Source organism: Apaloderma vittatum, unplaced genomic scaffold, assembly GCF_000703405.1.
Source record: "Apaloderma vittatum isolate BGI_N311 unplaced genomic scaffold, ASM70340v1 scaffold15735, whole genome shotgun sequence".
Classification (NCBI taxonomy): Eukaryota; Metazoa; Chordata; class Aves; order Trogoniformes; family Trogonidae; genus Apaloderma; species Apaloderma vittatum.
In genome coordinates this window covers 3562-75650 of record NW_009716646.1, presented here as the reverse complement: position 1 = coordinate 75650, position 72089 = coordinate 3562, and the positions used below count along the sequence as shown (strand labels likewise).

Here is a 72089-nt window from a genome sequence, read left to right as displayed (position 1 = left end):
TAAAATGCTTCCATATCATTACCTATGAAACTCATAAATAGAAAGAAAACTATTAAAAATCTTGCTCAGGAGTGTTAATTTTTTTTTTAAAAGCACTGAAGTTTATTTGTATGGTTATTTCAGAGCTTACTGTTTACTTCTGCATGTAAAGTCAGGAAATAGCAACTGTTGTATATCACTGTTGTTACAGGTTTTCTAACTTACACCATATGCGTGCTCCTGAATATTCAAACAATAACCTCTGCATTCTTCATCTCACACCTGCCTTGTTTTCTTCATGCTGTTTAATGTATTTTAATTTATTTGTACTCTTTTTTACAAAGAAAATCCCTTGTGAGACACAAGATAAATTCTCTTCTCAGGCTTCCATCTTTCTGAGGGTGATTGCGGTGGGAGATATTCCACGGTTCCGTGAGATATAATCCTTAGCTCTGCTCCATGACTTGTACTTGTCTTAATAATAGCGTTTTTCTTTCCACTTGATTATTTGCAATAATAAAATGAGACTGACCTCTCAAGTCCTCCTTTTCACAGGAGGGTGGGATGAGGCAGCAGCCTCTCCCTGCAGCTGGCAGCGAGGGAAGGGGCACACCTGGTAGCACTGTTCCCCCCGTCCTGAGTTAAATCTGCAGCTGCAGCAGATCTCCAAGGTTGTCAGCCAAAAAGTTCCTGGCTGGTACCTCTGCAGAGCTGGACTAGCAAATTTTGCCAGCTTCCCTCTTACTGCGTTCTTTGGAAAATCTAAGTAGCAGAGCAGGGTTCTCTGCTGCTGTGCAGGAGGTGGCCTCTTCCACCAAGAGCTTTGAGCAGTGAGATGGATGCATTAAAGAAAACGTGCCTGGAGATGCATGCACCTTTACAGCTGGTGGGAGCAGAGTAACTCCCTTTTCCTCCTCCTTGGCCTGGATGGGGGCCTGGCACCTGCAGGGAAGAGTTCAGAAGAGGCTTCTGTGGTGACAGGCAGCGTGGGAACAGCGACGCCTTCGCCAAAGTTGCCACAAATGAGGTGGTGGAGAAGTTTCGTGTGAGGTTTGGGTGTTCTTTCAAATTACCTTTGTGCTGTGTGAAGCGGTGGTTCATCCTCCATGCCCTGGGAGCAAGTAGGGGTGGCACAAATGAGTTTGGGGGTTTCCTGTTGAGCAGAATGATTAAACAGCCAGCCTCTGCGGGAGCGTGACCATGTTGCTAATGTCATTAAAAACCTAGTACAGGAGAGCCTTGCTGAGTGACCAAAAATGAAATTGGAATGAAACCTCCTGGATTTCTGTTAACGTCTTCTAATTATCAATGCAAGAAAAGCAAGATTATTTTAGGGACCAACTCCTTCAAAATGTTTCTTTGCAAAAGCAGATAAGCTTCTGCAAATTAACTACCCTTTAACCTTTGATCCTGAGTTGTTCCGCTTTTAGTTGTGCTATTAAATTGCTTGCCAAAGGCTCTCATTTCTGTTTTTTTCTTGCTTCTCTCTTTTCTGCTGTGCAATTCATCTGTAACTGGTAATTTGTCCACTTTTCATAGTTTTAATTGCCTAATTATCTGTTTCACTGCAGTGATAAAGTCTTCAAATATCTTGCTCTCCCCACAGCTTCCCCCAGCATGAAAGAAATGTACTCTAAATGTTTTACAGCAACGTGGTCTCTTTCACTGCTTCTTTGTGAACCCAAATTACAGCTCATCTTCTGAGATATTGTGTGAGGTGGTGAGGAAAGTGCATGGTCCCTTTTAGTCGTACACAAGCTCTCTTCTCAGTGGAAGCTAATCTGCTTCCTTTGGAGCATACTGGCACTGCGTTAGGTTTGTCTTCGTGACTCCAGCCTCTGAACATGTGAGGGTAAATGGTGCTAGATGCCCTAAACACACAGGAAGGTTCCTTGCAGTTGTTCCAGAGATGCCAGGGTTTCTGCACCTGTGTGATAATATAAAAAGATACTTTGATTTTCCTGCTGCTGTGGAAATCTACTTTCACTCCTTGAATTCTCGCCAGTGCCTTCAAATTTAGGATTCTTGTGAAATATCGTATGTGTCAGTTCTCTCTTTATAAAACATTTCTGAGTGTTTTAAATGTTCTTTAACAAGTAAAGTGGTTAGAGAAGTCAGGTAAATAACATGCTTTTACAGAGTGGGATTATATTTGTCCATATTTTCCAAATCATCTTGAAAAGTGAGTGAGGATTTCTGTAAACCAAAATTCTAGTGCAAAGCTCCAGTTGGAGAGGGGCTGCCACTAGGAGGGGCAGAGTAACTGTCTTCCCTGTGCATCTCGGAGAAGAGTCCACAACTAGTGAACCTTCTCAGCTCAGTACTCCATCCCAGCTCTACCCATTGAAGCTCTCCGATTTCGTTGCGTGGCTGGTAGGAGGCCTTGCACAGTGTATCTGGGTTTTGTTCTGCCTTTAAAAAAGTTATTTGTTCTCCATATTGACGAATCTCTGAGCCACTGAACAAAATACACCCCTTTCTGGCATGTTACATAAGTGTGAACTGCAAATAAGTTGATCTTTTCCACAAAGGCTGCATGACTTGAGTGATCTGAATACATGTACGTGCATTCTGCTCCTGTCTTTCATCAGGAGCAAGATGGATTTTTAAGAACTGAGAGTGAGAGGAGACGCTAATACTCCTTTTTATAAACCTCTGCTTCTAGAAACTAATACCTCTGCAAACGGATGGCTGCACATATCCTAGAAATTTGTTAAGAATTTAGCTATTTGCAACAATGTAGCCCAAATAGATATGAAATATTTATTCAGAAAACAAGAAAATATTTTCTTTTAATCCTAATGGGAAACTATTTGGGATTCTTTTTAATGGTGTTTTGCAATAAGTGTGTGGTATGTTGTGTGTGATAGCCAGGAACAATGTGGAAATGGGTGTACTTAGACATCACATCAGTGGGCAAACCAGGTATCTAAATCAAGAATATTTGGTATAATATCTGTGACATTTCTACTCTGAATATATTTGAAAAATACAAAGCATATCAGTTTAACTGCCCAGATCTGTATCCAGGACTACTGGAATAGACAGTTTCTTTAAAGAAACTATGTGTAAAACTTCATTTATTTTTTGCATAACTGATGAACTAATCTGCAGATTCTCTTAAAAAAAACCCCAACAAACCCCAAAATTTAAAAAAATAATAATCATGTTAGGTTTTATAGCATTGGAACAAATGATGAAAATTTAATGTATTATTGAGAGGACACTAATTGGTTTTGGTGGTATTTTGTTTCTTTTCTGTAACCCGTGGGCTAAATGGGAGCATGCTGTAGCTATACTGATATGCTAATTTGCAATGTAGGTTTTGTCATTTAAAATGGAGCAAAATGAACATGTCACAGTATATAGTGACCTAATGGACCCTAATCCTGTGCACCTAATGAAAGGATTTAAGTGTAAATGGATAACTTTTGAAGATGGCTCAACATAAGTGGATAGTAGCATGTGTTACATCCTTCTAAAAATAGCTTAAATTAGTGCATGGAATATAATTTCAAGATGTAGTTTTATCTCCAATAGCACATTACTGAAGGGTGACAATAAGGTAACACTCCTCTGTCTTTTCTGTACTCGGAAACTACTTTTGAGTTGCAAGTTAACCTCTTTGATTTGAATGAATTATTAGGTATTTCTAGTATATGGATTGTTTTCGAATGTTGATCACCTTGATACTAGCCACAAAACATGCGGTGGTGGTTCTCTTTTAGGGCTGGGTGCTTGCAAAAGCAGGTCTGATCTCCTGAGCAGGAACCCCATTGCCAGGGACGCAAGTGAAATTCTGTCCTGACTTTTCTTTATGATGGTATTTGTGGGACTCCTATTCTTGGGCCTTTGGTTTTTGTTGTTATAATATGATTAGTAAAGCTCATAGATGGCAACGCATTGGCAAGCGGGCCCGGGAAGTTTTTAACTATGGCAGCAGTTAAGCTCATGATGTAAGTGGAATGAATATTCATGGACAACTTCTTCCACATTTGCCCAGCTTTACTCCAAACCAATAGCATGCATATGTAATTTGACTTTCACTTCTCAGCTGGCTTTAACTTCTAATTTCATTCTTTGTAATGACTGTTTCACAACATTTGGCTTGCAGGGCACGTGGGTGGAGTACATTTAATGCTCATAACTAGAAGTAAAGTAATCTGAGGTTTAAAATAAAAGTGATTAATGCTTTTTTTTATAAATGGGAAACCTGGTGCAGTAGCCTCACATTACAGAGTGAGAGAGAAATTGCTACCACAGGCTTGATGAGGTGCTCATCTTGTAAAGCCAAAATAGAGTCTTGAAAGCGTAAAAATAAAACCTTGTAATATAATTTACATAATTGCATCTAGCAAAAGTTATTACAGTTTTAATCTATTGCAATCTGAAAATTGTCCCCAGCATTTAAGAATCTAGTAAAGAACAAGTGTTTAACTTGCCTGCCTTTGAAATTTTGAGTGGCACCTTCAACTTTCAGGTAAATTTGTCTTTCAGATGTGCAATAATGGCATGACATTTTTCTAATGCTTTCTTCATGTGTTATACGATGGTGTTTTCTTTAGCCGCTTGTAAATTCACGTGGCAAGAAGATCAGATGTTTGTTTCTGCTTTATTTCAGCAAGAGTCACATTTAAACAGGGTAATGGAAGATGCAATGGACAAATACATCCACTGTGAAGGGAGTACAACGTGTTTGACTCAACCATCTTACAGGCGAAACTTCTTTCTGGGCTCTGGCTATGGAGCATTTAGAAGGCTGATCTAGGTAGAAAAAGATGATACAGAGGCTCTCAAACTCTTAACTTGTCTGCTTCCTTCATCTTTGTTGAGAATTAGGGCTGGTCTGGCCACTAATCGAATGCCAGATGCCAGCTGTGACCAGGTGTGCCAAAATTACCAGCGAGTACGAGGACACCCATGTGAACTCCAAAGGAAGATTCCAGGTGCCCTAGTTCAAAGCTGCACCCCAGAAAGTTCTACCCAGCCCAGCAGCCGAAGCCATCTCTGGAATTAGGCCAGGTGGTGGTGAAGGTGTTTCAGGGGTTTGGGCAGAACTGTTCTGCTGAAGCTGCTCCAGGTTATAGAGATGTTTATAGAGATGCTTAGAGCTGGTGCAGATCTGGAACATGGGTGTCTGTGAGATGCTGGCTCTGTGGGACTGTTCTGCCTCTCTCTGCCCCTCTTGCAGCTTTCCTGCCGATGAGGCTGGGCAATTCCTCCTCCTCTTCATTGGCTTCTGACCCATACTTTTAAAATTCTCTCTGGATGACTGGGTAACTGGCAGGAGTGGCCTTCAAGGTAAGGATCAAGAGGAGTGTGTTACTGACTTGTCTCTGTGGATCCAGCATTATTTGCACAGAAACCCACCTGAAAGCCAAGTAAATAGTGAATGCTTTTGCCTGCCTGAAACTGTTCTGTGATGTTTTCAGGACTTGCAATAAAGGTGTGGGTCTTCAAACAAATGTGGCTTAAAAAGTATCTTTGAATTAACTATATTTTCAAATGATCTTGCTTTTGATGTTGACATGTTCTGTGGTTTTTTTGGTCTATACCCTCATAGTTTTGGTGCGAATGCTAATTTATCTTTTATATATTGTCTTAGCTGTGGATTTTATTACCAAAATATTTTATGCCTCAGGTGAATGTGTCGCATAGTGCTTTGTGATTAAGGCAATAATTCACAACATCACGTACATCATCCAGTCTAAATCAGAAGTGTGTGTTGGTTACAAGTGAAATTAATAACGGTCAACTGGGAAAACCCACACTACTAGGAATATCATTGTCTGTTTTAAGTGGGTTTGTATGTTCAGTTGGAAAGATTCTAGTGGAGGGTAATGGTGGGGGGTGGTATTTCAGTGAAATAAGTGCTCCTCATATGTGTTTTTCACTCTTCCCACTAGTTCACAAATAGCAATTTTGATGATTTGTATGTAGTGCTGGTGGTGCTCAGAAAAGAGGACTGTGAGGGCCGTGCGATCTTGCTTGTGGTATCAATCAGGTGTCCTCTAGGGAGGTGCAGGGGAACCTCGTAATCTTTGTGGTTAGTTAGGCAGCAAATTCCCCCTCTTAACTCCCAAAGTTACCATGTGATGTGGGTAACTGGAGGAGAAAATTACTAGATGAAAATCCTGAGAGCTGAATAGGTTGTCTGTTGAAAAATATACACTTTAACATAAGTGTTCACAGGCATGAGTTGCTGCTACTGGGCAGTTTGTCTGCGCGAGCAATAATAAACAGAGTAAATTGTAATAAAAGTTCGTTTGTCTTTCAAAGAATAGTGAAATTGTATATAGCAGTCCTTAGAGAAGGACAGAGTGATTTTTGCATTTTACTTTCACAACTTGTGCTTACTCATGAAAAAGCATTATTACTACTGCACAGTAAAGGCAGTGATGATTTGCATCAGCCTCTGACAGTCCATTAACGTTCCAAGAGTTGCATGGAGTTCCTGAAATAAACTGAGAGTAAAAAGTAGAGATAAACATGTTACTTGGAACATCTTTTGCTTATTTCTCTACATCAAAATGTTTAGCCTAATATTATAAAATATGACTCTTGTCACATCACTCTGAAGTAGTAAAAAATGCAGCTGACTGTTGATAAAAATTGAATAAGAACCATCTGGATTCAGTCTAAGAGGAGGACAACAAAAATAAAAAACGCATTACCAAACTTAAAACTGGGGGGAGCTAAGTAAGCTTGAAGCTGACAAAGGCAGCAAAAAGTGAAATTGGCTTCTCAATTTCCCACTTAAAGTCTGTTTGCTGGGCTGTGGGGTTTGGTTTGTTTGGTTGGTTGTTTTTTGTTTGCTTGTGTTTTCTAAAATTTAATCCCATACATGTCATATCCTCTGCATATGGGTAGTAGCAGTTCTTCAGGCTATATATTTTAGAGAAGCTCACAAATGTCAGAGAGTTTTTGACTTGGCTCTGAAATGACAATATCTGTAAGCTCCCCAATTGTTGAATTGTGTGTTTATGTTGATGTCCTGAAAGGAACTTTATCACGTTTTATGCGAAGCAATTTGAGATTCAATGAATAAAAGAACTATATAAATGTAATCCATGGTGCAATTGTGGTAACTCAGGATGCTGCAGTGATTGTTATTGGCAGCGTGGTGAGCTGTGATAAGAAGGAGCCTTTCCGTTTTCAAAAGGTCTCACTCGTGCAATTGTAGTGAGGCTAATCACTCCTTCAGAAACTGAAAGAAGTGCCTTTTTCATCAAGGGCTGCAATCTGAATTTATGGGGCAATACCTCATGTTGTGCCTTGTGTTCATCTTAGAAATAATTCGCCTTGTTGTGAGATTTCTGTTGTCTTGTAAATATAGGAGGACAGGAGAAGCATTTGCAAAATCACTATTACAAGCTGAATAGATTTGCAAAATTTCATAGAGAGGTAAAATATCAAGACCACAGACTGTCTTGGGAAGGCAGCTGCAATAAACAAGCTGTGCATTTGTCTTTGTAACAGAAAGAAATTCTAATATTAGACAAACTTATTTGACGATCTATAGCATGCAAATAAACTTTGTAAAAGCAAGAAGGGAGCGCACAACTAAGACTACTGTTAACAATCTGTAGAGCTATTTTTTTTGAAGTTGGGGGGGAGAGAGGGATTAATCTTTGAATGCTTATTATTGTGTCTAACTGTCGTGCAGTGTATAGCACAAGCATGGAAATGATATTTAAGCCAGGAGTTGCTTCAGATGGAGCACAGGACATCTGACTGTAAAGGGTGGCGTGGATGTGATAATGTAGATCTGTAGGAAGTAATTCTGCGTAGCAAGGATGGTGTATGGAGAGCTGCAGCCTGCTTGAATCTTCATCTATCTCTTTTTTACAGTGTGCTGCCAGTCTTACAGAGCCTAATTTAGCATTTTTTAAGTGCTTCTGTAAGAGCATAATACTTCTAGTCCGTCTTCAGAATTACCTGGCTTTGCTATGCACTCGTATAATGAAAGCAGGTGTCTATATTGTAAGTATAAAAATTGAGATATAATATGGGCAGGGCAGGGGTGGGGAGCAGAACTTCTGTTATGGTTTGGATTTTCCAAAGCACATCATCCACTGGTTGGATAACTTCAGGTAATGGAAGAAATAACCTATTGTTCCGTAGTAACCTTCACTTTAAAAGATGCTGCTCTGAATCAGCATCTATAAAGCAAAATCTTAAGCAAAAGTTCTTGTAGTTTCTCTTTGTTCATAGTTGATGTAACAAAAGTGTCTTGTCAGACATAAAACTTATAGATTATTTGAGAACATTAATTTGGGGATTTATTTCTTTTCATAGTGACTTTCTAAACCCTATTGAATTTTGTAAGTCAAGGGATACACCTCTTGAAGGAACTGGAAAAAGAAGAAAGATAGTTTTATGAAAGGCAATCTTCTTCCATTATGTAGAAATATTTACTTTGCACTTACTGACAATACCGGGGCAGAATTACCATCCACGGCAACTGCAGTAAGCCACAATTCCTATACCCCTTGAAATGCAACCACGTTCCAATATAATTTTTTGACCAGTTTGTCTTAGGATCTATAGTGAGCTTTACTGCTCAGGGCCTCTGTGTGGAAGTTTGACTATCGTTTAAATTTTTTTAATGACTTCTACTTTAGGAAACAACTCATCCTTTAAGCTAGCTTGTTACCTTCCGAGGAGTTAGTCCAACAATGAATTTGACGTGCAGCGTGTCTTTCCTGTGGTTTTGATCTGCTTTCCAAGAAAGTGTTTTGCATTATAAAGTCGGTTCCAGCAACAAACACTTGATATTTTGGATTCATAGATGCTTACTAGAGGTGTGCTTCTGTTCAGGACCTACACAAATAGTGGAGCGTTACCTGTGGTCCGATACCCAGCACACACGAAAGGGGTACAACTCTGCTGCATTTCAAGAATCTGACTTCATTATTATGGAATTTGATGTCCCACTAGTGAAGGAGCACTGCCCTTCACAAAAGTAACTTGCCGTTTCTGGGTGATGAGGTTTTGTAAATGCTGTCCCAGCAAATGTATAATATGGTTGATGAGTATAAGTATTTCCCAAGTACAACACTTTGGGGTTTACATTTGCAAAGGGCAGTGTAATTTCTTTAAGTCTTCATTCCTTGCAAGTATTAACATATCCTTTGTCCACCATTACAGGTTCTAAGGGATAGATGTCAGTATTCAAAAAACTGGCTTCTATTTAGGTAGATAACATATGTTTAAACTGCAGAGTGTTTTTTTAAATACCTTATCATAGGAAGAGAAGAAATAATGTGTTTCAGAGGAGTTTCTAGGTTATTGTGAATAAAATTCTAGTTCTTACAAACTTCTAATTTATTGAAATTTCTGACCCTCTCAATGTAGAGTGGTATAAAGAAGGTTTTAAAAAAAAAATTTCATGGTAATATGAAAATAATTTGTGCACTTTATGCCACATGAAGAATCTGGCGAGTGTTATCACTGAGGAAAATAAAACTTAACATTGTGTTTCAAGAACTTAATATATTCTCTAGAGTTGTTTCATGCTGCTCTACAGCATTTCCTAAGATGAAGTAAACTGGTGAATTGCACTTAAAAATTATAAAACTTGAGAATTTCTTGTGCTGAATTCATCACCATTTAGATTAGTTTAAATGTTCCGAATTAGCTGAAAAAAGTCCCAGAAGCCCAGTGAGGGCCTGCAGGAGAGGATGCACTGAACAGTGTTCATGCTGGGCAAGACATTCTTTAACTTATACGTAGTTTTTTCTTGCTTTATTTTTAATAAAGCCTGTATTCTCTCATTTGAAAGGAAAAAAAATATGCTGATACGTTTCAAGGAACATTGTAAACATTAGCATGACCACAAGGCCTATAAGTGCTTACTTTATTAAAGAACAAACTACCATTAACACCCTTTATCTTTTAAGAAAATGAGTGTGAAATAGAGTTTATGTGATTCTCCTAGTGGTAACATAATATGAACTTTAGATTTGCAGCCCTTATTGTTGCTTGTTCAATTGAGGCAGGAGGCAGCCAGCTCATAGACATGGAGGAACTCTGCAGAAGGGCACACAGAAAATGTTCATGTTGAGCAAAACATGTTCAGGTCTTGGATTCATTTGTCCTTGCTCATGAACTTGACCAGTGCTGCTTTCAAGAGCCACATCTGGCAGAGACAAAGAGTTTAGTCAGATCTCTACTTTTTGCCTTCTAGCCAGGATACATTAAGCTGTATGAAGTGCCGAAGGGGCGGTAAGTGGGCTACCACTTTTTTTTGCTGTAAACTTAAATGTTTCCTTTTGGCGTGCTGAAGTAATTAACTTTTCTATCTAGTACCCGCTTTTCACCTTTTTCTCCTCCAGTTGTTGAGCTATAATTTAGCCCCATGGTGCCCTTTATCAATTAATTGACAAAATGAGAATAAAACCAAAACCTGAGAAATTCCCCCCCCCCCAAAAAAAAATAAAAAAAGAGCAGCACATTTGTTTTCCTTCTTGCATAATGCAAAAATGACAACTTCAAATGGCAACTTGCCAAATGGTCCTCTCTGGGCTGAAGCTAAGATGAAACATGCTAGTTCAGAAAGCAAATGGAATAAACTAATCTATAAATAGTTAAACTCTGGCTGTTCTTCCAGTTTGAGCATCCTTTTCATCCCAGAGGTTCCCAGTGTACACTTCAGGGTGAAAGACTAAGGTAAAAACCTCACTATAACATGGATATAACTATAATTTGAATAAATAAGCACCATGTCTGTGTACGTAAGTTCTGGCAGGGTCCAGTTACCTTCCTGCATAAAACTAACTGTTCACTTCTTAGAGTGAAGTCACTTGGGAAGCAGAAAATCAGTAGAAAGTGACATTGCTCTGGTTAAGTTTTCCTATTAATGATTTTATTTCTGTAAGTATCTGTATTTTTAGCTTGATTCTTAAAGCGTTCTTTCCCAAATTGGACTGGAACTTTAACATCTGGAACATTGAGATACTTTTACTGATGTTGTGTAAATCAAGTTCTCCACAGGGTTTTCTTGCTCTTATCTGTCTGTACTTCTGCAGTCAGTATCTTGTCTATTCCCATTGACATCCCTTTGTAAGGCTCCAGTGGTGCTGTAATGCAGTCCCTGTTTTGCCCATCCTGCTTTATAAAAAGATATTTCTAAGCAAGTTAAATATCTATTACACTCTTCATGATAAATGTTGATAGTAACCTCTTGGCAACAAATACCTGTGTATAGCAGTAGCACATACGTAAAGCATTGAGTAGTTGGCAGCTGGACAAATTCAAAGGAAACTAAACTATTAGTACAGCACACACAAATAGCACTTGCAAACTGATCCCTCCCTGTGTAGGACCCGAGCTTGCTAATGTTGCCATAGGAATGCCTCGTGTTGTGCAAAGCAAGAAGCAAACCCAGAGGTTACTTGCAATAGTTGTTTGTAAGAGCACAAAGGGAAGCAACTGCCCAAGACCTCAGATCCTGGGCCCTGAATTCTGATCTTGATGCTGTAAGTATAAAGAAGTAAGAAATGATGTATGGATTTGTGGCTCAGAAATTGGAAAATTGTGTGTGGCCCTAAAACACTGTCTCATAAGCCAGCTTACATTAAAAACCCGTTTATTTTGCTGTTTGGCATTAATACAGACCTGTAAATGCAGAGAATTAAGCTAAATTGAATTCTACTGCTGCAATAATATAATTGAGTCTAGTAAAAATGCTTTCTCCTTTGCAAATTCTGGATTTTGTTATCAGCCTTAAACCTCTCAGAACAATTTTCATTGACTAACCAAAGTAGCAAAACAGGTTTTGAAGACCAAGCTTCTTTAAAACTATAGCTTCAACAACAAGTACCAAACTGCAGCTTTGCATGGTCTGAAGCTGCTCTGAGACTGGGACCCAAGAACACCGATGTGTTTGCAAGAACTTGGCGAAGTAGCATTCAAAGGCACTGTCTTGAGGTATTTGGTGGGGAGTTGCGATGAAATGCAGATTTGGTGAGGGCTTGTTTTACAAGGTGAGCATGTGGTGCATCCAGCTCTCTCTTCCCCTAAGCCATACACGGTAGCACAGAGGAAGTATCTTCTGGTATCGGGCTGCTGGAGGAGAGAACGTAAGTGCTGTGCAGCAGCCAGAAACATTCTTCAGGCTAAGAGAAGCCTGAGAAAACAGATGTCTTGCAGCAGAGGGGGCTGCTGACACAGTGGAAGGGTAAAACTGAGACGCAAGAGCTTCTGACTGCTCCTGACTGCATCTTCTCTGACAAGGGACATTGTCCTTAGTTTATAGCTTCTTGGGAAAGAGATAATAGTATGAGCAGCTTGTCTTATGTGCATTTTTTTTTAAAAAAAAGATTATACATGGATCCCTTTTTCTTAATTAGGAAAATAATGAATAGAAATCTTGTGGTTGGCATTTACTAAGCCTTTCCGTCTGCGAGCCCTGCATTGTGGAGGACTATTATTTCCACTTGTCCACAGCAACATCTATTGGCTTTCTCTTTGCTTTTTACCTCTAATAATGATAAATAAAGTGAATAACAGCCTACTGATAACACTTCTTGGTTTAACCATCTTGTATGAGAAACATCTCCATTTTATTTCATAATGCGTAGAATTATTATAACGCTTACTAGGATGCAGATTACCCAGGTCTGGAAAGGAACTTGCAGGGATTCTTTCTGGTTTTCACTCCTCTGTCCAGTAGAACTGTGTGTAAGCTGGTACAGGTATACAGCTAAAGTGGAAATCATTTGGACTCTGAACAATGGAGTATTCTGTAATGGCATTGCAGTATTCGAAAACAAAGAGTCAAGTTGCATGATGGCTCAAGAAGGAGGAAGGACTGTAAGCTTGAAAAGGCACAAGAAATCAGGCAAAGAAACCCTCTATGCAGGCAGTTACTAGGGTGCAACTTTACTTCCCTGCTTCAGTGTACACTGATTTTCGACAATGCATTACAGACTTGAAAGGGCTCCTCTATGTATATCTTAAACAACGATGAAAGTCATCACAAAAAAAATCCCAAACATGCCCAGGCCAAATAACGTTCTGTAAAGCAGCTTGTAGGTAGGATTTTAATCCCCTGAAAGCATGTTTGCTGCTCCATGTTCAGGAGTGGAATGCTGATTTTATAGGCAAACACTCGGAGTTGTTTCCAGGTGATTTGGGAGCCCATGGGAACTATATAACAATTAAGGTAAGCTGCCTTTACTCTCTCTTCTGAAGTCCTTTGTGTAAAAACCTTTTTTTTCAGCTTAAATCAGCTGGATTTTATGCATGGAAGGATGGCAATGCAGACTTCTCCATTCTGTTTTCCGGGTAGGAATTAAAGCTGACTTTTTTTTTTTATTTTCTGATGAGAGCAACAATAGCATGAGATGAAATCTCAAAGAGGAGGATATTTTTCCTTTTTCTTTTTTCTTTTTTTTTGGTCCTGATTTCAGGAGAATCATCACAAATGGGTTGCTTTTTCTGCCTTTTGCTGCAGTGCTTCATCGCACTGAAAATACTGCATCATACCCTCAGAGTTTTTCAACTTGCACCATATTACAGTTTTTTATTTTCAGTATCAATGTAACAATTGCATGAGATGTTCATACTGTTAGAATTATAAAGTATGTATTTCAGTTTTGAGATGCTGAAGGAGGAGGCTAGGGAAATGAAAAGTTTAGCTGCTAGTGTCTACATTTTGGTGGAGGAGACCCTGTCATAGCTGAAGAATGGCTTAAATTTATGCTCAGTTTCAGGTCCTCTGAGTACAAAATTGTCTTGGTTCCTATCCTCCAGATAAGGCATGAACAATAATATAAACATCTGCATCGTTCTCCACCCTGGAGTTGGAAAATCTCATCTCTTATCTGTAACTTAAACTTCCTATCAACCTATGTGTGTGTTTCTCTTCTTAAATCCATTAGTTCATTAATTTTTGACCTTGCTTCTTGTTGAATTTCCAGTAACACAACGTGAGAAAGCCAAGAAAACTGTCTGCCGGAGACATTTCTTTTAATGATTTTGTATTAGCGCTACCGTGCCCCTGCACGGAATTCATTTGGTAAAATGGCTTTATAGGAAAACGTATCTCATGCCGCTTGGCAGGGAAGATACAATGCTTAATTGTAATGAGTATTGATTGTTTTTAATTTGTTTGCTGTACTTTAAGAACCAGCTTTCTCTTGCCTCAGTTAAGGAAGAGAAGTGCCAGTGGAGTGACTCCCGTTTCCCATCTGTGCCAGACAGCTCATCGCAGGGTACGGTGGAACTGCCTGGCCTTCGGGTGGGTGCTTACACAGCCAAGAGCTCTCTTTGCTCACGATATCACACTGCAGGGAACTTAGTTCACTTAACGGGAATCTTCTCCCCACAAGCCGTAGTTTGAGAGGGAAAGTTTGTGTCGGCATTGAAGGAGAACTTCGTGCTGTCTCTTGCTTAATTCCAGAGCCACAGTCCTTTTAGAGCTCTCGTTTCATTGGTAACTACTTTTGTTTTATCCTTTCAACTGTCTTCTGTGAGTCTACGAATAAGCACCATGTTTACATATTATCAATTTTTTTTTTTTTACATTTATTCAGGGCTATAAGTGGTTTACACAGAAATTCCTGCTTCAGTGCTCTCACCTACCAGACTTTGTAGGAGTTAAAACTTCAGCCAAGTTCCCTGATGGTTTCTTCCTTGGAAGTGCTTTTTATTGTTTGAGTTCAGCATAATCTGTATTCAAAGACAAAATTAGGTAACGACAGTAATAGAAATAAGGATGACATCTTTACTTTTAATATCTGTCATAATTTACTTGGGTTGAGAAGTTAAAGAAGGCGTTCTACTTTTCCTTCCTTTAAATGTGTGAAATAATGTAATGACTTTATCCATCACAGATGAATATGCTGTATTTATTTCTGCTGTAATTCAGAAATTTGTTTAAGGATTGAAAGTTTTTACAAGAATGTCACAAATATTTCTAGAGACTTTGCGTTTAGATTATTAAAACAAAAAAAAAAGAAAAAAAAAGAAAGACTGCAAGCAGCCAGGCTATTTAGTATTGGCTGCACATCTGAAGCAGCTTAACTGTTGAAGTAATTCCATTACAGGTGCAGAATGAATTACATTTGAAGAAATTTGTAGCAGATTTAGTAGATTCATGAGGTGCTATGGGTATGTTGGGCTAAAATCTGATGGCTGTGATGTAGCTGTGATCCTCCCCTGGGATCTGTCATGGCATGTACATAAGTATCAACTGCAGCAGTATTCAATTTTCAGATCAAAGTAACTTTAGGCTGAGTTTGACCAGGTAATAACGCTGTTTCAAAGTTCTGCACTGGAGGTTCATGCCTGGAGCACTGCACAAGTCTCTGGAGACCATGGAAGAGAAGTGCACTGGTCTTTGACATCTCTGGCATCCTGTTAGTCACATCCTTGAATAGGGGCATAATTCTAAGCAAATTGAGGATTCAAGCTATAAAAAACTTTCCACATTCAAGCTATGTATGAAAAGTCACTTGCTCAGTGTAATAATAAAGAAAAAAATCAAACCAACTTCTTATGCTAATCTTTCCAGTGGTGGACCTCTTGGTCTCTGCGTGGGGTTCCTGGGCTCTGCTGCAACAGGACGATTTGAACAACTGATGAAATCAAGGAACAAAAGGTTAATGACATCTTATCAAATGCATTAAACTTGAAAGTAAACTTTTAGAGTGTACCATCCTCAGTCATCCAAAGTGAAATGTAAATGCGAGTCTCTTGTAAACACTCCAGTATTCTTGGCAATTTTAATAAAAACCTACCTGTGGCTCGTATAGGCACTGGGAAGGCAGCGCTACCGGCCAAGTTACTCTCGGCGCTGCGTGCTGTTGCAAGGCCCTGCTGTTCTCACGGCCAGGCAGCTGCAGTGCCCGGGAGGTGCTGTGTTAGTGGGTGCTTGCTGTGTGGCTTTCCTAGAGTGTGCGAACAGGAGATGGAAGAGAGAAGTATCCTTGTCGCTCAACATCCCAGCTGCTGACCAGGACCTTTTGCTGCAGCTAAAGGTATTGAGGATCTGAATTCTGGGCAGGATGGAGCTGTGCTTGTCAATGGATGCTCATTGCTCTTCCTGCCCTCTCCAGCAAATCCAAAAAGTAGGAATGTGGTGTTCTATACAAAAATGCTGTTGTTTTCCTATTATGCAAATAGTAACCACTGCAGGTTATACAGGTCAAATAAATTCCACTCCACCTATTAACACAGGTGTTCTTTATTTGGTGTTATGTGCGATTATTTATATTCATAATAATTTTTTATAAAGCCCTATTTCCAAATCTGTTTTTAAAAAGCTTAAAATACGGTGAGAATACATGTCATATACTCTGGTTTGCAGCAATTCTTTCTACCAGAGTGTATCTTGTATCATATCACAATAAAACTATGTTGCAATTTAGAATTAATATGTGTGGTCCAGACTCGGAGCTTTTAGAGTTGAAGGACCTTCAAGTTTTCAGGTTGAATATATCAGTGTCGAAAAGTTTGGTGTGTATGAAGCAATTAAACAGCACTTGTGCTGTGAAGAGTACGCAATAAATACATGGCTGGGTGGCTTATTCGATGTTGCTTTTCAGAATGGATTAAGAAATAAATTATGGAGATACCAGCCAGTAAGAGCTGATTTGAGAAATGAAGGCTAATGGATGACTTTTTATTACTGGGCTTTGTAAAGCCTTGTGTGTTTATCTAACAGATAGGGTACAGCCTTTGGTGAAGGGAGCTGACTAATGTCTGAATGAAAGCTTTGCTCCAGTTTTGCACAGAACTGGATTGATTGCCTCTTCGTAGTCATCCATTTGATTAATAATAAATAATGTCTTCTGCTAATTTAAACTAATTGAGATTTTGGCAATATGTGCTTATTGGGAGGATCAACAGGTTCTTACTTTGCTAATTAAGGAGCTGAGGTTCTGTGTGAGTGCAGAAATCACCAGGTTTCTGTGGAAAAAACATTAACCTGGGTTTTAGTATCCGTAGGTGTTTAAAGTCCATGCCGAAAGCTAGCCTTTCACTTTTGTTAGGGTTATCAGTGCCTTGACACCTCTCTATTACATTAAGAGCAAGACTGGCCTAAAACTAACCTCGTAAGGAAAACATCGATTTTCTGTGAGCCAGGTCCCAACGCTGAGGTGAGAACCAATGTCTGCAACAGAGGGAGTGTTACACACGTACGAAATGCGTGTCCTCACAGGAAAGAGTTCAGGTTGAATTAGCTGCAACACTGACTCGGCCATCGGAGCGCTCTGATGATCAGGTTTTTGTGTCTTTGAGGACAGATAACTTTCAACCTGTTGACACACTCAAGCATTTTAATGACTGTTCAGAACTGGGGCGAGTCAGCAGCCTGACTGATAACCAGTGCCCTCATTGACTCCTTTCTCAGGAGTACATGGGAGTTGACTCTGAGGCCAAGATCTCTACTCTCAAGAGCACCATATGATCTGATCAAGCAGTAGTTGTCTGACGGTGTTTAAGAAATACAGGTCATAGCATTTTAAAGCACTAGATTGTTCTCAGAGTTGCTTTGATTTCTTGAGCAGAGGACCAATAGGATGTGATATAGCATAGAGTTTTATGGAATATAAAAGTTGAAAATGGAAATATTATGGCTTGTGTTATGGAGGAAGAGGTTTATCATAACTTTTCTTTCCAGACATAAAGTTTATCCTTTATTTGTTTAGTAAAGTAACATTTGGGCTGTTTTTTCCGGGATTTTAGGGAAAGGTTTTTTTTCCACATGTTGTATATTGGCACTTTGTCTTAATGATATTGCATAGAAATTTCTTTGTTTCAGTGATCATTTTCTATAAGTAATACATCAGAAGATGTATTACATTAAAGATTTAAACCCACACAGCAATATCGTATGTCAAATGACACGGCAGCAGTAATGCAGAGAATATTGGAAGTGAAAGTTTAGATTTCATGTGGAAATAGTCATGATTAATGTCAGTCATCAAAGTTTGCTTCAGTGGAAAGTGCATTTTGATTTGTTGGGTTGATTAGTCTCATCATACATGGAGCAGGTACAGTAGTTGTTGTTCATCTATTTGGGGGGAGAGAGAGAGCAAGGGAAATGACCCGAGTTACAAAAGAAAAGAAATGATAATCTTAGCGTGGGAGGCTGCATTGCTTGGTCTGGCGCACGTGGTTGGTTCTGCTTCCTCTTGAGTAAGAGGAGTGAGATGCAAAAGTTAATTGAAGTGAGGTGGGCCTTTTCTTCAAGTGGTAATAGGTGACTAAAAGCTATAAAAACGTAAGCTACTCCTTTTCTGAATTTAATTCAATAAGATGTTCTAAATTTAGTTTAAACTGACTGACATTTGTCAAGTCAGACTTGTTGACTGTTATCTATTAAAGCTTTTTTAAATGAAGAGTAAGAGATCAGAGGGGTAATATTGGAGTAGACTTGGTAGAATTTTTAAGTGTTAAATGATAAATTTCTACCAAGTTCCCCAAAGACTGGTCATGTGAAATACAAATCTCTCATTGCAGATTTTTTTTTGCATATACCCTTTGCTCACTTGTTCTTTGCATACAGCTGAATGGCACCGTAGATATCTTCCTTTGGAACTTACAGTCTGAGCTGCCTTATGAAACGCGTTGTGCGGGAGGGAAGTTGTTGAAGTGAGAAAATGTGGAGAACAGATCTCATAATCAATGCAGAAGAAAACCCCAGAAAAGAGAAAGATAAATTGGAGCAGAAAGAAGAAAATAAGTGCAAAAAATAGATAGCCCCTGTCCTGCCTGCCCAGGGAGGGCGAGACTCCCATTTGTTTCTGTCAAAGCTACATATAAACAGAAGAGAAAAATCCCACTGTTTTTATGATTAAAAAGAAATACTGGAATACAGGCTATGCTCTTCAATCTCTGATGAAAACTCAGCATTAGTTCTGCTTATCTCTTCAAGCATGTCCGTAGTTTTAATGGAACTGCAGAGCAAATTAATATTACTTAAACTAAACCTGTTTTACAGCCCACTTGTAACTTCTGCAGAAAATGTGCGTTTTTCCATGTTGTTTGCAGTTGCGTGTTGAGAGGTGCAGAGAGGCTGGGGAGCTGGGTGTGTGTGGACTGTAGTCTCTGTAAATAAGTTACTACATTGAGGGATCACTACTGCCCGTATTCAAATGCTACTGTACCATAGTCAAATGCTAAATATCATATTTGTTACTATAGGTACCCGAAAGGGAGTCAAAAGTTTCAGTCCTAGCTGCATGCTAGCTGGATCTTGAGACTCTTGGATCAGTCAGCAGAATAGTTTTGTGTCATCAGTTGAAGAAGCTGTTACTGATTTTTTTTTTCCTCATTAGGAAATAAGAGATTGCTAAATAGCACTTTGTATTGTTCAGCCCTTAAATTTTATTTTGACAGAGTGCAGTATCTACGTATCTCTTTGATGTCTTTGAAGTTTACGCTTTATTTTGATATTTCTGTTTTGTTTCCGTCAAATGTCCATATATTTACTGGCCCTAAACATATTAAGGGTAATAAATAGCTCTTTATAATCATATCGGGCAGGCAGTGAATTTAATATTATGGCACAATACACAAAACTAGATGCAAGTAAAGTTAATAATTTACGAATAAACCAAATGTTGTAATTTTTCTTTGTTCAGAACTGAGTAATTTTAGGATGGGCTGGGGAAAGGTTGGCAGTGTTAGGTCAGAACATGTGTTACATGACAAGGTTCGCACTCCTACCTGAAGCAAAGAGAGCAGTAGCAGTATGAGATTAACTGGCTTCAAAAGAGAGATTTCTGCAGGCTTGGGAAGCTGATACGTAGTCTTCCGGGGAGATAATATTAAGAAATCTGGTCACTGCTGGAAAGGGCAGGCAATGATCCTGTCCGTAGGGGAAGCTCAGCGCTGTAAGAGGCTGATACACATGAAATAGTGGAAGCACGTTGGGATAAGAGCAGAAAGGCCAAGGTGCAAAATGAGTTATTACAACTGGCAAGGGACTTAAACGATGGCAATAAAAGATTCTAAAAATACACTGGAAATCAGGCAACAGACAAGGATCATGAGTGCTTGGTGGCTCAGGGCTTGAAGTAATAGCTGATTCTTCCTTTAGCCTTCAAATAAAATAAAAAAACCACAAGAGTTTATGTGACTTGTGGCTTCACGCAATTAATTGCCACAAGGAAAGAGTAGCACAGATGGGAACAGTAGCTAAAAAAAATGTTTAAGTAAGCCAGAAGTGGTTGAATTAATATTGCCTGATGAAAATCACTTTTGAGGGCTAAATCTGTGCAACCTTTTAGCTGAAAAGAATTTCCTCTTCAACATACTCTGCCTGCCCAAAATACAACAGACCCCTTCCCAGCTCGTCAGCTTTGTTTTGTCAAACATGCAAAAACCAAACAGAACTTATTTGTGCTTTCGTTAGCAAAACTTTCCTGGTGGGAATTTGGAGACAGGAAACGCACTGCTGCTTTATAAGGTTTCTGCTTTGAGACTACGGATATTGTACAGCCAAAGGAAATACCGAACGATTGAAATTGCTGTTAGAATTCCATTTAAAAAATCTATTTAAATGCATCACCTAGATCTACTATTAGCTGAATCTGATGACACATGGCTCTGGTTAGATGTATGCAGCTAGGGACTCCTGATTCTTTTTTTTTTACTGTTGGGGAGGTAAATGAACAGAAATTGGGATTAGGAGCATGACAATTCTGTACAACTTTATAGAATAAGTGTTACTAATGAGTATACACAAAAATTAATAGTATCCCAGGAGAGAGGTTAGAGATTGTTTTTACTTCTGTTGATGATGTCTGAGCTCTTACAAGTAGTCTTCCAAAGTGCTTTTATCTGATAGGTCACTAGTGATAATTTTGGTCTTGTCATCCCCAGTTTGTCAGTGATTATGTGGAGCATCTGGAGAAGCGTCTGGTGGGATTATGAGTTTGTTTATATGAGATTTTGCTTTTGCTGTTTCTTTTGTGTGTGTGCTTGCTTTGAGTGAGAAGGAGTTTTGTTTTCTCTCTGTTTGTTTTGTAGGTCTTTTTCCTTTAAAATGTTTTGCTTCTATGAAAGTAAATCTCTTGTTCTGTTTTTGACATGTTCTCATTCTCTTACAGACCTCTTCTAGAAAGTGTTGGGATCTAGTCCTTCATGGGCAGGACCTGGGAGAAAGCACAATGGTGCTGCAGCAGCAGTTTAGATGGGGAGTGTTTTTGCTCGTGTGTCCGGTTAGGAGGAAATACAAGGCTACTCGTCTTCTGTAGGGGATTGTTTCTGCCAACCACAGTGAGACACCTGGGAATGGTCTCCTGGGATTATTGTGTGTGATTTTAGTTGCTTAGATCTCAAATGCTGGGAAAAGCATATAGAAATTCTTACAGCTGGGATTTGTACCTTCATTTTTCAGAGTTGGATCAATTCTTGATTTCTGAATTCCTATTTCTGACTACTGCAATTGGGTGCCAGTGCCTGCTTTTGACGTGGAATTAGATTAAGCTGAGAAGATGGGGACAACAGAATTACACTTGATACGTTTATTCTTGACTTGAATTCATTTTTATGCTCGGATAAATAATTTTTCTAATTTTAATGGCCCTATTCCTGTACATTGTTATGATTTGAGATCATGAAGTATCTTTAAATTTCATTCTTTTGTATATTGTCTTCCTGTAGAGTCTTGATATTTTAAATCTGTATAAAATACTTCCTTCAACACTGTCTGAGAGACTTTAAATGTCAGCTGAATGGGTGATCTGCTGCATTTCCATGTAGATAAATTCTGTGCAAACATGAACTTAAAAAGTTCTGATTTTCAGAATATAAAATAATGGAACAGACATATTGTTCATCTTGCTCTGAAACAGCTACTGTAGGCTTTTACTCATTACTCTTAAAAAAAAAAATCTTGCTTTCCAGTGAAGAACCAGCTGGAACCATCAAACTTCCTGTATTGATCCCTTCATTGAACTTCTAAAGAGACGGTGAAACTACAGGAGCTCCTCATTTGTTAGGAATTTTTCTAAGTGGCTGGGGGCTGTGAGAGCTTCAGTTATTGGGTGTCCTATATCAACAGCCCCATGGTCACACAGTGCAGTCTGGAATTTGGATCCTCTTTGGCGTAGCGTACCCAGCCTCCAGCCTGCCATCGGCTGTGGCTTATTCAGGGAGCAGGTTGTGGCTGTGCCAGTCGTCCCGGTGGTCTGCTGATTTCTTTCACAACCTGTGCCTGGAAATGTCTATTAGGCAACAAGAGATACATATTTTTATGTCTTACCTCGCCTGAAAGGTTCCTTTCTTTTTTCGTCCAAAACCACTATCACAAAAACCCCAACTTGCTTTAAAATAACCTAAATTGTACATTCCCAAAACACTCACCTACAAATATTAGTAGTAGAGGGCTTTTGCCGGTCAGAGAGAGGAGTGTATTGGTGAAGGTGTTACATGACCTTTATGATCAAGCCTACGGTTCTTGTATGTCTCTTAAAGATTTCCAGAACCTCCACAGTGCTCATGTTCTCTTTAGTCCAGGCAAAATACTTTTATGCTTTTGAATACATCTGGCTCCTAGGCACAATATTGTCTAGAGAATGTTTCGGGGGGAAAAAAAAACTTAACAAAACGCTTCTGTCATGCAGGTGGCATATGTTTGCTGATATTAAATGCACTTTAGCTATTCTTTTAATACTAACTGAAATATTTATGATTGTTTTAATAGCTTTAAGCAACCTTGATAACTGTCATTCTGAAACAAGTTTGTAATGTTTTGGCTTTTTCAACACAGTTCATCACTCAAGCATGTTGCTAACTCTTTACTCCACATTAACTTTACATAAATGTGTTTATACTGTAGTAATATCTACTGCAGCATCTGCTTTTTTTTTATCCTCTTACATTAAGCCTGATTTATGAGACTAATAGCATGATGTTATCGACACAATTTCTCGATTCTGTTGCCTTAAAGCCTGTTCTCTGCTTCGGTCTGCCTCACCGGTTCAGTGTAATCCGCATCTCTCTCTGTTATTTCCCCCTCTCTGTTAATTCCCCTCTCTTTGCAGGTTTCTCTGTTGCTGGTTCTATAGTGCATATTTAAACACCTTGGAAACACAACTGATGTTTTAGCTGTTAAAAAGACCACATAGTTTTGTGCTTTTCTGAACTCAACTTAGTATATGACTTCTGGGAGGCAGATGTGACCAGGACTGGAATTTGCTCATCTGCATTCAGTGCCTCCTTGACCTGTGGTTAAAATGAGGAGTCACTTGGCAGCCTTGGCCTGAAGCTGCCACTGAGTCAGTAAGTCAGCTATGAGTCAATTAAATACTGGAAGCTTCTGCTGAAATCAGCGGTAAGAGCACAGCTGACTTGTTTCTCATTGCTCTGTTGTACAAGCGATGCTTTTTCCTGAGCCAATGCTCAGAGCACTGCAGGTGGAGCAGCTTACAGCGTGGAGGAGTTTATATACATTGCTCACGTCTGAGCCAGAACTTCATTTCCCCTTTCCTCACCTCCAACGGCAGATCCAGTCTTTTAATGTACATTGCTACATGAAGAGCAAACCCAAGAGATCCTGTGCAGCACAGACAGTAGGGCACACTTACAAGAACTGAACTCATTCAAAAAATACACAAGTACCCCTGGAGGGGCCATTTTGGGGTGAATAAAGCTGCGTTTGCTTGTGGGATGTTGCCAGCATATACTAATATTCTGGAATAGACTCCTGAGACCAGCACTATTACAACTTTACAGAATAGAACCTGCCAGGAATGTCTGCAGTTGGTTGGACAAGTAAATTCTTCCAGTCTAAATTATTTGCCTGTATGGAGTTTGGGCAAGAATCAAACAATAAATAGTGCTTTTACCTGATCATAAAGAACCCCAAATTCTTTTCTTGGGGTGTGTGGGTCTGCTTGAATTTGCTTGTAGTATCTTGAGTCTTCACATTACCATGTTACTTCTTGAAGAGTAAATGATACATAATTCAAGTTCAGGTAACTTGAATGATTGTACCATATTTATTTTAAAACCTTTAAAAGCTCTCTTCATTGGTGCTATTTTGTTGCTTTATTGAAAGCAGTTGAAAATGCAAGGAATTGTTTTCTGTCCACTAGTGAGGCATGAAGAACCATTGTGGCATCTTTAGAAGGGAATAGCAGTAGCTATAAATGGAACAATGGAGACTTTCCAAATTTTTATCTGTGAGAAAGCAGGCTAAAACCGTTATGTTTTACAACTTGTATTAATGTGTATCTTCACGCAGCTGCCTCAAGGCTGTATTATGAATGAATTGCTTGATATAGGATTTCCCATACAGATGTAATTTCTGTTGTCATAATCTGTCTGATAAAAGTGCATTTGTGGAAGGCTTAAAAAGCACAAAACCAAAACCCCTCAAACAACCATGCAAGCATTCCATCAGAAGGCAAGCTATTCTTTCTCATCAAGTCCAAACCAAAGTTTGATGTGATGAGACCAGCGCTGGAGAAAGAAGAATCTTGATCAGCTGTTTCTGTGATCTCAGCAGTGAACTCCCTTGATTCCCTCACCTTTAGGAGTTCAGGTCTCCCTTGGTAGCCACACACCTGGGTTCTCCAGCCATCGACAGACAGGGATAAAAGGAGGTTGATTCCTCTATTCCTGTCCCTGGCTTCAGGATCATAGAGAAAACTAACAGTATGTTTAAGGCAGCAAATGTTTACTCACACAACAGTACCTCTAAGTGACAAATTTAATGTGTTCTTTTTTTTAAAAAAAAAAAAAAGTGCAGGAAGGGCAGAAGCTGTGGTGCCAAAGCTCCAGACAGGCTGGATAGTTTATTTACCATATTGTTTCTCTGTTTCATCCTAGCTGTGTATTTTATAGGCTGCAGTAGAGACGGGCTTCACATTATTCTGGGTATGCAGGATTCACCCATGGTTGTGGAGATTTCCTCCCTACAAATCAGGAGGTAATTCAATTTCAAGGTCTGTTCAGTCATCATCTTTCTGCCAGTTTATGTAGAATAATTAATTGGAGGCATTTGTTCATTGCAGCAGCTTAATGAACCAAGAGGTGATAATTATTTTCTGTGGACTCAGCTTAAAATCTGGTCCTGTGATTTCAGGATGCCGAGGCTGACAACCACCTCAACTTAGGGTACACGTGATTATCAAGAGTAGCCTCCAAAAAGAAGTCAAGATTTATTTACATTACAACAAACATGTTCCATGTTTTGAAATGTTCCGTCTGAGAGAAATTTATGCAGTGTTTTAGCAAACTGTAAACCAATAGCTGCATCAAACATGATTCTTTTGCTCAACTTCTCTTTGAGCTTTTATTAGAGACACCTTTTTAATGTATTGTACCCTCTCATTAGACTTCAAAGCATATGAATGAAATTATTTAAAGACTAAAGAGTTTATATAAAAATGGCCTTAAATAGCCTATATTTACTTTATTCAGATCATCTTGTTCCAAGGGTGGTAAAGGAACCTTACTGGAGAGATACAGAGCCTTACAGACAACTCTCTCCCCTGCTCCCCCTCTCTAATATTAATCTTGTATTATCTTTTGCTGAAATTGAAGTATTTTCAGGTGCTCTCCTTACTTGCTCTTGGTGCTGAATGCAGAATAGCTTGTTTAGCATGCTGAGCTTTTCTGAAAATCTGCCTGGAATTCTAAGAGGAAAGAAGTAAAAAGTGCATCCTTAAAAAGTTGGTTTTCCCAGATAAAGTAATTACAGTGAAGCGTATCTAGCAAAGATAACCTCAGATTTTTGGATTTATTATGGATACAGGTATGTGATCAAAGAGAAAACAGAACATACTTGTTCTGGTCTGGGTATTGCAGTGTGAGTGTTTCTACCCATATAATAGCTTAATTTCTGTGCAAATGTCATATGAGACTTACAGGGAAAGAAGTGCAGGCTGTAATGAGACTACTTGAATTTCTTCAAGGGTCATATAGATATTTTTAGGAACCTTTGAAAGAACAGCTTGTCAGTCCTTCAATTTTTGACAATTTATTTTAATGTTATTTCTTCTAGAGGAGCATAGTAATAAATGGACGCTTTCTTTAAGCTGTATTTCACTGACTATTTTATTTGGAAGTTGAGTATAGGCCACCTCTATCTGATCGTTGCCATATTTTTCCTTTCTGTCAGTGTTCTTGAGAGTGTGGAGAATTGGGGTCAAAAAGGAGAAAAACCATCCAGTATGCAACTCCCCAATATAACATATTCATCAAAGCTGACACTTAAGTCTTACAGCAGCACAGTAAAATAAAACTTGCTCAAGGAGAACTAAACAGCCACAACAAAACCCCCAAAGCCTGCATGCGTTCTGAGTGGTTTACAAACACTTCAGGAGGGGAAGAGAAAACTGCAGTTTGCTCTGCAGATCCTCTGGTGTTTCCCTTGTGCCCTCAAGCTTCTGAGGAATGTCTCGGATGATTCCCAATTTCACCTTCTGACCGAGAGAAGCTGTGTGCTTATACACCAGCTTGGGTTTTGCGTGGGGTTTGTATGGCTGCCTACAGCCTTTGTGCCCACCACCAACTCTTTTTATTGTGAACAAAGGCTAACTGCTTCCAATCAATACTTCCAATTATTTTTCCTTTATTAAAACCCTTTGAACTTCAAGCCAACTTGTAAATTTGGAGTCATCCAGCTAACCTTAAATGCTGGTTTTTGTTATGGAAATTACCAAAAGTGAAAGCTGTGAATTATTTTGTATGGCTTGTGAATAGTTTCAAGATCCCAAATTGGTTTTGTTAAGCTTTCCCTCATTTCCTTATTAAAAAAAAAACCCAAACAAACCCCCCCAAACAATACAAAAATATCCCAAACAAACAAATAACTCCCCCAAAACTAAGAAGAAAACAGCAGTTACTCAGAGGGAAGGTATTTTGTTGTCAAGTACAGTGGGTTTGTGGAATGAGTGAGGAATCTTTGGGGACCAGTCTTCTCTGTGTTAACTGCCCTGCTGCTGCTTTGAGGACCAGGTAATAAAAGTAGCACCAGTTAGCCAGGACACTTAAATCAAAATTGCCAGAGGTACCTGCTGTTCTTCACGTATATTGAGAACATGCCAGTGACTCACAGGCGGCAAATCAGTGTCCCATTGGTTCCACTTAAGCTGCTATTGTCTCTACTTCATCAGAGTTGGAGAAAGGTGATAATAAAAGCTGATGAAAGATGGATCTACCTCATCCAGAAAAAAAACAGCTTCCCATTTATGGGAAAAAACTTCATTTTACAACCATTTGCAGTCTGTTTTGTTTAGGGTTTTTGGTTTTGGCTTTTTTTTTTTTTTTTTTTTTACATAGGAGAAATGGTGGATCCCTGCAGAATAGTGTAGGAGCTTTCGTTCTTTTTCATCTTTCAACAGTAGAATCACTACATCCAAACCTTATTTGGCATCAAGAACAAAAATCTACCTATGAGAGACTGTGCCCAGCACTTGCAAAATAAGACTTTTAATAGTTTCAGCAAAACAATGTTATTCATATAGACATACAAAGGGCCTGTACAACAGAAGTATTCATCAGGTTCTAACATCTGTTCTCGTTCTTCCTGTGTTCTTTGCATGTTCCAGTTGATCCAAGCACAATTACTATGGTCTAAGCATCGATGCTGGTGAAAGCTCTGTGTAGACATATGGATTTCAAGTATGAATTTAATCTCCAGCTGCTTGTGCTGCCACTTCTCTTCCCCTGGCAGGAGTTCTAATGCGTTAATATATACCTTGTTGATCTACTCTGCCTTGAGAAAGCGAACGGTGTACATCTGTCACTGTGGTAGTCACTGCTTTTATTGGATAGCAGAAAAATGCCATTTTGTTTATCAGATTTATTGTAGACTTGATGGTATAATCCAATAATATTAAAAAAAAAACACCAATCAAACAAAGCCCCCGAAAGCGTATATAGCTTCCTTGTGTGTGGCTGTAAGAAGCATAGAGAGTGTTATTGAAACTTCACTCTCCAGTGAATTACAACTTTTCAGATGGAAAAAGGATAGAAAAATGTTTACAAAAGCTCGAGTAATTCAGCAACCTGACATTGTGTTAGAACACTTACTTATGACTTTAAGAGAAAGTGCAAGTGAGAAGCAAAAATAATATATATGACTTTAACATTAAACTTTCTCAAAAATGTAGAAAACAACCAGCACTGTATACATGGGCAAAGTATTATTTAAAAACAAGAACAGAATTCTGTACTTCTGTAGTGCCTATACATTTTATGTGTTTGTTTTCTACATTAAACTGTTTGGCTTTTTGTATTTAAATCCTGTTTCCCTTGGTCAAGAGAGGAAACTGAGTTTGGCGAGAATCAAAACAATGGAGTTTCCCGATTTGTATGTAGATTTGTTTGTGTGTTTGGGTTGGTTGTGGATTTAGTTTGTTTGTTTTGATGGATATCCCCCCCACTCCTTGCACTGGGTGTTTTCACTTGGAATATCTCCTGCCCAAATAGGAAATGTTACTTCACTGTAGGACAAAATTTGTGTAAGGATTTTCTTTATGTACTTGCAATGTGTATATGTTGGAGGGAAATAACTGTTTTCGTGTAATAGACTTGTTTTATTTTTGCTCGAGGCAAATCTGGAGACACAGCTTGCACTCTGGGAATAAATGTTTGTCTGCTGCTATCAGGGATAACTGTGACCAGGGAGGTGAGGAGGCTGTGACTTTCAGGGGTGGTCTTGGGAAGCCAAGGTTGGAAGGAGCTCCTGGTGTCTTCATGCTTCGTGCTGAGTTTTGAGCTCAGCAATTTCGAGAGCTTCTGCTCTTGGGAGACAAGCTACTGACTCGGGAGTGAGTGGGACAGCAGAAACTGTTGCCAGGAGACAGAGCAACATCCAACCTGCGTTCATCCCAGAGCTGAGAGCGAGGCGGGAGGGCTACTGATCTGCTGGACTGAATGTAAAGTAGTCGTAAGCATGATCTAGTCTCCAGCAAACTGGAGACTCTTTAAATTGCTGAAAAGTGAAATTTGGAGAAAAGCATTGACAAAGCCTGTTAAGTAAACCTCTCTGCCTATTTCCAGCTACCGTGTTCATCTCCTTTGCTTCAGCAGGTATCCTCCGTCTCTGAACGATTACTGTATTTTTAAGCAGTTGCGATATACCTGCCTCAGATTTTGGTGAGCTAACAAAACAAGATCTCTTCCCTTTTCATCCCATTGGCAAAAACTTTTTGAAATACAGATAAAGATGGGGAGAACAAAGGCACTTTAATATCTTGCAACAATCTGTGCTAGCTATTTATTTTCTACTGCCAAGCAGAAAGAACAGAAACATACTGACTAATTTTTACCAGAACAATAATCAGACATCCACCAGTAAACAAGAGGGTAGGCCAAAGGAAAGCAAAGAGGAGACCTTTTGGGGGGTAAAGTCTGCTTAAAATGACATTGGTCTGTGTTCCTCCTGGGTCATAGTAGCACGGGAAAGTCTGGTATTTTCTGAAATTGCTTGCAATTGTTTCTATTCGTGCTTTAACTTCTTTAGAGTTCTCTGACTTGCCTGGGACGTATGAGCACTGGAATAAGAAATCAGGGCAATTTGTTATAACAGATACTCTAACACAAGGTTTGTAGTTACGTCAGATTGAGTAAAACAAACATGCTAGTACTGACAAAAACTTCTGTGGTATGGATAGCATTCCATCATCTTGGTTTCCTTATGCCCATAACCCATTTGCAATGCTTCCTTATTTCTGACAGTGTGCCCTCAGTCTGCAGATTGACAAATTAGAGTAATATTATTGGAAACCAGTAATACATATGTGCCTAAAATAAAACTGCACTCTCAGAGACTGCCACTTACAGTGCCATGCTCAGAATCCTAACAGAGCTTCTAGGCACCACCACAGCAGCAATGTGTTAGCTGGGCAGAAGTTCACAACTGGCTTGTCAGTGTGCAGAAAAAAAAGGGTGCTTCACTGTGTATGTCTGGTTGTAACTAGCAGAAAAGTAAGAGGACAGTATAGCTTTTGCAGACTTCCTACTTGTCCTTATAACACAGAACTGTATTGATCTGTAGCAATAACACAAAGAAACTTAGTCTTAAGTGGAAATACTCTTGGATTTGAGATGCTCATAACCATTTCTTCTCTGCAATATATTTTGCATGCATAATAACACTTGAGTGTCTTAAGCTGGAAACTGGTCAAGGTGGAAAGGGATTCCTGACCTAAAGGCTTCTACTTGTAGTATGCAAACAGTAGGTAGGAAATCAGCCAATCGCCTCCTTTTGCAGTGAACAAGACTCTTGTTTCAATCTACAGTGGATAATTTCTGCTTTCTCCATTCATGTATGTAGCTTTCCCTGAGATAGTCACGATAAAGGTAGGCACTAGCTTGCACTGTGTGAAACTCCAATCTATATGACTTCTTGAAGAACTTGAGCACTTTTAGTCACAGACTCACAGAATGTTCGGGGTTGGAAGGGACCTCTGAAGATCATCTAGTCCAACCTTCATCCCAGCACACCTAACCACTACACCACAGCCTCAAGTGCTAGATCTACTTTTTTTTTTAAACACCTCCAGGGTTGGTGACTCCACCACCTCCCTGGGCAGCCTGTTCCAGTGCCTCACCACTCGTTCAGGAAAGAACTTCCTCCGAATATCCAATCTAAACTTACCCTGATGCAACTTGAGGCCATTTCCCCTTATCCTGTCATTAGTAATTAGAGAGAAGAGACCAGCACCAGCCTCACTACAGCCTCCTTTTAGGTAGTTGTAGAGGGCAATAAGGTCTCCTCTCAGCCTCCTCTTCTCCAGACTAAACAAACCCAGTTCCCTCAGCCGCTCTTCGTAGGGCATGTTTTCCAGACCTCTCACAAGCCTTGTTGCCCTTCTCTGCATCCGCTCCAGCACCTCGATGTCCTTCTTATACTGTGGTGACCAAAACTGGACACAGTACTCGAGGTGCGGTCTCACGAGTGCCGAGTACAGGGGCATGATCACCTCCCTTATGATCACATGCCTTAGTCCAAGCATGCTTGTTTTGGATTCTGAAAGTGCTTCAGTCTTGAGGATCCGAGACAAGAATTCCACCTTATGTGTACTTCAAGAATGAGCTGGAGTAAGGCCTCTGAAATTGTTGTGGTTTTGGAATTGAGCTGAACCTGACCTTCCTTGCGACAGCAAGAACAGAAGGATGAAACCCAATTTTTTGTTTCCCCTAATGTTTCACATGTTTCTAAAACTAGATTAATATTGTGCACACATGTTTCTGTCCCACCTGTGGTCTGTGCTAATCCTCTAGGGAACACATCACTAAAACAACTGACCAAGGGACCTTTTCTGCAACAACCACCATCTCTGTGTTACGCAGGTGCTTCCCACAGTGCTATTGCTTCTTCCAAGAGCCCAGGTTTCTGCTGCCATGCTGGCCAGAAACAGTTGCATATCAAACCAAAGACCAAAGAGTTTTCTGGGTGATCAGCTTGCAAAATGAGTGATTTGTTTCTTCTTTCTAAAATGTGCATCATGCTCCCAACAGCGCCCTCGTATCCCCTTATTTGCTTTGTTTATTCTCTGTTTCCTATCACGTGACTAAAATGGAAGTAAAATTGGGATTTGTGTTCTTACTTTGGACAGTTTTTAGCTTCAGGTCTCTCCTGTGATAATTCAACAAGGAACTGAGCAAACCACACAGCTTATAAACTATTTCTTACCATTGCTCTTCACCTTGGAGACTTACATATTTTTAATGTTCAAAACTGTTAAATATTCATGTTCAGTTGGTGTAATTCCTTAACAAGTATTAACTTAATATTTGATGTAATGTTTAAAACAAAAATCCCAAACTGTCTAATTTCCGGAACGCTTTAAAAATGCCTTGCTCTAAGCACAAACATTAACATGTAAGAGATAAACAACTCCTACTCTTATTATGCTGCTTGGTTCAAAAAACAATCACCACTTCTCCTCAAAGGTGTTAAATTGCTGCAGAGAGTAATTATTTGCATAGCAAGTACCTTAGGATTTCTTTCCAGTGTGTCTTCAGTCTGATACAGCATAACCTCTTGCCCTGAGGCTGTCAGATTAACCCACACCTGGAGACAGGGATAAGGAAAGATGTCCTCATCCTCCGAGCCTTCGCTGTTTGAGCAGGGGACTTCTTGGTCTTTGATGTTGGCCTTGAGTACCTTACACATGGTTTCTGTTGTCCAAACGCTGCAAGAAACAAACCCCAAAGTGTTACTTTTCAATGCACGAGCAACACCTGCCAGGAGTTGCATGCTGGGGACACAGCTTTGTGTGTGCTGGCTCCAAGTAGTGGCATGGGTGGAGTTCATGGTTTTCCCCTTTTTTCTTTCTCACATGGACCTTTCGCATGAACAAGTAGCAGCATTTTTGTCTGGCAAAAGCTCATTATTTGCTGTTACTTACCCCTTTTTCTCAGGAGTTACTCTTTTTTATTACTGATAACATGGTAAGTTTTTGCTTACAGCAGCACACTTTGGTGACAAAAAAAGTGAAGAAAGAGTCTTGCTCCTGTTCTTAGGAAACTAATCTTTTTTACAGGTATGTGGTTTTTAGTAATGTAATCGGGAGCCTGGAAAATAAATAATGTGAATTACTCTGCTTTAAGGATAATGTTTTTCAAACATTTTTTGAACTTTAAGGTGCTCTTGGCAAGAGGGAGGTGGATGTGCTTTCTTTCTCTATCAAAATCTTCAAGCATGAAAACAAGCTGCACTCTGTCTTGTTACTTTTTTTTCTTTTGCAAATTGATTTTGTGTGTGGAGGCAGAACTTGAAAAATGAAATAAATGTGAGTAATAGTAACATCTTTCGCATTCATTGCGTACTGCAAGGTTTGCTGTGGTAGACTAGGCTGTTGAAGGTGTTCGTTTCTCATAATGGTTGATTTGGAAGATACAGGTTCTTGACTGAGCAATTTTACTGTGACTTCTGTTGTTCATATTTGTATAATTTTATTAAAAACCAACATGCCCTCCTGGACATGGAAAAGCTTTTTTCTTTCTTTTTCATTTTTTTCTTCTGTTTATGCAAGACTTAGCTTTCCATTATCAAGCTTTGATAAGCATGGTGGGTTTTCATTATACACGTTTTCGTAGTAGAAGTTTTTTATTTAGTCTGTTCTAATTCTAGCCCCAAAGATGATCCATTCCCTCTTGCTTGTGCTTACCTGTAAATGCTTGATGACTTTTTTGCTCACTTTTCTTTTTCTTTTCTTCTGTCTTAAATTCTTATGAGCTCTTCAAGAACCTACCATTTATTTATTGTACAATGTGCTAACATGTATTTTGCCACTGTTATAATAATTGTATTTGATGCTGACAGGACAAAGAAATAGCTTTTTATTCATAAGCAAGTGGCTGTTCTTACCTTTTAGTGTAGAATGGCACAATAGTGATCCCAATAAAGAAGTACATCATCATGGAGCATGCGACCATGCCCAGGCCCAGGCACAGGGCTCTTGTCTCCCCTCGCTTCTGTGCAGTCACTAACTTCTTTCCCAACATGATTTAGAGTTGTGAAATCTGAACAGTCTCTTTCTGATACAAAATACAATACAAAAGAGAGAGGAAAAACTTAACTAGGTTTGGCTACAGGTATCACAGTTGCGTAATAAGTTTCTGAAATATAACATATCCCATGGAGGAACTGTCCCATATTTGCAAAAACTAGAATTTATAAGAGTTACTGTGTTTTTTCATTATCAGCAGACTTTTTCTTGTTTTTAACTTTCTTATGTTTACCATATAGTACTTTTGAAAAGTGTATGTGTGGGGAACTTAGGAGATGGGGTAGGAACACCTGGTTACCTTTGGGGAAAAGTTCTGTTAGCAGCCTCATGTCTTCAGCCTTAACTCGGTCTGTTTTATGTTGCTACTTCTCTGAAGTGAGAGATATTGTGTTGTGTCTTGGTAAAGCTTACATGAAGGGAAAATCTTGCCACAGTAGAATCATTTTTCCTTTATGCCTTTTCTTCTAAGTTAGTATGAAGTGTAGTTTTCTTATTTCAAAAGCTCAAATAACTTAAAATTTAGAATTTGAGAAGTTTGATTCCAAATATGCATTTTTGTTTTCTGTTCCTGTTCATTTGGGGATGCTAAAAACTTGGTGTCTAACCAAATAACAGAGAAGAGCTGTGTCTTTGTCAACAGAAGTAGTACGATGCCATTAAACACAGTGGAACGGGATTAGAAAACACAGCAATTAAAACCACAAGCTGGGGGAAGGACCACTGCTGGCACTAATGGGGGAGTGCAACCCGTGAAATGTTGGTGTAACACGAGGGGAACTCGGCTGCTAGAGCCTGAGCTCAGGGGTGACTGACGTTTTCCCCCCACGCCCTTGCTAAGTAGTGTTCCAAATAATCTTGCTAATGCTCAGATAAAGAGAATCTCAAAATAATTGCTGTGAATCCATATGCTATTAAATCATTTTGATGGATGTATAGGTTTAATATACAAGCCATAACAGTCACAACCCATCACCAGTGTCTGCTGCACTGACAACTGTAACTGAATGCTTGCAGGGGTTTGGTGGGGTTTTGTTAATGAAAAACATGATGCAAGTCATGGTGATGGCAAATGACAAGACCTGCGAGATTTGTGTGGGGTTTCCTGGGGAAAAGGATCAAAGCAGAGCAGAAAAACGGAAGATGTGTTACGTACATGCAGAAACAGGTATCAGTGCTCTTCTCATGTGCAAGACAACAGTCTGCAGCTTCATGTGGTAGCTGGTGTGTTCCCAGGACTCCAGCTTTAGCTGTGTGCCTTCAGGATGGTGTGCGCCCTGCCTAAACCCACCTGTGTCCAGCTGAGCGAGGCAGCAAATAGCAAGAACTAAGTTTATGTGCAGTATAAAACAAACATAAGCCAAAGTTAGCAAATAGGCTTTTCGGATTAACCATCCATCCCAGGCAGAGCTGTGGTGTTACCGGGGGTGGTAACTGAGTTTGGTGAGAGATGAGATAAAGACACCAGAAGCTTTGGGGAGAAATAACGTAAATACCATATGAATGTTGCTTTCTTTCCTGTTAGTTCTGTTTTGCACTGGTAGAAGTGCCTTGTTTTGACTGTTTAATGGTCACAGGAAGAAAGTATTTGTACATTGAAATACTACTGGGTTTAGACTATAACACTGGAATTTTGGTGTTATTATTTTTGTTGTTATAAAAATATAGATGCCCACGGACAGTAAACCAGCTCTGGTCATTTAGCGTAACTCGGGGCTGGTTACAGAATTTTCAAAGTATATATTTTGAAGTTGCTAGGACATGATAACAAAATGATACAGAATGTGAGCTAATGCCCCTGATTAATGCCATATTGTGTTTTTTCTTAGTCTATGGGGTTATAAATAGAACCTTTGGTATCAAGCACTGTCAGCGTGCTCATGCTGTGCCTGCATACTCGCATAGAACCGTGCACAGAGGCACGTGCAGCCCGCAAGGAAACTTGGGGATGTGTCAGTAGTGACTGCTCCTTCAAACTTCTGTTGTTTCTTTTAGTTCTGTGGGGAGGGGAAAATGGAAATAGCATATTTAAAAAACAAAAAAATCCAAAGTACTTAAAACACTGGAATGCTGTGCAGCACAGCACCTCAAGATCAATCGATACTAAACTGATTCTCCTTTACCTGTTGTGCAGCTTGGTCAGAGTGGAAAATGGAATAAAGGGGAAAATGGAACTGCCAGCTGAGTGGCCGTTCCATATAGCACAGTGCAAAGTTAATGACAGACAAATGAAAACCTGCATTGTCAGCAAGACATTGTTACATACACTAACAGTAATTAATCCTTAATTAGTTTTGTGGGAAAATGAAAAAGTGAAAGATTGATGCTGCCAGTGTGACTTGTGGAAAGCTTCTCGTGGGTTAGTGCTGTTAATATCCTGAGTATTAGGTGAAGGATAATGTTTGCATAGCTGTCCCATTACTCTGAGAGATAGTGGGGTAACCAGACCCCTTGTTACGTGGAAAACAAGAAATATGGGACTATTAACCAAAGAATCCATAAGATATGCAATTGCCCCATCAGTCTGCTTGAATGCCAGCCACACAAACAGCAGAAATGCCAGTAAGCTCATCCTTCCTAATCATCTTAAACTGCCACACTCCCCTTTTTGAGACACATAAGGAGTTTGTATGTGTAAACTGGAAATTTTCATAAGTGTCTGAGAGGTTTTCCCAGCATTATGTGCAGTGTTGTTCCCCATCCCGACACCAGCAGGGCTGCCTGACCCTGGATCTCTGCGTGGGCTGCTGGGTGACCCTGTTTGCCTGTGCTCCCCCAGTTCAGATATCTGCTCCGCCCCAAAGAGAATAAGGACATTTAAATTATGCAAAGAATGTTAACAAGAAAGATTTGTCTAAAAATATCTCACTGAGTGCTTCTGTAAACATAAAAAATAACCAGCTAGGTCTTCAGGCAGTGTGAATCAGAGGTGCTCACGTCATTGTTGTGTTGCTGCACCAGATTAACTGTAAATGTGGTTCCTAAAACTGCAATACATGATTCCTGGTGCACTTGTTTCTGCTTTAAAATTTAGAAGACTAGAAAAATCTGTAACACTATTTCATGCAGGTGCAGAATAATTTGGGATGAAACCTAAGTCAGTGAAGGAAAACCCATGTGATTTTTTTTTTTCCTTTCACATATAAATATTCTTATGTTCTTGTGCTAAAAATTCTGCATTTTCTGACTTTCAAGCTGAAGCAATGCTGTATACATATAGAAAAATGCTTATCTGGAATGCCCCCCTTGTTTAAAAGTTGTTGGGGTTTGGGTTGTTGTTTTTTTTTTTCCTCAATAAAAATTCTTCTGTCTCCTAGCTCTGTCATTGTACATTAGGAGGAGTGTTGAAAGAGCCAATTAAATGTTTCCTTTGACAAAATCATTAAATCTTTGAAAAATGAAGCACTGCAGAGGACTCGATTGGCCCAGGAAGTCTCTGAGCATATTCCAGTTGGAAGATGTTGATGTGTATAACATGGGGTTTAGTCTGGCCTTTGAGAGCACGTCTAAATATCTTTTGCACTCAAGATTGTGGAGTGCTTCCATAATTATTAGGAAAATATATGCCCTGAATCTTTACATAATGTTCTTTCTCCCTAATCTTCTTCAGTCTAGTTAAATTATACAGTACATTAGCTGTGCAATTTCAATATATAATCACTGCATTGACAGCTGCTGCTGATAATCCTAGGGGTGCCATCTGCTGAGGTTTGGAACAAAGTGCTATGTTTTGATTAGCAAACTTGTCTGATACCCAGCAGGAAGTCTCTGCCTCTTCCTCCTCCGCCTCTTGAGGAGTTTCCAGTGCTGTGACCTCTGTGAGGTCGGATGAGACCTCTCTCTCAAGTTCCAGGCTCCTCTTAGCTTGGATGCAGCAGGTTTCATAGCACTGATGAATCCATCTCATTCACTTGCAGAAGGGAGGGTGCTAAACCCTTCTCTCAAACTTAAGTTGGTATAAATATTAACAGGGAGCTAGTAAATTATTTTTGACCTGGCTTATGTACAACATATAGTGAGTTTCCAGTGAATGTTTGCGTATTTCTTTCAGATGAGCATCAAGAACTAGTATTAAAACACACTAAGAAGAGCGCTTTAGAGGTGCAGATGACTTGCATCACCAAGGTGCTTTTAAAGAGGCCTGAACCCTTTGGTCTCTACTGCCTCTGCATATGAAATAGTCATTTGCTTTCTCCTACCAAGTGCCAACTCAATAGCTGCCTTAGGGGGTGCCAGTTAGCTCAGTGGATTGACCACGGTGCTGACAACAATGACAACACCGAGGTTGTGGGTTCGATTCTTGCTCGGTCCCCATGTTTTGCCTGGTCTAGTCGAGAGGTGGCGTCCCTGTCCATGACAGGGAGGTTGGATTAAATGATCTCTAAGGTCCCTTCCAGCCTAGGAAATTCTATGATTCTCAAAACACCTTGTGTGGACAACATAAAAACTGGTGGCCTTGCTGGGTGTGTAAGAGCAGCACAGTATCGTTGCCGGGTTACTGGCCAGGTGCTTTGTGTGGGAATCGGAAGGCAGCACAAATTTTAGATCTATAAAAGTGAGCTCTGTACCGGTTATACTGCAGTGGCAGAGCTGCACCACTTACGTGTTTACTACTGTCTCTGAGTAGAATTAGATGGATTCCCCACACTTTGCCTACCTGTTCCCACGAGTATTTTAACACTGCTTAGATTCCTCCTTCCTTTCTGTTTCAATTCTGCCCTCCTGCTTCTGTCACCTCTGGCCCCACCGCTTACACCCGGCATGACAGGCCTGGAGCCAAAACTACATTTGCATTGGCACTTGCTTGCCCTCTCCCTGCCCTGCACATCCTGCTCCAGCATTTATCCACAGTTCTTGCTGGTACCAAGTCTGCTTTTGCCAGTGGTGCTGGGGCCAGGTAACACCAGGTTTGTTCGCTGCAAATCATTAAGAACCCTTTGCTTACAAAGCATTCTGTGCATCTGGCACCACAAAGACTGTGTGTGTTACCGAATAAAGTGATGCTAAACCTTGATGGAAATGGGCACAGAAAAGAAGTTTCTGCCATATACTCACGCAGCTGTCTTGGAAACCTAAGGCAGCAAGATTTTGACCATGTAACACGATACAACTGCACTCGTTTTATGAAATATGTCGTATCATTTAGCCTTATTAATGAACTATTTACCTGAAGTGCCACTAGAGTGAATCAAAGAAGTCAGCTTTTTAAAAAACCCTATGCAGATGTTTAATTCTGTTAGCTTTTAAACATGATTTTTTTTTAAAAAAAAATGTTATTTGTTTAGTTCAGCAATTTTGAAATCTTTCTAGAGTGCTTCTCTCTGGTTTCTATTCAGTACAGGGATGCACAGAATGAGTCAATTTAAAAGCAGATTTCAGAGAAGCCTGAAAGAGTTCAAGTTCCTGATTCTTCTCTAACTTAATTAAGAAGTAGGCAGGCACAGCCTCTAAATGAATGCTGAACACCCAAAGCTGTGAAACACTTAAGAGTAAAGCTGTATTTACCATTAAAATGAATAAAAGCTGTGATTTCATATGGGCTGCGGGCTTGTAATTTTTGAAAATATTACTGTTATTTTTGCTAATAATTGTAGAGAATTAATCAGATTGCATCCAGTTACAAAAGAGAGACCAACTTAGCCCACACACTACAAAAAGGTTATGGGCTGTCCTCTATAGTGTTGCAGATTTAGGAAGACTATGGCTTCCAAAACCACTGTACTTCTCAAAACCTAAAGCTATTGCATGCTCCCAAGGAAAAAAGGTTACTTAAAAATATACTTACTGTTTTTGATTAAATTCTTCTTTCTCTGATGAAAAAAATTCTGTTACATGGCAGACTTGGATAGTAGTGGATCTTAGAGCTGAAAGGGATTTGTATTAGGGATGGTTTTTTCCTTTTCTGAACTTCTCTGGGTTTGCTTTGCTATGGCTGAACTTCTAACTTAGTTTCCCTATTACAAAGCTTTCCATAACCATAAATGGTAAGGTATGAAAGAACACTGTCCTTTTTGAGATTAACTGCTGAAAACCAGGAAGCCACAATACTAAGACCAACTAGAGCTGAAGAAGCCAAGTTTTCTCATACCCTAGGGGCCCTTTACCTCATATCCCGGTGGATTTATCTTAAGTTGTGGTCCTGCTCCTTTTGTGCTACTTTTTATTTTAGAAATCTTGATAAGTCTTTCGAGTAAGACTTATGGAATTGGCTGTGTCAATGACCAGTAGTACTGATTCTTAGTTCCTCATACCGAAGCTATTGACAGCTCTGTGTGAATGCTTTTTTGCCACTAGTTTTGATCAGTTTGGATGCAAGAGATGCTAAAATTTGGACCGTACATCCAAGCCCTATAGACAAGAGCGAAGCATCCATTGTGTCATGGATACGTTAGTGCCTGGCATGTTCCCCTGGCCAGAAAGCTCAGTCTGCTTCTGGGACATATGAAAAGATGAGTCCTAGTACAGAGCTTCACATTGGTTTTGAGAGAGGAAAACTACTTTCTTGAGAGACTAAGGGAACTGAAATGAGTTAATCCAGCAAAACCATTAAGGGTGTTCCGAGCATTGTAAACAAGGCTAGGATCCTGCTTTAGGTGTCTAATAATTAGCTGTTTCAGATTAAGCTGGTCTTCTGGGCCTGCTTTTGGTAAAATATTTGAAGTTGACATGTTCAGAGAGTTCATGCTGTCTGAAGATAACAGATGAATCTCTCCCAAAAGGACCTTTTCTATTATTATTGATGCAGAAGAGAGCACACAAAGCTATCTTGGATTTTGGTAACTGTCTGTTAGACACTTAAAGCTAAGCTAGATGAAGCCTACTACTATCATCTAGATTGGAAAGATTTATGATCATAGTAATTTTTTAATATTTGAGAAGCAATGTGGCTAAATTTAAAGAATGACATTTGAAGGTTGGAAAAAGAGCCTTATGAAGCAAACTTATTCCCAGATAAAAATGTCATCTGATTTGGTAGCATTTTCTATCATTTTTTCATATTTAAACACCAAGCTGGGATATTTTCAAGATGCAGGATCTGACTCAGGCAAAAGTCATACTTTTAATGAGGAATTTATTAAAAGTGATGTTTGGCCTGTGTGATTTCAAGAGTCAAGGTAGAAAACACTGTAATCCGTGCTGTCTGAAATTCGTGAATCTTGAGCTCTGGCTCCCTTTTGCCTGCTCTCTTTATCACCAAGAGCTGATATGCACAGATCAGTTTCACTGCTGCAGTAAGGAGTTCTACTGCAAAATTAACACAAAACTTGTGGATTCTGCAGGCAAAACAGAGATTACATCTTTAAAGTTTCTCGGTGTGCTGTGGCTGTGTGGTTTGGGGCACACTGGCAACTTGTTTTACTAGACAGAAGCTGTATTCCAAGTCCAGTGCCTTTTGTGTGCTTCTTTTCCTCTCACGTACGCTGCAGACTTGCAAGTCCAGGTGGCTGCTGGCTCTCAGAGAACTAATCCAATAAAATAATGTGAGTGTGCTAAGGGCAGGTGCTGTGCTGATAGCCACTTGCATCTGAACGAGTTTCTTTTCAATGTCTTCTTTCCCAGTTATTCTATTCTGATGTATTAAACCCTTTGGCTAAGATCAAAATAAATTAAATTTGAGGGATAATTTTCCATAATTCTTTAAAAAATGAGTAGTGCTTCAACTTGGAAAAACTGCTGTGCCTGTGAGTTAGTGATGTATCTACAATTACAATTCTCAGTCTCCAGAACTGCAAGAAGCTATCAGAGAAATTAAAAGAGAATTAAGATAAATATTTCTGAGGAGTTATTTTCTCTGTAAGTGCTAGTGGAGGAAAAAAATGTGGGAGAGAAGGCATGTGGCTCTGAAAGAGAAACTGTGTAAACATCAGCATATAAAGGTTTTAGCTCTCCTTTGTAAATAACAAGATGAAGGGACTGTAAACATTTCAGCAGTGGCAGGGGAAAAGATTTTTTTCTGTTGTTTATTTGTTCTACTACTCTGTAATGACTATTCAAACTGCTGTCCCCTGTGCACCATCTTCACTGCAGAATGCTTTGTTCCAGCTCCCTTTTGGTGCCAGTAGGGCCTGGTCGTTGCGGATCTGTGTTAGGGCAGAGGACTCTCAACCCTCCCAAGGAATCCAACTGACTTTGCTGTGACTGCAGCTCCAAGGAAGCTCAAGGGAGTGGTTTAGCCCCGTGTGCTATGGAGCAGTTTGTCGCTGTGACATCACACGAATTAAACTTATTTTGTGGTGCAGCTGACTTGTTTGGTATTAGCTTGTCCTAGGTAGCAGGGGGATCTTGCTGGAAGTCTTAGTCAGATTATATGAATAGTGTCCACAGGTGAGCAGGAGTGATGTGAATTTGCAAGCTGTGACCTCCCTTTTGGCTCTAGTGTAAAGAGTAGTTCAGGAGTTAAAAAGAGGGGGTAAACAGTGTTTTTTGTGGGTCGGAACTGTTTATTCCATTTTTCTAAGCTGATCATCCATAAGGGTTGTTTTCCTGTTAGAGCATAAGAAAAACTTAATGGCTGTGAGACAGAGCCAGTTTAATGTTTCCATTTTATTTCCAGGACTTTCTGGTGCTTCTAAAGAATCAGTGAGCTGTGAAATGAGAACAGTTGTTTGGATCTTCAGAGAGCCCCGCAAAGTTATTAGCTCCCCCCTTCCTAATTGAAACATATCCATAGTGCAGTACATTGCCATTTTTAATGGGCATCATAAAGAGAAGCTGTGGCTTTTGAGCAAGGAACAGTCACATATTAAAAACGATGTGAGTCGGAAGGAGGAGAGTGTCCTGAGTGCTGGCATGTCGAAATCGGGCAGAGGCAAACTTTAGGACTCAGCTGCTTCCTTTTAAGTAACTAGATTAATAAACTATTTTCTGGACTTGCTGATAGCTCACTAGTGTCATGAAAGCTGAGAGAGTCCTCAGAACCTGTCACATGTAAACAAGTAGGGATTTTGAATTGTTTTCTTGACCCTTTGACTTCACAACGTGGTGGCTGCTTGCTTGTGATGACTCTCTGAGTCTTTGCAAAACTGAGGTAGTATCTGATTTTAGGTAAACAGAAGCTACTAGGAACATAGACTCATGTTCAGGTTAAACTACGGCATGGAGCAAATATAAGGCCTTTCCTGGACCTGTGAACTTAGAACAGCGGCTGTCTGAAGCAATAAAGAATGAAAAACAGTACGGGTACCTTGGGCTCATGCTAGGAGGTGTAAGCATTGCTAAATAATCAGGACAGATGCTTATCCAACATAGAATGGGAGGCTGGTTTGAGTAATGGTGTTCACCTGTGAAGTTGGTGTCTGCTTAGAAGTGGGTAAATTTATCTTTCGCAACTTTGTCTGTTCAGTATCTGTACTATACCTGAAAGAGGGGCTTTCAGCTCCTCATCTGTTGAATGGGAACAATATTTCCTTTCCTACTACCCTAAGGCAAAACACGTTAATGAAATGTAATTTCATAATGAAAGGTTCTCAATATATTAGCTAAGTATAACTCAGCCAATCACTGGCCAATGAAAGGAAAAGGGTTTTGTTGGTTGGTTGGTTGGTTGGTTTTTTTCAGCCCTGTATTGCACAGTTCACCAAGCTGACAAAGTGCAGGCTGAGGATGAAGTGTAAAGCTTTCATGGAATAAGATACTTGGACATGAGTCTGTGATATTAAGTAAACCTATAGTAACAGTATTTCTGAGCAGATGCATAAAATTGTATAGTACTGTATAGCAGAAGAGATCAGAGAGTTGTTATTCTTTCTTTTTACTTTTTGAAACTAAATAGAGCTCTTATATTTCTATCTAACAAACCCCAGACAGCAGCATAGCAATGGGCAGGCTAACAGGGTCTAGATACATCAGACCTACTGCATATGCAATTTTCAGACAAGCACCTTAAGCAAACCCACCATGTTCCTAATGCTTTAATTTACTGCTTAAATTCTGAACATCAGACAGTCTGGTTATAGTGAGTCACATAAAAATGACCTAAACTTATTTCTTTACTGGCTTGAGGGAGAACCTGTATGTTTTGGGGAGTTTGGGTATTGATAACTTGGGTACAAGATATATACCATCGATATTATTTTTGTTGTAGTTTATCAAATAATAGTTTGAAGTCAGGGCAGTTGGAATGGTTCACCTGAGCTGCCTGTGAAATTCCACAGGTGGAGGAGCCTATTGCTGCCCGCTCTGATCCCTGGTGCCCTCGCTCCCCTTGCTGGGACCTCTGCTCCATGAGCTGCTGCTGCTGTCGCTGTGAGTGAGGTGCTGCCCAGCTCTTCATCCTTGCCCACGCACAGACACCCATTACTTTTCGTTCCCCATTCACTGCTCCCCTGTGTTGAGAGGGGATGTGCTGACCCTCAGCTTCTGTACCTCCCAAAATACGCAATTCTCCCAAGTGTATCAGCCTTGCTGCAGTGAGCTGTGAAGTATCCAGAAAAGAAATGCAAAACGTAGTGGTGGAAAGGGTGGTGTTTCTTTTTTTCTGGAATTAATTATCTTAAAGGTAGGATTAAAAAAAAAATCAAATAGAAATATATTGTGAAATGCCATTTGTTTCTCTTCCACACCTGTTCTACATAGAAAAGTTCACAATTTGTTTTTTTCTTTCTTTTGCCCGAAGTCAGACTGATATAAAGAATTGAAGTAAATATTTTCTTTAATGTTATTCTTTTTTTTTTGCAGAAAGTTACTGTAAATGAGACTGTATCTATAAATAATTGCATTGATCTTGTGTTCCCTGAAGCGGTTAAATTTCCTTTTGGAGTGCAGTCCCAATATCTGGGCATTTTATGTGCTTTACTATACGCTTTCCATGAAAGTAACATGATTACTGTGAGCTCTTCCTTTACCTGGGGAATTTTAACCCATTTCAAAGTCCCTTTGCCCCAAGGAGTTAACAGCAGATAAGTTTAAGTCTTACGGAGCAATTTCCACTCTGATCAAAAACTCAGATGAGACATTGGTAGAAGAGATAATTAATTTTGGTTGTGTGAGAGAGGGGCTCATGCAGGTTACTACTCCAGCAGCCTGGTGCTAGACTCCTCCATGACTTGTGATGAGTCTCAGCTGCAGAGTGCCTGGTGCGTATGGTGGAACAGGGGAACGTAGTCTGTGACTTTTAGTTTTGCAGAATCGCTGGATGAAGCCCATTTACTTGTGCCAATGTAAAGAAACAAAAGCCTCAGCTGCTCAGTGTGTGGAGAGCGGCAGGAGAGTGCTGGAGGAAGATGTGTGGCAGGAATTTGGTGGAGAGAATTTATAGGAAATGGTCTTTTTCGTACATCAGATGCCTTAACTTGCTATTCTAACAGAATAGAGGCAGAAACCGAGGTGGTTTTCTGACTTCTCCACCTTTTTCAACTGGTCGTGCTTTCATGTTGGCAACATTTTTATTCCATGACCTTGGTCTTTGTGCTTCCAGTATGATTTTTTTCCTTGCTTTCTTGAAACCTAAAGGCTGAAATATCAGGACAAGACATGGATACTGAGCAGGACGAGCAGTTCTTTAGGGCAGGAAAAGGTGAAAGTTCATGTGATGCTTGGTCATTTCAGTGTCACTTCTGCTCCCGTTTTTACTGTGGGACTGCCTTGGTGCACGTGGCTGACACTGCGAGGTCCTGGTTGCGAGACACTGTGGTGAAGCAGATGATTCTTGTGCACTCTACCACAGAGAGCAAAAAGGAATTCTGTGTGCACAAGTAAGTTTCTCAAAGAGAAAAGAGGAACGAAAGCTGAGCAAAAGAAATTATTTGGACCACTAGGAGATATATATTTATTTATTTATATATATTTTTTTATATATATGAAATATATATCTCCTAGTGAAGATGAATATATAGATATGAAATATATATAGACTATATTTGCACACTGATAATTTCTGCCTTGAGTTCTTCTCACCACGAAAGCTTGAGAGCATACCTGCACGTATTTGATTCAGCTTGCATAGATTTGATTATACCACAGTGGCTTCCCTTTCACTAGTGGAAATATGTTTCAGTCTGTAAATTCTTCCTTCTCTAAATGATTATATGTAAATACAGAGAAAAATCAATTGAAATTTACCTTAGTTTTGCCAGCTCTCTCAGGCTGAATCGTCAGTTTTCTAAGATGTGAATAAAATGTGTGCTGTTAGAGAAAATACCAGTAATCCTTTTTGTGGGGAGAAGAAACCAACAGACCTTACTCCGTAACTGTCAGTTTTCCTTATTTTAACTGTATATTTCTCCCTTGGAACTTTCTGCTTTCACTGTTGGTATTTGGTTTATTGGTTTCTATGCTATTGCTGCTGACCCTGCAGTGTTGTGAGAAGGAATGGACTGATGAACCGAGATAGAAACCTGTGACCGCTGGGAGGAATGTGATGTTTGCACATACCGTCTGCAGGAACTGGCACTTGTAGGGGAAAAAAGTTCTGCAACACCAGGCGGATTTGCTAGAAGTGAAAGGAATGAGGTCTTCTTTTTGGAGGTTTGATATGGCTTTCTTCTTGTTTTGAAAAAGCAGATGGAAAGAAAGAATTACCAACTTGTCAGGGCCTAAATGTCTCAGCATGTCCTTTCCTTCAGGGTGGGATGTTCTGTGCTCTGGAGGGCTGCACTTGTTTAACCAGGCTCCCAGAGGGAATCTGAACCAGCATGGGGTGGGAATTGCTTTGCCCTGGTTTGCCTTGTTATTAATCCAGAATGCAAGCATGACTACAATAAGGACATTCCTTCCATTCCCATAAATCCAGGTTTGAGTATTTTTTTCTCAAATGCAGTGAGTGCTGCTGCTCGTATGGTTTGTAGCCTCGTTTTACAGACTCAGTTTCTTCTAGTGCAGGGGACTGTGAGAGGGGAACACCTTTGTAGCTGAACAGAGTCCCCTGTAGAGCAAAATGTTTCTGTTGCACTTAAAAACAAATATTTGGAGAATTGCATCCCAGTAGCATGTACTTTCCATATACTTGTGGAGGAAGGGAGTTGAACGCTAAAAAGTTAATTTTCTTATCCTTCTCATCACCTTTTGCATCTGATGGCACTGGAGAGCAGTAAACAAGAACATTTGAAAGCTTGTTTCAGGTCATAGTTCTAGTTGCCTAAACCAAAAGCAATTTCGGGACAGTTCCCTAACCTTTGTGCTGTAGAGTATGCTGGAATAAGTTGTCCCTCCCGGTATTTATTACTAGGGGAGCTTTTTAAATTTATTTTATTTTTTATTTTTTTTTTGTGAAGTAATTGGAGGTGCCTTGGAGAAGGGACTAGAAATTTGCTGTCTTAACCTCAAGACAGGGACTTTATCTCAGAATATGGATACTTTCCTCTTTCCAGCGAGGTTACCCCCAACCCTCTGTGGGCTTATCTGTGCATGAAGCTCCACCATGAGTGAGAAACTGAGAAATGTTCATCTGTCCCATTGTAAAATCGAAGAGAACAGGAGGTTGTATTTGGACTCGATAAGCAAAACTGCAAGATCGCTGCCCAAAACTGCTTTGAATTATGAAAGATTTTGCTACTTGGCCTTGGGAAATAAATCCAAATCCAACATATTAGTTCAGCCTCCAAACTAAATTATCAACTGTACGTGACTGTTCTCAATAGAGTTTATTTTAAGAAAACTGATGGAAATACAAGTGTCTTATGTTAAATTTTTACTGGTCTCAACACAGTTTCCATCCAACACAAACTTGTAAACCCCAGCCCTTTATTAGTGAGCTTCATTAACGATGCCATGCAATTTAATCGGAACTTCTGAGATATTTTACAGGATTTGGAAACATCTTGATGAAATGCTATGCCTTGCTACTCTAGGGCATAAACAGTGGTAATGTTTAATCTCTGTTATCTCCCTTTGTACTTACTCAGCAGTTCTGCACTCACCCTGAATTCCTTTGTTCTTAACAAAATTATTTTATCCCCCTCAGGTTCTTTCAGTCTGTTGCTTTTCTCATTCATTTTCTAGGTGAATAAGCTTTTTTTTTTTCCCCCGCCCCAAGGCTAAACAAAAATTGTTTTCTGAACTTTGAATATGTGTGATGAGTTATCAAAAAACTGCAAGTGTTCATGGCAATGCTGTGTGACATATGGGTAGTCTGCAGCAGTAGGCTTTGAACTGGGACTCAAGTCAATAGTTTTGACTCTGGATATTTAATAATTTGAAGGAGGAGGATAAATTGTGGGTTGAATTGTGATCTCTCTAACACTAGTTGGATTTTTTTTAAAAAAAAAATTAACATACAAAGGTTGGGTGAAGAATGCTAAATAAAAAGCAGAATATTGTTCCCTCTCAACTCTACAAGACAGAATTTTTCACATACTGACTTCAATGGCAAAATATGCAGACATTATTTAAAACTTGGTATAAGAAACTGAAGCAAAATTTTAACAAACAGAAGAATCTACCACTGTAGTATTTCTTGTGTGTTTGCTGAGAAGTAGAAAAATATAGAGAACAAAGCCACAAACCAATATTATACTATTATATGGTGTCCTTTCTGCCACCAAGCTAAAAGGATAGTGAATGGCAGCACAGGAGGGAATAGACTAAATGTCTGTGGTGTACACCCAGTCCCATTTCACATATATGGCTAGAATTTGGCCCTCAGTGCCCAGGCACTGATCCTGGGTGTTCCTGATAAATAATCCTCTTACAGAGAACCGTGACTTAATGGTTTCGTCTTGACAAAAATAATGAAGCCTGCTACCTGTGTTTTGTGGGTGGTGATGAAGTTCTCAGATTAAAAGTGGTCATCAAGTATTGCTGTATAAACTGTCGGAGGCTGATTAGACTCATTATTAAAACAAGAGTGAATAAATGTATTTATATTTCTCCCCCGCCACTTCTCCCATCCTGCTTTTGATGCAGGTGCTCTCCAGAAAGCTTCCAGATTACTGGCACCGTAGGGGCAGGAAACTTCCTGCATGTGATTTAATTTTATTTATTTTTTTGTCATGTACTAAATAGCTGTGTGTACAAGGTGCCCTATATATAAAGTGTTTTACATCTTGCATTTGAATTAACAAAATGGGATTCCTGCAAACGTAATTATGCCAGGATAATAGCTGCACATGGGAACATCTCCATAGCTTCTTCATTAAAATATTTGGGAAATAACTAAGGACATGCTAGCCAAAACCTCTTCAAAGTCTGCAGAAATTGGCAGGTCTCTCTCTGTAGAAGCAGACTAGAGAATTTATTGGGAATTTTTTTGCACGGTTTGCAAACTTCTTGTAGGATTTTAGAGCCAAGGTCAGGATACCAAAATGATTTATAAATGGTTATAATAGAAACTTAGATAAAAGGACAGTTTCAACTTGTGCTCGTGTTGTGTGCTCATGATGTAGAACGTGCAGCACGTGTCTGCCTGTTGTGCACCTGGTAGGACCTCTGCGATGCCCCAAAAAGAAAGTGGCATGAATTTCTCATATGATGCCCTGCTGATTCCTTTCACAGGCCAAAAAGCAAATGCATCCAAACTTTTAGAAATCTGAGCTCTGGCTGTGCTCATTGGATTGGTGCTAGAGAGCAGAGAGAGCCCAGGGACTGGAACCGTGTTGGTGCCAAGAATTTACAATGACACAATATCCAGCTGCTCTAACATATTGCCTCATTTGCCTGCATCATGTTACCACAAGATGTATGCTAGGCCCTTCCAGTGTCCTTATGTTCTACTTGTAGCGGGGGTGCTGAGATGATAGTATGCACCCTCAGCAGGTGCTCTGAAAAAGGAGTGTTTTCTAAATTCTACTATTTTTCTTTTTGTATGTAGAAAATAAGTCTCTTTGAAAGCATTGGCAAGCAGACTTGGTGTAGTTAACTACTTCAGCTTTGAGTTCAATGATATTGGGCTTATCTGCTCAAAAAAGGTGCGTGCCAGACATTTTGTTGGGCAAAACAGGCAGCGTGCTTTGTGCTAAATATTCTCATTTCTTTTAGTCCTCTTTGTTGTTTTTGACATTGCAAACTTTTGGATAGCTCCAGATTCACAGTGAGCCTGTTGGACTTGCTTCTGAGACCGAAGTCAGCCTCTGGAGTCCCTCAAACAGAGCTTTCCCATGCTTTCTACTATCTCAGGAGTCACAATTTTCCTTCTGCTTTTATATTTCGTATCAATGTGTCTCTGTTTACAGTCAGAGTTCTGGCTTTTCTGAATGTACTCCATGGCTGATAGAGCTTAGTGGTGTAACTCTTCTACTGACTTCGGGCTGCTTTCATTTAACTGCAACTTCGCCTAATAGTCCTTTTTTCCAGAAAGGGAAGGGGGAGGACGGGGTAAGATTGACACTTAGTGACAGCAGCCAACTTGAAAATAGATCAAATCTTGTGATACTACTCTTGAAAGTAACTTAGATGGAAAACAAACTGAGTTCTTTAGCATCATCTCTTTTCAATAGCATCCTAGTGGGATGCTGAACGCACTAGGAACAGGCTTGTAAGAGAATGCATGAATTTGGGGGTTTGTCATGGACTACAAAGGTTTAGATAATGTTTAGAAGTAATGAACTGGATCCCTTGTCTTTCGTAGAGTAAAGTTATCAGCATGAGGAAGGCTAGTAATGAACTGGATCCCTTGTCTTTCGTAGAGGAAAGTTATCAGCATGAGGAAGCCTGTATTTATATAAGTCCAACAAAATAATGCATGTAGTCAAGTTCTAGAAGCAGGAGGACTGTTGGTATGGATTACACTGAGCCTGCAATGGTCTGCACTTAAGGTTTGCAAGCAAATGCACATGACGCCTTTCTTTAATAGCAAATACACGTAAACCTGAAGAGAGTTAGTCTGCAGCCTACTGAGCTGTGAGGGATCGTTTCCAAGATGAAATAAAGCATGTGTTGGTACTGCTTAATCCACATTTTTGTGCAGCCTACTGAGCTGTGAGGGATCGTTTCCGAGATGAAATAAAGGATGTGTTGGTACTGCTTTATCCACATTTTCTTTCTGATGACAAGAGACTTCAAACCAGGGAAAAAAGTTTCTTACTTTCTTCTACTAGCAGTTAGATTTATGGCTTTTTTTTTTTTAATGCTTCAATACATGTCATGCTGAACCTAACCATTACAACTTGTAGCTACAGGGGAACCAGAATGGCAGAGATGCGAGTGTTCTTCTGTTACATCGTTAAGGCCACTGTTCTGCTGAGAAATAGAAAGAAGACCAAAGGAAAACTTAAAATGGGAAAGAAGAGAAGTTATGAAGAGAGTTTACCTGAAGAGGGAAATAGAGGCAAAGGAAAACTTAAAATGGGAAAGAAGAGAAATTATGAAGAGTTTACCTGAAGAGGGAAATAGAGAATGATAAAGATCAGACAAAAATGAGGAACAATAGTCAGCTTCCTTTTTCACGCTTGTTACAGTTGTGGAGCTCAGTAATCCTGACTCTGTGAGGATGATATCTGGCTAGGAAGATTAGTGACAGGAACTAAAATCTGTCATGAGATATTGTTGGAAGCCGATGTTTCCATAAGTATGGATGAGATATTGTTGGAAGCCGATGTTTCCATACGTACATGTTCAGGCTGAGCTCTGCTTATCTTTTAGCAAGTGAAGAGCTTTTGGAAATGGATGGGTTTTTTTGATTTGTTATTACCCAATATACTGCAAAGAGATAGATAAGAAGCTGAAATACTTGGAAAATTTTGTCATCCGTCACTCCGTCTTCTTCAGGGTTTAGCACACATCCTTGTTACTGCTGTAACAGCAGTAGAACCCATAAGGGGTGTGCTTGGTTTCTCATATTCCTTTACAGTGAAGAACAGGAGCAACAATGTGAATTTGGGAATTGTCTTGATATATGTGGCCTTTCAAATTTTGCTTCTCTCTTTAACCATTTTGACAGGAAGGCAAACCACCTGCTATGTACCTTGGTCTTTTCTGTTACAAATACATCTGTGTAATGGCAGGGTAGGTATAGCTGTGGACCAGCACCATCAGCTGAAAAAGGGAATCCAACTGTGAAAATTACTTCTGGATAAACTAGACATCACATCTTTGCCTGCAGTGGAACTGTTCTCTTGTACAGATGGCTGGTAATAGCAAATCCTAACTAATGTTTAGATTTAAACCATTTCTTTAGAGATCTATTTTCTTTCTGAGAAAATAGTAAAGCTTGAATATGGGGAAAACATTCAGCTATGAAAAACAACAAGCAGAAATACTCCATCCTCTTTATTACCTGGCCCAGTGATGAGCTGCTGAATGCCACAAGGGTCATATATTATTGTCACAGTCACTTGACTTAGTTACGGGATCTTAAACCTGTCTGGCTCATAAAACTCACATGACACAACACCTTGATGTCTGGGATTAGCAGTTCTGGTCCTTTGATGAAAGAGTTGATTTATGAGAAATAAAAGATTTTGGGTACTTGCTAAGACAGCTAGCAGTAAAGAAGATCAGAGAGTCCACAATGCTTTCATTCTTTTTAAAAATTATTTTTTGATCTTTGAAAAATTTATTACATAAAGATTACAGAAATGAGCACGCAAGAAGATGGATTGGGTTGGCTGTAGCCATATAAGGTATAGTGTAGTTCTGAATGTTTCCTGCTTTTCTTAAGTAAATTCATTGATTGGGAGAAAGGAAGGATAGTATAAAAGTGGCTGGATTATGATTTGCACTGAACAGGACTAGTAGGTGGCTGTTGCTTTTTGTGCTGAGGATGCTAAGCCATGAGGTTTTGCAAGCTCAGAAAATTCCCCTGAAACATTTATAAAACAGTATTAGATTCTTCTCAGGTTCTCAGGATGCTTGAAGAATGGCTGATGAGCTGGACTACACGAGACCCTGGCAAGGCAGAAATCTAGGTTATAGCCTCTTTGAGTCTCAGATGTTGTACCAGACAGCGTGGGGTCCGGCGAGGCGCTCCTGCAGTGCCCCCTCCCAGGGCACAGCGCGCTGCATGCACGTCTGTACCGGCACAGCACGGTAACTGGAGCAAGAAAAGGGAAGATACTGAAGCTGCCTTGAGCTTGTGAGGCAGTGCTGGAGTCCCGTGTGCCTTTGCAGCTGCGGTTTGCTGAAACCCATCGCCGGCCTTCCTGGCCACTGCCCAGCTCAGAAAGTGGGGGTGTTGGTACTCCTCGACGTAGCGTTCCTCCTGCCTTACTGACCATGAGAACCAGTGCAGAGAGGCTGGCTCACACAGGCCAGGAGAGCTAAAGTTGCTCTTTGGGTCCCTTGGCAGGGATGGTGGCAGTTACAAACTGTGTAGGAAGGAGCAGGCTCTGTGAAACAGCTCCACAGAATTGAGAGAATTTTCTTAGTGATCATGTCTTTAACCCATTTGTTGTGCAAAAGTTCTTTCTCTGGGTGCAAAGAAGTCGTACTCCTAAAGCTCCTTTTTGCTGAAATGTAGTAGAGAGGAATCCATACAGTTTGGGGTTTTTTCCTCTCTCTGCCATTGCTTATGTTGTAAATAGATTATCTTAACTTTCAGAATCACCCTCTTCCTTGTCTAGAGATTTTTCAGTCCTCAAGTACAAAATGGAGTCTGTGGAGATTTGGCCCATACTCTGTATTATAACTTCATTATTTTTAATAGCTGTTAATTTGTATTAATTAAATTAAGCAGTTTTACAGAAATTATATGTATACCTTTTTAGTAGTATTATTATTATTATTTCAAGAAGATGAATTGCCTGTCAGTTAAGGTCAAAAATCTTGCTCGTTAAAGGTGCCTGATTAATATTAATCAGAACATTTTTTTGTCATCTCTTCTGTAAGATATTGAAAGATTTCTTGACGTAATTTCTGTTTGCATAGTTTTGTTTTCTTTTTCCCCCGCATGTCTTCCTTTTCTTCACCCAGCAAACATTCCTTTGCTTTATCGGTAATTGTGTTTTCCTGTACCCTCCTCAGAGCGTGGTGCAAATGGATACCGACAACATAAAATCAGTCTTAGACGTGTAAACATCTGCTCCACTCGGATATCACGTTAGTTTGTTCTGGTTTGTCCTTGTTTTCCGCTCATATTTTCCCCAGGAGATGTTTTTTTGTCACATTATTCTGAGCTCGTGCCTCCCTAAGCAGGCTGCTCCACGTAACACTCTCGTGAAGCTGTTATTTCTTTAATCCCCACAATATGGACTTTTTATGTGATGATTTTCGTTCAGCATAGATACAACTAAACAACAAATTATACTATGAAAACACGAGGCCATTTCGGGATAAATGAGATGCAGAAACTCTTGCCCCCTAAAGTCTTGGGAATCTTTGCACAGAGTCTCTGACAGACTTTCTCCTGATGAAGTGGAGAAGCCTGTGCAGTTCCTTGCAGTTAAAACATGGCTCGCTGATCTCCTGAACTTGTAAAATTTACAGCTTTTGAAAGGTGAAACTAGGTTAACCTCTGAATTGTGCGGATAATACTTTCTTGTATAATCAAATTGTTTAAAGTACTATTTTGGGAGTTGCTTGTTCTTAAGATTGAGCTCAGTATGATTTGGTTCACACATTTTTAATTGCTGTTATTTTAACCATTTGTGTTACTTGAGAAATATTTCTCAAGAAAATAGCCAGCTAGCCAGCATTTCTAAAATTAGCCTATCTAATTATATTGGCACTTTATTTCTAAGAATAGCTTATTTATTGAGGATCAAAAGACGCCAAAATAGATCTTTTTGCAGTGAAGTATATGTCAGTATTTCGGTCTATGAAAATGTGCCTGGTTTTCTTCCACTGCCACTTTAAAGCAAGTAGCAGGAAAAGTCAGCAAATGAGTAGTTAGAAAGCCAGGGTAATGACAGAGTATCAGCAGGGATGGGAGAGTTTAAGCAGGGAAGGAAGGAGTCCCCTTGCACAGAGAAGGGCGATTGGTGGGTTCGTGAGTATTGACACGTGCTCAGGCAGAGTTTTGCTGCTTGGGACGTGCTGCATCACCTTCCTTGGTGTTTCAGAGTTGAACACATCTGGCCCTGCTCAATGTAAGTGATGTTACTCCTTTACTATGTGAGGATATGCTCTTTATTTTGAAGGAACCAGCAGTGGTCGTAGGGTGATCTACGGTCTTCCACTTCACACAACAAGCAGCATGCAGCATTAGATTTTGCTCAATCTCTTCTTCAATTTTTAAATTAGGTTGGCTGTTAAAATTTTTGGAGAATACAGCATGGCAATGTACAGCCCACAAGCTAGGAGGTGTCACTGCTGACTCAAGATGTGGTGTACTGTGTAAAAAAAATAAATTAAAAATTGTCCTAGCTAGAGTTTCTTTTGCTTTTTATGGTCAAAATAGTGCAGCTGCCCCAGTGAGGCACTGGGCCAAAATGGTTTAGCTCTGTGGAGTTTCAGGGATTTTATCCAGGAAATAAAATCACAGCTAATATGGCAGTGCCAGTTTTTCAGTATCTCCGTAAGTAGAACTGGTGAAGGAAGTGTCTCTTTGCCACGTGCGCTCAGAAGAGATAATACTGAGAGGATTACAAGCTTTGTTTATTACTTCTTTCAAATTTTAGTACTGTAGCATGCACATGGATATCCAAGTATGTTTGGTTTTTTGTAGGTTTATTTTCTTATTAAAGTATTTGTGGCAGGACAAATTTCAGCTTCTGTATATGTTGTGAAACTTACAATCTAAGCGATATTAAAGTATGTGCTGTTATTAAAAATGGAAGTTATGAAATAATGACAGCAAGTTTGGTATGCATCTACCTTCAAATGTCATAGAAGAATGAAAGAACAACCCTACTACTGTCTATGACCATTTTAATACGATTTTTTTCTTTATTCTTAAGGAAAATATTTCCTTTTTATAATCTGGCTTTCATTTCTGTGCGTGCCTTTCTCTGTTGTACAAGAAGAAAATCTGAATATTGGACCTCTTCTGTAAAACCAATGAGATAAAATTCTTGATACAGTTTATGTGTGCCCGTTAACTAAAATTTCTTGTCTTTAGTGGAACTTCTGTGCAATTTTGATGTTGTAGTGCTATTCAGGATTAAAAGCAGAGCGTAGCATATAACAATGAGTACCACCAGATGGGATCTCTCCTCTTCCATCTGGTGAGGTTTGGGATTGTTGTTGATAAGAGTGCAGGTAACAGTCACAACAGCCTTCACAAAAGTCAGTGATGCAACAGCACCAGCCAAATGTGTAAAAACACAAAGAGGGGGAGTGTCCTGAGGGCTGATAAAACCAGAATTCCTTTTCCAGTAATGGTTTGGAAGAGTCGAGTTATGAATGGATTTGAGTTTAGGGTTTGTTTTTTCATGGTTTGTTGTTTGTTTGTTTTTTTCTTCCCAGTTTTCTGGAAAGAAGCCCTTAGGTGGCAAGGTGCAAGCAGTTCTTGTGCTTAGGTACTGAAAGCCTGACACAGAGCTGGAAGAATAAGTTGTCTCCAACACTGTATTGATATCTCAGTCCAATATATTTATATGAGCCTTTCTGTTTCAACACTGAGGACACGTGGCAATAATCTGTCAGAATTATCCAAGTAAACCTGTGTTTTGTTGTGTGAGTGTTCCAGTCAGATGTCAGAAACACACTTTTTTTTTTTTTTTTTAATATCATAGAATCATAGAACAGCCTAGGCTGGAATGGACCTTAGAGATCATTTAATGCAACCTCCCTGTCATGGGCAGGGACACCTCTCAACTAGATCAGGCAACACGTGGGGACTGAACATGGTGAATATATACACTGTACATCATCTAAAAGTCTAACAAAAACGTACTTCTTGTTCAAATGTTGCCAAATGGTAATTTAATTCTTCTGCTCCAAAATCAGGCTTTCTGGTAGCAGGATTCATCTCCACAGAAAGGAAAAGATATTTTATCCCAGCTCCCACCTGGATTTACACACTTGGATCAAAGAGACAGTTCAGCACACAGTACTGTTCTGGGAACAAAAGTTGTGCCTATGTTTATTTTTTAGGAGAGGAAGGACACACTAACTCTGGTGTCTGTCTCATATCGGTTTTCTCCTTAGTTCATCTAGCAAACCATGCCACTTGCTTCTGCTTTAGGAAACTCCTACTGGTGAAATACCTTGAAATTCCACCATGAATATGTACAGGCACTAGGAATTTTTCTCAATGCACTTCATTTTAATTTCAAAAAATTGCCTGGTTTTCCTTTTAGTGCTTTGTGTTCTTTGCCCATTTAAAAGAATGGAAATGGAGAAAAAGATGTACCATCTACTGTTACCTTGCTGAGAGACTAATGTCTTAAATTCCTGCTTTCATGTTTTATGCAATGTTTATACTGATTACTTTTTTCTGTATGAATTGTTGATATTTATAAATTGCATTTTATATTGGTGCAAGGAAATAGGAAGCCAAATGTAAAATAAATACACTGACTCTGTTTCTAAAACCAACTGCTAAAGGTAAAAATTTACTCAAGCATTGAGCTTGTATTTTGCTGATCAGCCTCATGCTGAGGAAAAAAATAGCAGCATGTGATTTTTTTTTTTTTTTGAGAATATGCACATTCCTCAGCTGAAATCCTCTTGTCAGTTTGTGAGGACAAACCTCTATTAAGCTGTGTTGCTCTGAAACTCTAATGTATATAATTGATGAGCAGCAAGTCTTATAAATATTTACTCAGTTGTAACTTGGTTTTAATCTTACTCATTTGTACCATTATCTGTCTCAGCTTCTTTTAAAATGACATTTCCATCCTCTGAAAATTATTTAACTTTTAATATTACATCTGTACATTAGTTTATTGTTGGCTAAATGAATTTAAATATCTTACATTCAGATACTCTAAAACACTTTGTCTCTGCTTAAATACGCACAGAGTAATCGACGGTCAAATAAATAAAAAGATAGTTTCAGTAAAGATTGGGGGGTGAACAGAAGTGTAATTGTGACTGACTCAATGTTTGTATAGCATTGGGCTAAAACATTTACTTGAAGCCCTTTAGATAAAATCTTGATATGATGATCCTGTCCTGCATACAGCAACTGAAAGTTCAAGCTAAGTGTGAACAAAAGGGAAATTTTAAGGAACTATTATGTGTTGCTGCTTGGATGGAAGAAAAGGCAAATAACCATGAATAGGTTTTAAAGCAGAAGCATTTTTTTGTTACAGCTTCTGGTGTATTTGCCCATCTCAAGACTAAGTTGTCTGGACTCAAATCTTCTGTTGAAATTTTGCTTTGAATTCTTTAAACTGACTTTTTACTTGAGGTTAAACCAAGTAGCTGATGAACAGTAAATATAACTGAAGGTGCAAAGTTTGCATGTGTTGAGAACTACGTGTAGATCTGCATGTGGATCTGGAGGGTGCTATAAATGACTTCTATGGTTTTCTTCACGCATGGTTTGTTGTGTTGCCAGGTCTAGTCGAGAGGCGGCGTCCCTGCCCATGACAGGGAGGTTGGACTAGATGATCTCTAAGGTCCCTTCCAGCCTAGGCCATTCTATGATTCTATGATTCTATGATTCCATTTACCTGTTGAGACCTGACTATTTATTCACCAGAGAGTAAAGGCAGTAAAAAACTTCCATGTGCTCTTGTGCTTTTAAGAAATTTGGCTAGAGCATTTACTGTACTTTGTACAGTAATTTAAAACAGTAGATCTCAAATTGTTTTTGAAAGGGACAGCTGCCTTTTTTTTTAACAGAAATAAGCCAAACTATTGCTCAGCTACAATTCTAAGTCAGTACTGCAAGTCATTCTTTGCAAATGTTATCACTGCTTATTTATATTTCTTTGTCTGCTCATATCTAAGGCATGTAAAGATCATCTTTGTTCTACATTTCAAATACTTTTCTTTTAAAATGTCATAAAATCACATGCCTTTGCATGTAACAGTGTACTTATATTAAAAGGAGGCAGATCAATGCCTCTGAGCAGAAACATCAAAAGGGCATCACTTCAGTGTATGGAATTTCATTTTTAAGCTTTCTAGCTTATTTCTATTAAGTAGAGTTGTATTGCCCTATATAACTGTATGTGTTTGTAGCAGAAGACACAAACACAGCATAGCAGGTGCACCAGCTAGCGTGGTTAGTGGGAAAGATGCAGTTACGTGGGTGTTCCATAGTCCTTGAGGCATTAACACAGCTTTTACTGAGATCCTGTCCTGCTCCCCGAGTCTCCGTGCTGTTGTAGTGGAGCCTAATATAGAGAACAGGTTGTTTCTATAAACTGCTCTGCAGGGCATTCGCGGCCTTTTGGGGCACGGACCTTTCGTTTCCATCTCTGCCATCACATCACCAGTGGGGTAAAGCTGACCTGTCTCACGATGGTCTAAATGCAGGTTCCCAATTAGCGAGTGAACAGCCCAATGCTTGGTGAGTTCTGCTTCACAACAATAGGAAGAGCTGACATGGAAGGATCAAAAAGCGACAGCGATATGAACGCTTGGCTGCCACAAGCTCAGTTATCCCTGTGGTAACTTTTCTGACTTATATTTTATGCATATTCAGTGCATGGAAGCAAATGCCCAAGACTGGGTGCCTGTGTGGCCCCTGAAGAAGGGACTGAGTTCATGTGTGGGTAGCTTTTCTCCCAACAACACTGGGTAGTCCAGTAAAACTAATTTTCTCCACAAGATGCTTGCTTCATTCTGCGTGCTCAGCAAAACGATATGTGCTGTTAGCCAGGGGAATGCAAACAGGACTTGCCCATCTGGTTCAGCAACTGAGAATCCAGCGTACTCTGCTTAAGAACAGCCACTCTTTGGTAAAAGAGCAATCGGTCAACAAGTTTGACTTTTTGGTTTTGGGGTTTGGTTTTTTTGGACAGGGAGTGGTTTGGGTTTTTGGGCTTGGCATTTGGTTTTGATTTTTAACTGAAACCATAAATGGAAAAGTTGGCTGGAACAGGTCATCCTGAGGGTGGATTGCTACTGAGAGAAGAGGAACAACGTAGCCACACTGTTCAGCCTCTGCTCCTGGAAGATGCCAGTGGTGTCCGTGCAGCCCATACTGCTATGACTGATCCAGGAAAATGCGGTCCCAGTTGTCGCTGCCTGCTAACAGGCACCTCTTCTGCAACTGTCTGGATTTTCTTGGCTAAAATCCCATCTTGAATGCAGGGATCTTTAAACTTCAGTCCCTTAGAAGAAGGGAGGGTGCAGAGAAATCTAATTTATAAAGCTCCATTAACTTTAGAAACAGTAGCTTGTCTTTGTACATTTGTAACTCAGAGTGGTGGAAAATTATTTGCAATAACAACTCTCATCAGGCTGTTCAACTTCTTATTTCTGAGCGTTTTACCAAGAAAATAACTGTGGCAATCCTGTTTCTACTGATCGGTGACCCAGGGCATGAGGACCTCTGGTTGGGGAGAAGCTGAATTAGAGTCCTCTTAATTCAAGGACTTTCTGCCACTCTGATTTTTTTATTATTATTTTTTGTTTTGCACCAAGAGGTAATGTGCCACTTGAGGTCAGTGAATCTTCCTGGTGCCTTGTGTCAAATTGGGAAAGTTTTCTTTTTTAGATACTCAGGCAAAGCTTATTTATTCAAGGTCTCTGTAGGTGCGTGAGAGAATAAACCTGTTCTTGGGGAAGCAGTAGCGGGAATCCTTTAATGAGTAAATTTTATCTGTCTGAATTGCAACTATAAGTGAGTAAACAAGCAGCTATAAAACACGTGTTTGCAATGTGCCAGCAGGACTGTTGAGATTGTAATTTAGATGCTGCTCATCCAAATTCATGCTCTTTTCTATTATTCTTGAAAGGCTGCAATAAAAGCAGTGTGAACATTACGGCTGATGTTGTCGAGGTACGAGATGACTCTGCTTCGGAAGTGATTCCCAGCCCAGCTGCGTGCTCGTGGCACAGTTGCGTTTGCAGAGACACAGCCAGGGCAGTTTGGTAGAACCAGTCCCTTGTTGCTTGTCCTGAGACCTAAACAAGCAAACCAGGGCTTATCCTTCAGGATGGACTTCCTTTAGAAATCAAAATTTACTTCGAAGTGATTGCTTTGACGGTTGTTTTATACGACTTACGCTGAGGGAAGCAGAGCCTTTTCCTTCATTTTCCTCACCCACCACAACCCCCATGTAAGAGCAGCAACCAGACAATTCAAGCACATTGTATTTCCAAAGCTGGGCTGATGTTGCTCTGGAGAAAAAGGACCAAAAGTAACGAGGTGAAGCTCTAACAAAAGGAGAAGCTTAGGCTGTTCCATCAGGGATGACCACATTGAGTTTTTGATGCTGTTTGCAAAGCTGTTTGCTGCGAGGAAACGTTTCTTTACTGGAGCATTTTGGTTTGAGAGCTCAGCTAGACAGTGATTCTTGAACTGTGTTCAGGAACTTGCAAGGTGGACTGAGCCTTAGCAGTGGGCTTATTTCTCGCAGGTTCTTGTCAGAGCCTTATCTGCTGTGAGGGCTCCATTGCATCAATGCACATACATATTTTATCTGAACATCAGCAAGCAAATTTAGGAGTTGCAGGTTTGTATGATATTGATTTTTATTTTTTTTACCTTTCAATTAATTCTACTTTTATGAAAAATCTATTAGGAAAAAATTGGTTTAGGTATGCTTTGGTCTGCTCTAGTGTCTAGTGTATCTGTACACCTTGGGAGCTGGGAGGGCTGCTTGGTGGAAATCCTTCCTCTTTCCAAAACATTCAGTAGTGCATGCTCTGCAATAGTACGAGGCTTATTAGATATAAAGCTAGAATTCTGTGACAGCACTAAGAGGTTATAATCAGGTTGTTATCTGGTACTGTCATACCAGGATAGAAAGGATGAAATCCACTGAGGTGTTGCGTGACTTGTCCAGGTTTGCACTGGGCCTCAATACAAGAAACTACGCTTGAAGTTACTGAGCGTTATCCTGTGCTTTGAGCAGCAGTTTATTTTCTTCAAATAAAGGTTTTTTTACTCTCACCAGATAATAAAGAACTTGTTGCTGAAGACTGTGGAACTTGCTAAATGTACAATCAACTGACACCATTTTCAGTTTGTGGGTTTTGTTTTTTCTTGGGTTATATTAGCATTAGTATGTGAAATAAGTACTTCAATAACAAGTTTTCAGTTTTTCCCAGGCCCAAGGGCTGTAATGTTTTTATGCAAGACCATTTTTAACCTTTGAATGGATGTCCTTGACTAATTATTGCTAACTTTCATTAATATTGATAACTATAGATGACATTTATGTTGATGGTACCACTCCAGAATGAGACATCACATATGTTTTATTCAAGCATTTTCTTTCTTCAATATTCAGCTACCATGTGCTTTGATAGCATGTAACTGATTTAAACTATATTACCATAGTTTTAAAACACATCCTTGTGGAAATATCTTCAATAGCAGAATTTGTCTTTAGTATTTTCAGAGGTAAGCCAATGTGGATAAACTTGCAGAATTAATGCGATTAGGCTGTATATTTTAAATATGGCTGTAAAATACTGTAGCTTTGAAGTACAGGCTTGTAGTCACTGCATGAAACACTGATGTACACACGTACCTGGCAGCACAGAGGGCTGCAGCAGTCGTGTGTCCATTGGGGCAAAAAGTAAGAAGCTGCTTCAGCAAGCGTTTGATGGGATTAGCCACGGCACCATTGGTTAAAGTTCCCAATGCTGTGTTCTAAGTTTGTAGGAGGGAGGAGCACTGCGTTGTGCTTTCGACTTGCTCAGGCTGCTTGTGACTGCAATGGGTCTTTTCTTGTGTCTGAAACTGTTACAGGAGCCTTTGATTTTGCATTAGGTAATTAGCCGGCGTCTCAGCTGCTGCGTACACCAAATGTGCTATATATAGCACTCACTTATGCCTTTATTATTGTAGGCTCCCTGTGATGGACCATCACATACTGGATGTTGTAAATTTTTCAGAAAGCAAACCTCAAAAGGTGAGATGAGAGGGTGAAAGTGTTATATTTGCTACAGGAGCTGAAATGCAGAGAGAAAAAATGACTGTTCTTTTCTATCCTGACTTCCCCAAAGCACCTCAGACCTAATGTATGGCTTCTTTTGCTTCAGAGCATCACTTGTAACTGTTCATACTGTTGCACAGGCTGGGAAACCCACTGCTCTCCTGGTTGAAAAAATGGGGGAGATGCTATAAGCTTATGGAGAGATACTACATGCCTTTCAATGTGCATCAGTTAAAAAATGTTGTGAAACAAAGTTAAGTAATTTGAAACAAGAAGTAAAACTTCCTGTAGTTAAGTAAAATTATTGAAAAGAAAAAGATGAAATCCTGCATTTTCAAAATTATATTTTTCAAAAACTGCTTCAGTGCGTGTGGTCAGAAAGTCGATAGAATCAGCACCTGATTAAATACCTAAACGTTGCCAAATCTGTACTTTAAGTGAGAGAGGCTATTGCAGAGGATAAGCCTGCTGGAGAGCCTGTGACTTGTAGGCAGATAAACGATTCTGCATTTGATCTTGACAAATCTCCAGCTGTTGCAGATGGAGATGCTGGAGGTTTACATAGAACTTTTTGGTTTGAATATGCAAGACAGTTGTCATTCACCTTGTTCCAAAGGTGGCAGAGAGGAGAGGTTTTATGCCGATGTGGCTGGAGTAGTACGAGAACCTTCTGGTGGTGCGTCGGTGCAGTTCCAGATGAAACAAGCAGATGAAGCCACAAGCAATATTTAGGTTTGAGTTAGTGAAAGAGCAGATCTGTTTGCTGCCAAATGACAGCAGGAGGCCGCGAGCAGTGCTGGCTGGCTGTCACGTCAGCTGCCAACCATCCTGGGTTCATAACCACAGCAGCTGTGGTCACTGCCTGCAGTGCTTGGCCTGTAAACACCCCGTGAAGCTGAGTATCCCCCAGCAAGGTCTTACGTAGTGCCAGATCTGAGGAAGGATTTTCATGTGCTAAAAGCTGTGTACTCATTTGTGACCATAAAACAACTCCTTGTCTCCTGCTCGGCTCGAAGATAGATAAGCTCCAGCGCTGGGTACCATCAGGTTTCTGAGCTCCCTGGACCATGCAGAACTGCATTTTTTTGCCTTCCCCCAAAAGCTCTGGTCTTCCCAGGAAGCAGCTTAGTCTAACTGCCATCAGAGAGGAGGAATTTAGGCCTGTGTTGAGGGTTTTGACCTTGTAAGTATTGTAACCGAATGTCTTTCATGGTTCTTGTCAACTAGAAACTGTTACAGAAGGACATGGATAGATAATATATCCATTTTCAGAAGGCAGCTTTTTGAGGAGAGGAAGAAAGAAAAATGTGTATGCATGATATAAATTACAACAATAAATTGATATTTGCTGTGGAAGGGGGAGAGCATAATGCTCAAATATTGTTAGTATAGTTGGGACTAGATACTATTCTGTTTGACTCTAGCCCCCTAAAAGCCTTGGCCACTACAAACTCTTCTCTGTTTTCTATTCAGAAGATGTTTTAATTTTTTTTATTTATTTTTTTTTTATTTTAGTGACAGCTAATCTGTCACTCAATAGGTTAAGGCAGAATTGTAGTTAAGTAACTTTACAATATAGACACATCCTAGACTCACATCAGTGTAGACTGTGGTTGCTTATTTAAAAGTTGAATTTGAAATGTCACTGCACTTAGAGGTTCCATTTTGGTTCCACTTTTGGATTGCATAAAGTGACTTTGGTACAGTAGGAGCTATTTAAAATCTTAGTATTGATTGCATGTAGAAGTTAAACTGACTATAGTTCTTAAAATATTCCCTAAGTACACAGAGTATCACAACTTACCAAGGTTCAGCAAATGAATGCTGGAATAGTTCTTGCCGCATTAAAGCATTTGGAAAAGAATATAAGTTACTGCTGTGTTCAACTCAACACGGTCATCACCTAAGGTTAAGAGATACTGAAAAAGCCTTTTTTGTATCAGTCTGATGGATTAACCTCCACCCAAGATAAGGGAAATAACCATTCTGTGGAGCAAAATAAGGATTGTGGAGAAAAAGCATTTGTAGAAATGGCTACACTCAGATTTCTTTGACATTTTTTGTTTGTTTGTTGCCTGGACACATCCATTACATCAGATTATAGACTTGGTAACACCTGTCAAGCTTTTTTTCCACTGCTGTCTCTCCTGCTGCCTTTCCAGATGCAAACAGGATCAGCTGAGGGCACAAAAGATAGGCAAAGGCCAAAGAAACTAAGCCAGATCAGTATACAGGCATGTTCCTGAGATATTTCAGGGGGGTAAGAATTCTAAGGTAACTGTGTCTTTGAAAGGTCTTTTTCAAAACTCTGTCACAGTTAAAGGCATCCTAGGGTGAAAAACAGTGGTTTGAATAAATGATCTCCTGCTTCTGTCTTTTGAGCTACTGAAGTGAGGAAAGGGAAATGACTACAAAGATAGAAAAGGTAAAATAAAATTTTAAAGCGGTCCCTAGTGAATTAAATATTCTTCTAAAATCATATTAGATAATTTTAAACAGAAACAGTTCAGAGGTGATAGTACAGGTAACAAATAATAGGATATATGTGGAGTACTAATGGGCTGATTCCTTGGAAGTAAACCAGATTCTAGAAGCCTTGGTAAAACAGGAAGGTCTGGTAAGCAGGAGTCCCACTGCAGCAGTTTTGTTCCATCCTGTTCCCTCCACCTCTTGGAGCTCCCATATCTCTCATCTTCCTTCTTCCAGAGTCTTCAGGAGCCCTTTCTCTGTCCTTGCCCTCCTCCCTTCTCCCGTTAGTCTCTCTCTTCCTCTATCACCAGCCTTCCAAGCCTGTTGGAGAGTGTCTTTCTTCTAGACATACTTTTCACGTTTTCCTCTCCACTCTGGTTTTTGAACACAAATGTATGCGTGCTCCCACACATCAAAAGGCATGAAAGGATTGCAAACGGGCTAATCTTTAAGAGAAAAAACTGAAGATATGAAGGAGAAAAAGGAAATAGCAAGCTGATCTAAATGGATTAAGATCTGAGCTCAGAACAACATGTATTTTATGCACCGAGGGGAGAAGGAATAGATGTCCTTTCATTTTCCTGGGTTTGAATACAAGATCACCTGTACCACTGCTCCCCACAGGCTGTTCTGGTTTGATGCTACTTTCTGTGGTGGCAGGGAAAGGAGAACAGTACGTGAAGATAGGCCTGGACACCAGACATCTGGAAAAATTAATGTCTGTGTATAGTTGTTGTTGCAAAGACCTAATACTCTGTGAGACATTTCTGGTTTACTAATCATCACCATCAATCCAAAGCATTTCCCTCTGCCACTTCCCTACTCCTTTCGGATACAGTAGTCTTCAACAGCTCAGGAGTTTGCACTCGTGTGTAAGAGCTGTTCATCTAATCTGCTACCCCTCCATACACAGCACTGAGATTTTGACTTCTCAGAGTATCAGAGGAGGCAACAATGTCCTGTGCTGCTGCAGTTTCCAGATGTGTTTTGGCTCCTAATAGAGAGTTGCTAAGGAATAAATATAACTCTGGGGTGTTGGATTTTGTTTGGTTTTTTATCCTATCAACTTCCAGTTGAGAAGTTCAAGCCTGGTAGGATGCAGATCATACCTCTTCCATGCTCTACATTATGGTCAAGCTTTAGTATGGGAGATGTAGATTAATGTGTCATTAGCAGTCAGCTGTGTGCGTTGCTCTAGGGCCAGTGGACGTTCAGCTTCTAATTCCAGCTTCGTTTGTTGCTCAGCTCAATTGTTTCTGCTGTTTTCATTAAAGTAAGCCTGCTGAAACCAAATTGTATCCTCATTAGGACTAATTAATAGTTGCCTTTTCCAAAGAGCTTCATGTGAGGCTTTGCGCAGAGCAGTAACTGAAATATTGTCCAGCTGCAGACTTAATGTCGAACTCTGCAAAGAGAGCCAGATGCTGTATTGAAATAGTTCTGCAGACCCTAGCACTTTCTTTGCCTTTTATGCTCCTCCAAATGGCCGTTGTTCCTTTCGTTCTTTATTCAGCCTAGCAAAACGTGTAAAGTCTGATGGGTTGGATCCTGCTGCCCTGGAAAACAGGGGAAGTAGATGCTGAAAACTGATTCCCATAACCTCTTTCGTGAGGAAATTCTATTCCAGGGTTTTCCCTGGAAAAAATGTAGCAAGTAAAGCCTGGGAAAACCTGAGGATATTTCTGCATGGGATTCTCTGGCTCCTGCCGTGGCTTTGTCCATGTGGGCAGCCAGGCAGTCGGCACTCAGAACACGCTTCCAAGCTACACGCTGCACCCTTACTGAGAGCCAAATAGAAGCAGATCTTGAACTTGTGGCTTCTATTGCATTTTAATTCCTGAACCAAATGGGTACTTAATTTCACAATTCATAGTTTTCAACTCCAGAGAAAGCATGCTTTGAAAGATTAACGGCTCTCAAGGAAATATACAAGGGAAATGGCAGTTTAAATGAAAAAGGGAGGTGGGGAAGGCAAAATCAAGGTTTTTCTTCTTAATCTGGTACCTTGTCTAACTATAGTGTCTATTTGGAGCATTGCTGGATGGTGCTTAGGCTAAATTTCCAACCTGTTTGCTTCTGATAAATGCATGAATAACCTCGAATAAGAGAAAAGGATTTTGCATTGGAGCTTGTGAATTACCAAAGTTACTGAGCTCGTATGGAGAAACAGGGCTTAAATAAACAAAATAATTCTGTGATTGTTCCTTACTGCATTAATTCTGGGAGGCGCTTCTGATTTTGGTCCCAACTCCACCATGGTGTTGGAGATGCCATGATTAGGGCTCTAGAAAATCTTTTCAGCTTCACAGCTGTACCCAGGGTTGGCAAATGGGGAATGATTTCAGGCTGCAATAAACATGTAATTTTTGTATTTTACTTGCCAAATATAATGCTGGAAAAATGTCTTCTTTTAAAAGGGAATCTTCCATTGTTTCTGAATAAAGAGTTTTGCTGTGGACATGTAAAGAATAAAAGACAGAAATAAAGCAAAACTTTTGGAAAGGAAGGTTAGCAAATAGTCCAGGGGATTGACAGCATACTTTTAGGGTGGAGAGACCAAATTGCAATGAGAGATACTTTGGAGTGCTTGAACCATCCTCTTTTACTTTTTAGAACAGCCAAGAGCCAAAGTTTGTTAGGGAGATGGGAGGCTGTGTTCTCTGTATATCTTTAGTTACTAAATGTGCTTTGGTATGAAGAAATAAATCTTTGTCAGAACCAGGACTGGGACCCAGGAATCCCTTTTCCCAGGTTGGTGCTGTGAATGCTGCTGTTTTTGCGAAATAGAGCTGAGTACAGGGCAAGGCACCACCAGATTCTTGATGTGTCTCTTCGGGTTGTTCCTAATGGTCACTGGGGCTCCTTCGACTGGAACATTGTATTGAATTTGACTTACACTTAAGTGGTGTTGGAAAACTGAAGTATTTCTGTGGAGAAGCTAAGAGTTATAGGAAAAGGCTGGGTGTAACCTTGCTGACTAAGCTATTACTTCTATAATTACATAAAATGAGACAAGAAATGTCCCTTCAGCTGTAGCGCCTTTGTTGGGAAATAAATTTTCTGTCATCTGCGACTAAGACATGAATGCAAGAATCTGCAAACCAGAAAATTGGGAACTCGTGTGTTCCTAAAGTAAGTATATCACCTCTTTTATACCATGTAGAAGTAAGTGACACCTATTTTCAGGATATGATGAGCAAAAGTACTAGACAACTCCCTGTTAGAATATTCTGTCTGGTACGTATTTCCCTCAGCAGGCAGAAGCTGTGCAGAACAATCATCTGCTCAGCTGTGGGGTTTCTTTGCACTCTGTAGAAGCTTGCTTCGATTTGGATTTATTTTTTCCCCCTTGTTTTAAATACTCTGCCAGCAAAACATGACAAACAGTGTTGTAAACAGAAAGATCATGTAACAGCTGGTGTCTGGATTGTGGCCCTTTTTCTGGTGTGGCATTTAAATGCTGCCAGACTTGGGCAGAAGAGCAAACTGTTGGAGAAGCAACATAGTGCTGGCAGAAGTGACCCGCACCACAGTGCACAGCCAGCTGAGAGGTTTCTCATGGCTGTAGCACAGTGCTGGGGTTTTAGGGGCCAAATGTCTCCTGCAGCAGCGCTGCCTGAACCCCCCACTGCAGAGCCTGCCTTGGGAGCCGGCGGCAGCCACTCGGCCTTGTTGGTTTGGCTGTGGAGTTCTCCCAGCTCCTCCCGAGCTCCTGCCTTGATTTTCTCTAGTGATCTGTGCTCTTGTCTGGCTCATCTCACACACTTGAGAGGAATATTCTTGTATAGCAAGAGCTATCTATAGGTTCTAACAGAAATTAGATCAAGGGGATCTATACCATAGGGATTTATTTTTTTAAGTTTATTGACACTGTTCCTTAGGAATTGTACATTGTTCTAGCTCAGATACCTCAAATTTGCCTTCCCTTTCCTTGTGATAAAGACAATTCCTAAAAAAGAAGGATGATAATTTGAATCAACAAATAGCGTCCATATTTAAGCAAAGAAGTTTCTCCAATGTTTATACTCTAGATATAAATAATAATAATCAAAAGAAATGTGAGCTGCCAAGTTGCTTATCTGTCTTGAAAGAATACCAGTCTGTACAGCATCATTCTCAGGAATTTGAGATAAATGTGGTTTGAGCTAATCCAAAGAATTCATCCTGTTTCTTATGGAAAATTTTTGCCAGGTTCTCCGTGACTGCTGTTCTCCCAATGCATATGCAACACAGGAGCTCCTAGCTCTGGAGCTGCTTCTCTGACAGCCCCTCCAGAGAGAGCAGGAGCTCTCTGGAGACGGGGACACATCAAAATGTCACACCATTATTAGCAGTAGTGTGGAAATAATTTTCATGTTCTCAAAATAACTACACCTCAGGAGCTTTAATAGATGTTTCTGAGTAGGTGGTGATGTTTTCTATATTTTGGGGTTTGGTGTGGTGTTGGGTTTTATTCCTCTCTCAAGTTATTACCTTGGAGTGGTCTCTTTAAACATGTCCTCTAAAGAAACTCACTGTACTTTGGAAGAGATGCTATCTTAACATGAACACAACTGTGAGCTGTTGCCAAGTGCAGTCTGCAATAAAACAAGGGTATTCTGTTATAATCAATGGATTTTATATTTAATACAGCCTTAGGGAACTTATCCCACTTTTGTGTATTTCTAAAGCTTGTGATAATGTATCAGTGCAGAAAGAAAATGGTAATTATTAATCTGCTAAAATAATGTATCCCTTTAGCCACACCAGGAAGTCTGAATATTCAATTTCAATATTTATTTGGGGAAAAAAAAAAGGCAAAGTGCTGAGGTTGCAGCATTAGCTTCTGGCTGAATACTCTGTCCCCAGCTAAGGGAAGTAGCTCGGGCTGCGACTGTGTGGTCAAACTCGGCAGTGGCTGTATTTTGTCAGCAACCATTCTTTCTATCTACTTATTTTAACTAACCTGCCTGGTGTCTAATCCACAGAGAGGACCGGTAAATAAAACTAAACAATCTCTCTATCTACTTTCTGTCTGGCTTGTCTATGCTGTTAACTTGCATTTGATGTCCATATCTCTGCCCCAGGCTTGGGGAGAATCAGAACTGCAGGGAGTCAGGGCTATGGTTGAGAAGGCACTTCCTCTATCTCAGCTTCTCACTGCTTGATCTCCAGCCGCAGCTGAAACAGCTCTTCAGAAAGTTGCTTTATCAGCAGCTGACTTTACAAGAAGCTGCACTTTCTGCTTAGACTAAGACTGAATAGAGAAAAACAACAGGATTTTCAGAGGGTGAAAGCGTTTAGTGCTTGGCGCTCAGACAGTCAGTGAAGTTCCTGGTCAGTGACCCCTGGGCTGTGACCGTCACACCACAGTCTGTGTGTGGTGAGCAGTATAAATCCATTTTCACGTATCGCAGGAAGGCCATGGCAGATGACTGCAGTAGACCCACTGCTCTGTTATAGGATGATGTTAGACCGGCAGCTTAAGACCAAGCTGCCTTTGCTGGCCTCGGCCTTTTGACAGCTGGCAGCGGGGTTTATCCAGCACAGCTATGCTATTAACTGTGTGAAACAGCTATGGCACAGGCCTGGCCTTTCATGTTTCAGAGCCATGTGTCACTTGTGAATCACGGGCGAGCCCTTCCTGACTCTAAGCCTGGCCAAGGCACAGAGGCTCACCCTGAGGATGGGTGAATCACTTCTGAATGCCGGGCAGCCCCTGCGCAGGGGGACCCCGACTCCTTGTCAGGGGTGCTGGGGGGCTCTTGTGGCGGAACGGAGGTGTGCTGTCTTTTTTTTCTTTTTTCACAGTGCTCCCAATGGCTGCCTCTCGGGATAGTTGGCTATTAACACTCCTCAAAAGCTTTAACCTCCTGCGGGATGCAAAAGCTTGTTCTGTAGTCACTGACAGTGTGCAAAGGATGCTGATCTGCAGAAATGCCCGTGTGCTGTGGCCTAACAGTGTGCCAGGTAATGGTGGGCTCAGTTCTGCTCCAACTTGGCTGCAAAGTGCCTGCTCTTTTTTAAAATTTATTTATTTTAAGTAGCATTTTTCTCAGTCGTCAATGTTCTCTACATAGGGGCTGCTCTTATGTCCCAAAGGATTACAGAGGAAAAAATGTTACTCCCATACCTCTGTTCTTTCAGTTGTACGTTTTAATAGTGCACAAATTGAAATGATAGTTTGCAGCAGCAGTTTTAAAGAGCTACTTCTCCAGCTTCTCTGAGAGTATGGCAGAGCAGTAGGAAGACTTGTACCTTTCTACTGCATATAGAGACCACGGGGAGGTATGCATGATCCACAGCAGTGCTTGGGACTGTAGCAGCCCCGAGCTGTTTGTACTGGTAGGAAGATTAAAGTTTTTGTTCACCTCAAAATGTTGGGGACCGGCTCATGACCCCATCAACCCAGGCCTTGGGTGAGGAATGCTTGGTGGATGTAAACAAGAAAAACATTTTCTTTAGTATGCTCCAGACTCTTAAACAGTCATTTAGACACTTCTGTTTGTAGTTGCAGTGGCATTTGGCACGATGCTGTACTTAATGTCTTTTTTAATGTTTTATTGGATGGCAGCATTAGTTCACGGCGAGGCACCTAGATTGTTGTAGGGAATGGAGACATAAAAATAAGAAAGCGCTGTCATTATGACAGCAGCAGCAGTTGCTGCCAGCCATTATTAGTGAGTGAACTTCATCTCAGAAACAAATTGTCCCCTCCTGTGGGCTAGGGCAGTGGATTGTGATTTCATTATGTATGCACTATATACAGTATAGTAAAAACCAATGGTAGTCACTTTGGTTTATAGCCACATGGTGTGCTACTGGGTAATTTTAACAAAGAAGCTGAAGTCTAGTCAGCTTCATTTGAGCTTGTTCCAGTAAGGCTTGAATGTGTCTTCCTTTACACGAGTCGTGATGCCTGTTGCTGCCCACTGAGGAGCGGTGATGTGGTTGTCCTCTCCTGAAAGGTCTGGAGATCCCTGGTTGTCCCATCCTCTTGTGACCCAGCCATGCCAGCAGAAAGGCTGCCAGGCTCCCTGCTTGCCCAGCAGTGGGCACGTACACTGCTCCAGACATGTGAATTAATCTGCTTTTCACTGTCTTCCCCATAGACAACCGTGGGGTCCCAGGGGGAGCACTGGCACTGTGGGATGCACTCGGGCATGGCAGGCATTTGTCTGCATTTCTGCAGACCTGTCCTCATGCCTGTGAGGAGCAGCAAAGTTGCTGCTGTCTCAGAGTGAAGGTAAGGGTTCTCGGGTGTGATACCATGACTGTGGGAGCCCTTCTTATTCTCCAGGGTGAGGCTAAATTGCAAGGGATTTCAGAAGTGAGGACGGGATAGGTAAAAGAAGGTAATGAGTAGATACAGAATCTTATTGCAGGGTTTGGATAAATTCATGTCTTCGTTGCATTGCTGCTCCACTGTGCAATTTCTCTTTCAAAAATGCATCAAGTGTTTTGCCTA

The 72089-nt window shown here is 40.1% G+C and overlaps 1 protein-coding gene across 1 annotated transcript; it reads right to left on the bottom strand.

The window, feature by feature from the left end:
- Positions 1-29124: 29124 nt before the first annotated feature.
- On the bottom strand, positions 29125-33449 carry KCNMB1 (potassium large conductance calcium-activated channel, subfamily M, beta member 1). The gene is made up of 3 exons (XM_009869622.1): positions 33275-33449; positions 31898-32096; positions 29125-29450 (listed from the first exon to the last, which is right to left on the bottom strand). Exons 1-3 carry the CDS (start codon positions 33409-33411, stop codon positions 29181-29183), a joined length of 606 nt encoding a protein of 201 aa, XP_009867924.1. The 5' UTR covers positions 33412-33449; the 3' UTR covers positions 29125-29180.
- Between the last annotated feature and the right edge of the window lie 38640 nt (positions 33450-72089).

What these genes read in the sequence shown, in the direction of transcription:
- KCNMB1 (XM_009869622.1), bottom strand. Translation starts at nt 33,411, where the DNA reads ATGTTGGGAAAGAAGTTAGTGACTGCACAGAAGCGAGGGGAGACAAGA. An exon ending in GTGCCATTCTACACTAAAAG is followed by an intron (nt 32,097 to 33,274) that starts GTAAGAACAGCC and finishes TGTTTCTTGCAG; the next exon opens with CGTTTGGACAACAGAAACCA. An exon ending in CACTGGAAAGAAATCCTAAG is followed by an intron (nt 29,451 to 31,897) that starts GTACTTGCTATG and finishes TTCTTATTCCAG; the next exon opens with TGCTCATACGTCCCAGGCAA.